Source organism: Muntiacus reevesi, chromosome 17, assembly GCF_963930625.1.
Source record: "Muntiacus reevesi chromosome 17, mMunRee1.1, whole genome shotgun sequence".
NCBI lineage: Eukaryota > Metazoa > Chordata > Mammalia > Artiodactyla > Cervidae > Muntiacus > Muntiacus reevesi.
The window spans coordinates 14,752,175-14,824,263 of NC_089265.1; positions in this window are offsets into that span (position 1 = coordinate 14,752,175).

A 72,089-nucleotide genomic window follows, 5' to 3' on the forward strand; every position below is an offset into this window, starting at 1 on the left:
TGTTGTACATCTGTGACTTTAGAAAAATGTATAATGGCATGTATCTACCATTATAATGTCATAAACAGTTTCATTGTCCTAAAAATCCTTTCTGCTTTACCTATTAATCTCTTTTTCTCCTTCCCTACCTCTTGGAAATCACTCATCTTTTTACCATCTCCTTAGTTTTGCCTTTTTCAGAATGTCATATAGCCCCGTTCAGATATTTGAGTTCACGTTAGACTTTACAAGCTCTGGAAAGACCTACAATAATAAAATCTACTTCATCTTACTTAATGTATCAGCTTTCATTTGTTTCTCAGCATTTTTAATCTTCCCTGAAATTGTAAATACTGACACGGAAAACCTAACCTGAGTTAAAGAAAGAAAATGTAGTATGTCAGACAGTGTGGCTCTGAATCCTACACCATTTCAGTGTCAAGAAAGAACTAGATTATTTAGTCAGTTATATTGTGGAAGACTCATTTTAAAGATGTACTTCATTAGACCTCATGGAAGACTGTTAAAATTGCAATATTCGTTTAATTGTGTTGATGCAATTTCAAAAAGCCATCTCATTTAATGGCTCCTTAAATGGTAAGAAATATTTTATCACTGGTAAAACCCACATTATTGACATACTCACTAAACGTTCAGATTATTATACACTCTGTGCTCAGCTGTGTTCAACTCTTTTGCAACTCCATGGACTTCAGTTCCATGGACTTTAGCCTACCAGATTCCTCTCTCCATGGGATTCTCTGGGCAAGAATACTAGAGTGGGCTGCTATTCCTCCTCCAGGGGATCTTCCCGGACCCAAGGGGATCTGCTTCTTTTCCATCTCCTGCATTGGCAGGCAAATTCTTTACCACTAGAGCAACCTGGGAAGCCCATTATATATCCTACCTTCTTCCAAGAAGAGCCTTTCTGAAAAAGAGGGCCATTGTGCTACTCAGATTCTGTTTCCTAATGATCCAGTCAACAATAATTGTGTAAGAGTTGCTTACTTTGTTCAAGGCTCTGTGCTTTTCTCATATTCCAGAGCTAAAAGTAAAATGCTACGGTAGAGTCATGAGCATGTTAACAGGCATTCTTCCAGAACCTTCCAGAAGTAACTGTCTGTAGTGGTCTGTAATGCTTCTCATCACTCTTAATCTTGTGTTTACAAGTCAGTCTTGGTTTGCTGTCTGTGACAAAGAAGAAGATACCCTCTAAGCTATCCCTGGGCCCATGATGCAATGATTTGGGGAGCAGTGGGGAAAAAAGGGAACAGAAGAAAAACAAAATCAGTTTAAGTCTTAAGCAGGGGATGCTAAGAGGAGAGAAACGTAAAACAGGATTGGAGGTAAGAACAGGCGCCTACCCGATCTGGGTGCTCCTTGAAAAATCTGTCTCATTTTTTTGAATGAGGTAGACTTCATTATGAGAATTCATATCTAAAGCTTACCTAAATTACTTTCTAGTACCAAATTTGTTCTCAATATTGCAATGATTAGTGAAATTTAAGTACTACTTGTCTTTCATGGTGATGATGGGAGAGGAGCATACTGCAAGGCATGGGCTAACAGAGGACGTTAGTGATGCTGTGAAGTCAGGCGCCAGTGTAGGTCTGTCTGCCCACCACATCCAGGATGGTGACAGAGGCAAGATAATCAGCAGTTCACAATGACAGATCACATTTTGGCTAAGTCATATGTATCAGAGCCATTCATTCTTTTAGTTTTTCATTATTTTAATGAAAATTGGCACCTACAATGTATCAAGCACAACCTTAGGACCTAGATATAGAGATTAAAAAAATTACCATCTGCAACTAATTACTATTAGCTCATCGATGGTGACAAATGTATCTAATATATGGTGTTTTAAATAGAAAAACTTGTAGGGGAGTGATGAGAGGGTATTTAGGAAGTCTATACTTTCTGCTGAATTTTTCTATAAATCTAAAATTTCTCTATCTTAGTCAGCCCTGGTTGCCTTAACAAAATACCACACTAGGTGGTTTAAACAAAAGAAATTTATCTTCCACAGTTCTGGAGGCTGGGAAATCTTAAGATCAAGGTGCTAAGTTTCATTCTGAGGTCTCTTCTCTTGGCTTGAAAGTGACTGTCATCCCACTGTGTGGTCACATGACCTCGTGTGTGTGTGTGTGTGTGTGTGTGTGTGTGTGTGTGTGTGGAGAGACAGAGAGAGGAGGAGAGCAAGTTCTCTCATATGTCATCTTAAAAGAGCACTAATCCCATAACCAGGACTTCACTCTCATGGCTTTGTCTAACCCTAATTACCTCCCAAAGATATCATCTCCAAAACCATTACATGGAAAGTTAAGGATTCAACATATATTTTTGGAGTAGACACAATTCAGTGCATGGAATACTAAAAGTAAAGTCTATTTAAAAATATATAAAAATGATAAAATATGATTATCTATTGGAAAAGCTAAATATATAAATAGATAATAATAACAGTAGAGATATACATAGGATGTTATATGATCACAGAGTCAGTATATCTAATTTTGGAAAATGCCATGAGTCTATGAAGTCTTGAAGGATAAGCTACATTTAGCCAAAGGATGTGTTGAGTGTTAGTGGGGGCAGTAGTAAGTGAGGGAGAAGAAAGGAGGGCGGGGAAAGGGGCTATTTCAAAAAGAAAGGATAGCAATAACAATGGTACAGAGCCTTTGTGTGTATGCCAGCACATCCAGGCTTGAACCCAAGAACTGCCTCTGACGTGTCTGTACATAGGTACTACATCAGAGAATGAGGGGTTAGGGTTGAAAAAGAGCCAAAATTTAGATGTCAGAAATAACGAATCAGCTGAAGAGACAGAATGATACATGCCCCTAACTCAGCCCCATTCCCTCAAGTCTGAGCCCAGTGAAGAGAAAGGGGTTCAGTAAGAAGCAAAAGGGACTGTCTTCAAGAGGGTTTTTATGACACATAGGGAAGTAAGAAATTGCTTTGGACCATCAGGCAGAATTCTCATAAGAGGAGAAGAGGGCTGTCCTTACTTTTGGAGAGAACCAAAATGACTTGCGCACAAATGAAACCATAAGGAAATTTGGAATTCTTTGGCAAGTGGGGACTTGCTTTAAATTTGGGAGCCCTTTTTGTAACTTAGCAAGTGCCTAGAGAAAATAAATATAGGAAAATATTCATGAGTGGGCATGAGTGAAACACCAGAGGAATATTTGTGGAATGATTTTGTAAGGTTAAGGCCTAGTAAATTGCTGGGAACTAGAGCCTGAGACGTTTCAGGCAAGACCAGTGTTGTTGTTCAGTTGCTAAGTCATGTCCAGCTCTTTGCGACCCCATGGACTATAGCACATCAGGCTCCCCAGTCCTTCGCTATCTCTGGAGTTTGCTCAGATTCATGTCCATTGAGTCCATGATGCTGTCTGACCATCTCATCCTCTGCCACTCTCTTCCCCTTTTGCCTTCAATCTTTCCCAACATCAGTTTCTTTTCCAATGAGATGGCCATTCACATCAGGTGGCCAAAGTATTTCAGCTTCAGCTTCAGCCTCAGTCCTTCCAATGAATATTCAGGGTTGATTTCCTTTAGGATTAACTGATTTGATCTCCTTGCAGTCCAGGGGACTCTCAAGAGTCTTCGCCAGCACCACAATTCAAAGACATCAATTCTTCCTAGGCATTCAGCCTTCTTTATGGTTGAACACTCACATCCATAAATGACTACTAGACCATTAATTTCATTCTGTTAGTATTCACTAACTGGTGAAATCAGGCTACCTAGGTCAACAAAGTAAAGGATGTGTATTAGATATTTTGTTTTGTCAAATGGCACCAGTGTTGATCCCAGGGGGACATTGTTCACCATTGTTTTGTAGTCTGACAACAAACCCTGAGCCATGACTTACCTATCACTTAGTAACCTGATCAATGTGTGATATTAAGATGATATTCTTAGCTTGCTAAAAAGGTAATAGAATGCTGCAATGTATTTGAGTTCTGAAAGATTACATATGGTGTTTTTTATGTGCAGTGCATTACTTCCTTAATGAAGAAAATTAAAGGGATCTGGCATAATATGATTTTCCTAATGTTGTCCTTAGTGCCTTAAGTTCTTAATGATTTGTTTTAATGCCATTCCCATGACTGAAGTTAAGGTTAGAATTCTAAATAACTGTTATCACTATGCCATTTTTTTTCATTTCCAAAGATAACTTTTTGTCCTTTTTTAATCTCTGGAAGTGTCTTCTTCCCTCCATGGGTCTCAAAATAATAGCTAGCTCCTTAGTGATAAAAGTCACGTATTTCATGAGAATTCTGAAGGCCTGTGTTTGGTTGCGAAAGTATCTCATCATGTCCTTTGTTATTCATTTAGTGTTGTCCTTGCTTCACAACTAACTCTTATCTAGTTATCAGAACACATTAGATTTTTCCATACTAATTGGCTTACATAGTATCACTGACAGCCTTTTCCTTTCTTGATGCTGTGTGGTTAATATTCATTCTCTACCTATCAAAAGGCAAGTAACTGCTTTCTTCAAACTTTCATTTCATGCTTGCCTGAGAACTATTGTCTTGCTCCTGTTGCTCATCTTATGAACTCTAGAGCCTTTTCTCAGTGATTTCTCCTGGATCCCCAACATAATTTTCCACTTTCTTCAAGATCTTCCATTGTGATAATTCCTAATTCACATTTTCTATTATTCTCCCAGTAAGAACTTTTTGATGCACATATGAATAGAATCAGAAAGTTTGAAAGGAATAGCTAGGACCCTAGAGAGTATATGTTGTATATTTATCTAACTCTCTTTACAAGTGATCTTGGCATTGTCATCATGTTTTAAAAGAACACATTCTGGTACATTTTATCAGATGTAATTAAAAGTAACTAATTTTTTTTATTATAAAACAAACCCTGTACCTGTCTAATATCAGTGAAGAATTAACATAAGGATGGAAGAAGCAGGAGTGCTTTTTTCTGCTATTTTTGAAAAGTAGACATAAAATTCTGAGAGAAAGCTTGCTAGTTTGACTATAAAGGGAATTACGGCCTGTTGTTATTAAACTCTAGGGAAAAAATCTTCCAGCCTCAGGACCTTTCTCTGAGTGAGAAGTGATATTAGACTATGCTAGACAGGAGACAAAAATGAGAGTGATTTTCCATCTTAACTCACAAAATGAGCTTGGAAAAGCACTTCCTCAGGCCTGAAAGTGGGCTTCCAAGGTGGGTCAGTGGTAAAGAATCTGCCTGAAATGCTGAATTTGATCGCTGGGCTGGGAAGACCCTCTGGAAAAGGAAATGACAACCTACTCTAGTATTCTTGTCTGGGAAATCCCATGGCCAGTGAGCCTGGAGGGCTGCAGTTTATGGGGTCACAAAAGAGTTGGACATGACTTAGTGACTAGACAACAACAGGCCTGAAAGCACAGCATTGTGTGCAGGTCCTGAGCTTTCTGCTCACTTAGTTACGGCTGTGAGTGGGAATGGAGGCAGTGGGCTAAGGAGTGTGGAGAGCTAAATGAGGTCCTTCCCTGGTGCCCGTCTCAGTATTGGCATCTGTGTGCCCAGGGATGAAATATGCAACCATCATGTCAAAATCATCATGTATGTTACATATTATGTCAATATGCTTGTGAATATGATCCCCAAAGGAACGTTAAACCTTCCTAATATTTCTAAGCCAAAGAGACTGTAACCTAGGATTTGAAAATATATTGTTGATATATTTTATTCAGTCAGTTTTTTAAAATGTCCAGTGTTTGTTTACTTATTTTTTTGCCACACCACACTGCATGCAGAAACTTACTTTCCTGACCAGGGATCAAACTTTTGCCCCCTGCAGTGGAAGCATGGAGTCATAACCACTGGACGGCTAGGGAAGTCCTCAGTCATTTTTTAAAACACATTTATTGAGTGTGCACTATGTGTTAGGATGTCATGATGAAGCTCTGAGGATTAAAAAAAAAAATGAACAATTCAAATATGGCTCCTGATCACATGGAATGTACAGTCTAATGCCAGAACCTGGCAATAAATAGATAAACAACAACAAATAAAGTGATTACTAATTGTAGTCAAAAGTTGTATAAGAAACAAACAACATAAAGTGATACAGAAAGGTAAATGTTTATAGATAAGAATATCAATGAAAGTCAGATTTTAATGAACACAGAAGGGAAATGAACTGGGGAAGTTAGAACAGCAAAGCTAAAGAGTCTGAGGAAGGAAAGACATTAGTATGCACTAGAACTAAATGCTTTATCTGCCACATCATACAAATCATTTTTATGTATGTATCAGACATGCATTTGAGCAAACTCAGAAGATAGTGAAGGACAGGGAAGCCTGGCATGCTGCAGTTCATAGGGTTGCAAGGAGCCAGACATGACTTGGCAATTGAACAACAACAGCAACAGCTGTCAAAGAAAAGTTGCACTGGATGGAGCCAAACTGGCAGGGATGATTTATTCCAAACTATTGCAATAGAGGAGGGAGACTGAACTCAACTCATTGAAACAAAAGGTGTAGGATTTTTTAAGCCCTAAGGTGAGCTACACATGGACATCACCAGATGGTCAACACCAAAGTCAGATTGATTATATTATTTACAGCCAAAGATGGAGAAGCTCTATACAGTTGGCAAAAACAAGACCGGGAGCTGACTGTGGCTCAGATCATGAACTCCTTATTGGCAAATTCAGACTGATATTGAAGAAAGTGGAGAAAACCACTAGACCATTCAGGGATGACCTAAATAAAATCCCTTATGAGTATACAGTGTAAGTGAGAAATAGATTTAAGGGACTAAATCTGATAGACAGAGTGCCTGATGAACTATGGATGGAGGTTCATGACATTGTACAGGAGACAGGAATCAAGACCATCCCCAAGAAAAAGAAATGCAAAAAAGCAAAATGGCTGTCTGAAGAGGCCTTACAAATAGCTGTGAAAAGAAGGGAAGCGAAAAGCAAAGGAGAAAAGGAGAGATATATTCATTTGAATGCAGAGTTCCAAAGAATAGCAAAGAGAGATAAGAAAGCCTTCCTCAGCAATGAATGCAAAGCAACAGAGGAAAACAATAGAATGGGAAAGGCTAGAGATCTCTTCAAGAAAATTAGAGATACCAAGGGAACATTTCATTCAAAGATGTGCACAATAAAGGACAGAAATGGTAGGGACCTAAAAGAAGCAGAAGATATTAAGAAGAGGTGGCAAGAATACACAGAAGAACTGTACAAAAAAGATCTTCACGACCCAGATGATCATGATGGTGTGATCACTCACCTAGAGTCAGACATCCTGGAATGTGAAGTCAAGTGGGCCTTAGGAAGAATCACAACGAACAAAGCTAGTGGAGGTGATGGAATTCCAGTTGAGCGATTTCAAATCCTGAAAGATGATGCTGTGAAAGTGCTACACTCAATATGCCAGCAACTTTGGAAAACTCAGCAGTGGCCACAGGACTGGAAAAGGTCAGTTTTCATTCCAATCCCAAAGAAAGGCAATGCCAAAGAATGCTCAAACTGCCGCACAATTGCACTCATCTCACACACTAGTAAAGTAATGCTCAAAATTTTCCAAGCCAGACTTCAGCAATACGTGGACCGTGAACTCTCAGATATTGAAGCTGCATTTTAAAAAGGCAGAGGAACGGGAGATGAAATTGCCAACATCCACTGGATCATTGAAAAAGCAAGAGAGTTCCAGAAAAAGATCTATTTCTGATCTATTGACTATGCCAAAGCCTTTGACTGTGTAGAGCACAATAAACTGTGGAAAATTCTTCAAGAGATGGGCATACCAGACCACCTGACCTGCCTCTTGAGAAATCTGTATGCAGGTCAGGAAGCAACAGTTAGAACTGGACATGGAGCAACAGACTGCTTCCAAATAGGAAAAGGAGTACGTCAAGGCTGTATATTGTCACCCTGCTTATTTAACTTCTATGCAGAGTACATCATGAGAAATGCTGGACTGGAGGAAGCACAATCTGGAATCAAGATTGCCAGGAGAAATATCAATAACCTCAGATATGCAGATGACACCACCCTTATGGCAGAAAGTGAAGAGGAACTAAAGAATCTCTTGAGGAAAGTGAAAGAGGAAAGTGAAAAAGTTGGCTTAAAGCTCAACGTTCAGAAAACTAAGATCATGGCATCTGGTCCCATCACTTCACGTCTAATAGATGGGGAAAGAGTGGAAACAGTGGTTGACTTTAATTTTCTGGGCTCCAAAATCACTGAAGATGGTGATTGCAGCCATGAAATTAAAAGATGCTTACTCCTTGGAAGGAAAGTTATGACCAACCTAGATAGCATATTAAAAAGCAGAGACATTACTTTGCCAACAAAGGTCCATCTAGTCAAGGCTATGGTTTTTCCAGTGGTCATGTATGGATGTGAGAGTTGGACTATAAAGAAGGCTGAGCACTGAAGAATTGATGCTTTTGAACTGTGGTGTTGGAGAAGACTCTTGAGAGTCTCTTGGACTGCAAGGAGATCCAACCAGTCCATTCTAAAGGAGTTTGGTCCTGAGTGTTCATTGGAAGGACTGATGCTGAAGCTGAAACTCCAATACTTTGGCCACCTGATGAGAAGAGCTGACTCAGCTGAAAAGACCCTGATGCTGGGAAAGATTGAGGGCAGGAGATGAAGTGGACGATAGAGGATGAGATGGTTGGATGGCATCACCGACTCAATGGACATGGGTTTGGGTGGACTCCGGGAGTTGGTGATGGACAGGGAGGCCTGGCATGCTGTGGTTCATGGGGTTGCAAAGAGTCGGACACGACTCAGCAACTGAACTGAAGGTAAGCTGGTGGAAAAGTTCTGGAGGACATGCTGGTTGCTGGTCTGAGTAATCAGGCTGTCTGTGTTTGCTCACTGGTGCTTATTAGCCTTCCACCCTCCCATGTAGACTGGGAGCTAGGGGCAGAATCTTCCTTGATGATTACATTTCAAATGGTAACTTCCAGGTCCTAGTGAAAGACTTTACTGAGTTATAAAACTGACAAGAGGCTGGGAGAAGATTTACATCTCATTGCAGCAGAGAAGGAATTTACAATTTTTCTAAAGTAAATGCTGTAGGAAAAGAGGGGTCAGGGATCTATAGTCAGGAAAACATTGACTGTATGAAGTTTAGTGAAGCAGAGGGGAAATGTAAGGCTGCCTTGGTAAGTATGAGAGAGACCAAGAGAGGGAAGGCATAGAGTGAGAAGCAAAGACAGGAGGAAGATTGAGAGAGAAAAAAATGTCAGAAGAGGCAAGAGCTTGAAAGAATGTGAGAGAAATGGAAAAAGAACTAAGAAAGAGAGTGGGAGGGAAAGAGAAAGAAAAATCATGAGAGAGAGATTTGAGGGGGACAGGAAATACAGTGTTTAGGGAGAAAATAGAATGGGGAGAAAGATATTGATCAGAAGTGTGAGAGACATATGAAATTCAACTACCCCTTCATACTCATACTGATACTAATAATTATGCCAGATTCTGTCATGATTAGAAACTCAGTACTGAAACCAGAGGCAGATTCAGATTTTATGGGGCCTGAAGTTTATAAGATGTGCAGAGGTAGCAGTGGTGGTGCTATTAACAAGAAAATTCATGAAAAATTACTAATACAAAATTAGGAATTCACCTTGACAGGGCCCCATGATAGTGAAAGGCTTAGAACCTTAAATTTCCTTAGTTTGGTAGTTAATATCCTTCTGCTCCTAATTATTTGTCTCCATCTAAAGTTTTCTTTTTAATGTTTCTGCAGTATATCACACCAGTGCTTTTGATTACATAAGTGCTCATGGCTTTTTATACAATATACAAAGAAAGGAAAATACTTGAAAACATATCTGTTTCATTCAGCTTTCTGGTTCACTTCATTAACCTGTCTGTCTGCTTTCACCACCAGTTAGTATTTTAGTAGTATGTACACATGCACATACACACACATGTTTTTCAAATAATGCCATGGATTATTTCTATCAGTTTCTTCACAAAGTATGTGTCCAATTATTCCTTCTCTTCCTTTTATTTTGATATATGGTGATATTACCCTTCTGTTTTTTCAAGCAGTAATGGTGATTCATTGTGACTGGTCACTGCCCTGCACCTGTGAACCTGAAGTTCTCTGCCATAGTTCTCTGAAAGCATATTTGCTTTGATGCTGCTCTTGAGGATTTACAGCTTATTTCAAGACCCAAGTTTTGGGTCTTTGGGGCTTGCTTCCTATATATTTTTTGTCAGAGTGAATATAGTTCTATCAAAAGACATAGTATTTGCTTACAGAATATGAGATTTACAGACAATGTTGAATACCATTTTAAATTATAAATTCCTTTAGGATGTTTCCAGAATTCCACTAATTTTTCTCTACATATATAGCATATAAAAATTACATTTTGGAGGTTATAACAATTAATAACCCACTCTTAGATTACTACTATGCATCAAATTTTAATAGATTGGGGCCCAACAATACATAAGCACATGCTTCCAGGTTAACCTCCTTCTGGACACAGTTAAAGCATTTCCTCTCATATCACTAATTGATGAATATCCGGAGATTTCAAGGAGGTCAGTTTTTGAAAGTTCACCATTTGCCGCTATATATGCATACACTGGGATTTTTCTCAACATATGCAACCAGAATAAGTCTTTAAAATGTGTTTCACAGGACAACCTTATGATTTCCACTGGTTGACTTCATAATAAGTTAATATTATATCTTTGAACATAGGAAAGGAGCAATTGATTAAGGTTGTACACATGATTTCATTTAGAGAAGAAAAATAAAAGATTATGGTGCTAGAGAATTGGGAAATTATTTTTCTGTCCAGTGACTCACCTCAAGTCACACAGCTAATGGTACAGAATCAATATACACCAGCATTTAAGAGCCTGGCCTTGGATCTAGATAGATGGATCTGACTTTCAATGATGCTGTACATAAATTTATGGCATGCAAATTTCTCATCTTTTATAAATTTCATGTCCTCTTCTATAGAGTAAACATACTAAGGCCTATTGCATATATTTATTGTGAGAACTATTCATATAGTAAATATATTCTGAGTGCCTAATAGATATAGAAACCATCCAGGATGCAAAGAGGTTTCTTGTTCTCATGGACTCTTATGATTTAGTTGGAAGCAAACAAAAATTCTATATTTTAAAGTAGTGAGTAAAAATAGTGTGGTATGATAGAAAGTTACTGATTAATTTTAAGTTGGATAGTCAGGGAAGACTTCTCTGAGGAGAAGGTATTTGAGCTGAGGTCCAAAACACAAGAAGGATTCACCCATGAAAAGTAAAGGGGGGAAAACATTCCAGGCAAATGGTACAGTTGATAGGCCCAAGAATAGAACGAGCCTGGTGTTTCTAAAGAAGAGAAAAAAGGCCAGTGTTTTTCAAGATTAGTGATGAAAAAGAGACTACTACAAGCCAAAATAGGAGAGGAGCTTGGTAAACCAATGGAAGTAAGTTGGATTACTCTAAGTAGAATGAAGTGGTCAAACAGATTATGGCAAGAGTCAATGCTGACATTTCAGGAATCACTGAACTAAAGTGGGCTGAAATGGGTGAATTGAACTCAGATGACCATCGTATCTACTACAGTGGGCAAGAATCCCTTAGAAGAAATGGAGTAGCCCTCATAGTCAACAAAAGAGTCCAAAATAGGGAACTTGGATGCAATCTTAAAAATGACAGAATGATCTCTGTTCATTTCCAAGGCAAACCATTCAATATTATGGTAATCCAAGTTTATGCCCCGATCAGTGATGCTGAAGAAGCTGAAGTTCAACGGTTCTGTGAAGACCTACAAGACCTTCTAGAACTAGCACCCAAAAAAGATGTCCTTTTCATTACAGGGGGCTGGAATGCAAAAGTAGGGAATCAAGAAACACCTGGAGTAACAGGCAAATATGACCTTGGAGTACAGAATGAAGCAGGGCAAAGGCTCATAGTTTTGCCAAGAGAATGCACTGGTTATAGCAAACACCCTCTTCCAACAACACAAGAGAAGACTCTACACATGGACATCACCAGATGGTCAATACCAAAATCAGATTGATTCTATTCTTTGCAGCCAAAGATGGAGAAGCTCTACACAATCAACAAATCAACACTGAGAGCTGACTGTGGCTCAGATCATGAACCCCTTATTGCCAAATTCAGACTTAAATGTAAGGAAGTAAGGAAAACCACTGGACCATTCAGGTATGACCTAAATAAAATCCCTTATGATTATCCAGTGGAAGTGGGAAATAGATTTAAGGGACTGGATCTAATAGACAGAGTGCCTGATGAACTATGGATGGAGGTTCATGACACTTTATAGGAAACAGATATCAAGAACATCCCCAAGGAAAAGAAATGCAAAAATACAAAATGGCTCACTGAGGAGGCCTTACAAATAGCTGTACAAAGAAGAAAAGCAAAAAACAAAGGAGAATAGAAAAGATATACCCATTTGAATGCACAGTTCCAGAGAATAGCAGAAGAGATAAGAAAGCCTTCCTCAGTGATCAGTGCAAAGATATAGAGGAAAACAATAGAATTGAAAAGATGAGAGATCTCTTCAAGAAAATTAGAGATACCAAGGGAATATTTCATGCAAAGATGAGCTCAATAAAGGACGGAAATGGTATGGACCTAACAGAAGCAGAAAATATTAAGAAGAGGTGGCAAGAATACACAGAAGAACTGTACAAAAAAGATCTACATGACCTAGATGATCATGATGGTGTGATTACTCACCTAGAGCCAGACATCCTGGAATGTGAAGTCAATTGGGCCTTAGGAAGCATCACAACAAAGCTAGTGGAGGTGATGGAATTCCAGTTGAGCTATTTCAAATCCTAAAAGATGATGCTGTGAAAGTGCTACACTCAATATGCCAGCAAATTTTGAAAACTCAGCAGTGGCCACAGGACTGGAAAAGGTCAGTTTTCATTCCAATCCCAAAGAAAGGCAATGCCAAAGAATGCTCAGACTACCTCACAATTGCATTCATCTCACACACTAGTAAAGTAATGCTCAAAATTCTCCAAGCCAGGCTTCAACAATTGCATGAACTTCCAGATGTTTCAGCTGGTTTTAGGAAAGGCAGAGGAACCAGAAATCAAATTGCCAACATCCACTGGATCATTGAAAAAGCAAGAGAGTTCCAGAAAAAGATCTATTTCTGATCTATTGACTATGCCAAAGCCTTTGACTATGTGGACCCCAATAAACTGTGGAAAATTCTTCAAGAGATGGGAATACCAAATCACCTGACATGCCTCTTGCGAAATTTGTATGCGGGTCAGGAAGCAACAGTTAGAACTGGACATGGAACAACAGTCTGATTCCAAATAGGAAAAGGAGTACGTCAAGGCTGTCTATTGTCACCCTGCTTATTTAACTTATATGCAGAGTACATCATGAGAAATGCTGGGCTGGATGAAGCACCAGCTGGAATCAAGATTGCTGGCAGAAATATCAATAACCTCAGATATGCAGATGACACCACCCTTATGGCAGAAAGTGAAGAAGAACTAAAGAGCCTCTTGTTGAAAATGAAAGAGGAGAGTGAAAGAGCTGGCTTAAAGCTCAACATTCAGAAAACTAACATCATGGTATCTGGTCCCATCACTTCACGGCAAATAGATGGGGAAACAGTGACAGACTTTATTTTGGGGGCCTCCAAAATCACTGCAGATTGTGATTGCCGCCATGAGGTTAAAAGACACTTATCTGTGGGAAGGACAGTTATGACCAACCTAGACAGCATATTAAAAAGCAGAGACATTACTTTGTCAACAAATGTCTGTCTAGTCAAGGCTATGGTTTTTCCAGTGGTCACATATGGATGTGAGAGTTGGACTATAAAGAAGGCTGAGCGCCAAAGAATTGATGCTTTTGAACTGTGGTGTTGGAGAAGACTCTTGAGAGTCCCTTGGACTGCAAGGAGTTCCAATCAGTTCATCCTAAAGAAAATCAGTCCTGAGTGTTCATTGGAAAGACTAATTTTGAAGCTGAAACTCCAATACTTTGGCCACCTGATGTGAAGAACTGACTCATTGGAAAAGACCCTGATGCTGCGAAAGATTGAGGGCAGGAGGAAAAGGGGACGACAGAAGATGAGATGGTTGGATGGCATCACCGACTCAATGGACATGAGTTTGGGTAAACTCCGGGAGTTGGTGATGGACAGGGAGGCCTGACATGCTACAGTCCATGGGGTCACAAAGAATCAGACAGAACTGAGTGATTGAACTGAACTGAAGTAGAAAAAGTCATCAGAGAGATGTTCTTTAACTTTATTTACTAAATAAATCTTATAGAGTGGATATTTGAAGGATCATACATTGAATTAAAGAACTGTTTTCAGTTTTGTTTTTGTTTCCCTCATCTAGCATTTCATTTCTCATCCTAACATCAACTGAAATTCCTTTGGGAAAGTTCTCTCTTCTTGGTGGATGTGTTTGAGTGAGGCTAATCTTCCCTACTTAACTGGTAGATGTCCTGACAGAAACTGAGCATATGTATCCAATATGCGGATTGAATATGAAGCAGACTAATAATGGAATTGATGATGTTTGGTATCTGATCATATTGAGTAGACACTTGCTACTGTTTCTATCCTGGCCCTACCCATAGTGTTCCTATTTTTGAGATCTGCATCTCCATCATTTCCATTTGGTTTGTAATCTCCTAATATATTTCTAATACATTTTCTTTACCCATTGGACAGTTGACTTTTCAGGTTGCTTTCAACCAGAGTGTTAATTAATACAGCACACAAATTTGTTACATATGGTATGGAATGTTGTGACCGATGGTAGACTAAACTTGAATTCAGGCTTCCTAACTTTCGATCTCTATCATACTAGCTCCTTTGTCTTTTAGGTTGTTTCTGCTTGGCTATCAGCAGTTAGTTTTCTCTACCTAGAACACATTAGGCTTTTTGTGTTGTACGCGCTTAATTGCTTGTTTGTGTCCGACTCTTTGAGACCCCATGGACTATAGCCCAGGCTCCTCCATCCATGGAGATTCTCCACACAAGAATACTGGAGTGGGTTGCCATGCCCTTCTCCAGGGGATCTTCTCAACCCAGGGATTGAGCCCAGGTCTCCTGCATTACAAGTGGATTCTTTACCATCTGAACCACAAAGGAAGCCCGCTATTGCTTACTATGACAACATTTGCCAAATGTTTCACTTCCCAAGCAAATCTCAGATTTTTTATTCTAAAATTTCAGTAGGCAATTTGTTTGGGTATTTTGTCAGGACAGATATAAACAAACACATGGAATAATTCATGTTCAACTCTTGGTTAAGCATTTCTGTAATCAAAGTGAATGTTTTAGTTTGAGTGGGAGAAGGGTGTGAATGAGTGCAAATGCATGGATTTTTTAAATTATTAAAATTGGCTTTAAAGTAGCAAAAATTAAAGCAACCTAAACTCATTCATCCTAAGAAATGTGATTAAATGAGCTTTTATGCCACGGATTGGCAGCTGCAAGACAAAGTACATTCCATTATTGATGCTGTCAATCAGATCATTCTGTAATTCCGTACTGTAAAAATCTGTTTATTACTTGAAGCTAGCTGAACGTACTCCCTGAGTTTCAATGTCCTGCCATGATGAAACAGGGTTTTTAACCACAAGAAACAGAAGGGGAACAGATGTTTGAAGGATTCGGCAGGTAAACAAACCGTATTCTCAGTCTGGATTGAGAGTCCACTGTTGAATTGCATCTTTGAGAAGAGATATGTTAAAGACAATGAACTGCCATTCATGCAATGATCTGACTCTCATCATTAAACTATGCAATATAGCACTATCTCTGCCTTTCCATTCCTGTGCCAAAGCTACTGTCCCCAACATATTCCTAAAACACTTTGGTAAAGCCAACACCAAAAGTTTGACCAAGTCCTAAGTCTAATGCTAACGTTATTCCACCAAGGTCCAAGAGGAGTGAAAGTGTTAGCCACTCAGTCATGCCCGACTCTTTGTGATCCCATGGACTACAGCCCACCAGGCTCCTCTGTCCATGGCATTTTCCAGGCAACGGTACTGGAGTGGTTTGCCACTTCCTTCTGCAGGGGACCTTTCCAACCAAGGGATCCAACACAGGTCTCTTGCACTGCAGGCAGATTCTTCACCAACTGAGCCACCAGGGAAGCCCCAAGAGCAGTACACAGATCTTAAGAAGTAAAGGTAACTGCTAAAATTGTTCCAATTGCGTGTGCTACCTCCAATGCCGTTCACCACGTGTATAGTTGCACGGGTGTCTCATTAATGCTTAAATATAGGAATTGACAGAAACAATTAAGTTTCTCTTAAGCCTGTATGCCTGCTTCAGTTCACTGAAAGAGTATTAGACTGGAGCCAGGAGACCTGAATTCTACTTCTGGATCTCAAACTAATGAGATATGTGACCTCAAGCATATTACTCAATCTCACTGGCTTTTTCTTCTTTAAAAATTATGGGAATAGGCTATGTGACCTTTGAGAATGATGACAGTTATATATCGAATCCCAGATTGAAACAACTGATAATATGATGGGATTTTTTTTTCTGGGTATAAGAAGTATATTTTGCCCACTAAAATATTGACATATTTGAAGTCCATGGGACCAGTGTTTGAAATTAGAAAATATTCAGGAGAATGTTTGGGATCAGGAAAATCTCTGAAAATTAGGGACCTGGTCTTATTGTATTAATAAGATTACCCTATAATTCTAAAATTCTAGTATCTTGATATTTAAAATGTCTTGGTGAAGCAATAGTGTACTTTTCTTTTCTTAAGTTTTTTGAATCATGTTTAGTGCAGTATGATTTACACACAGTGAAATTTTAGAGTTCAGTTCTGTGAATTTTGACAAATGTGTTTAGAGTATAAGTATCACCACAAGAACGATCTAAAATGTTTCCATCGCTCCAGAAAGGTCACTCAAGTTCCTTTATAGTGAATCTTCTCCTCTCATCCTCAGTCCCTGGAAACCACTGATTTGTTTTCTGCATCTATACTTTTGCGTTTTCCACATATCATGTAAATGGAATCATGCGATATGTTGCATTTTCATTTATGGTAATAATTTGAGATTCATCTGTGCTGTATCAGCATAGGCATGTGATAGGCAGAAAAATACACACCCTTCTATGCCCCAGAGATTTCCACACCCTAATCCCTGAAACCCGTGAATATTTTACCTTATATGGCATAGCAATTTTGCTAATATGTTTAAGATTACAAGCCTTGAGATGAGATATTATCCTTCCCCCAGCTATAGCAGGGAGATGAGGTGAGGAAGGAGGAGAGATTAGAAACACAAGATAGACTCAATCCACCACTGCTGGATCTGAGGTCAGAGGCGAAGAGGACCCAAGGAAGGTGGTTGGCCATCCCTGTTCTTTCAAAATCTACATAGAAGTCACAGTTTACCAGTTATACATCATATTATGTTAAATTTGAATTCATCTGTGTCTCTGGCTTCAAAATGTTTATTAGTCTCCATGTCATTGTTGTGTTTATGCCTGACTTAGTTACTTAGTCATATGTTGGAGAAGGCAATGGCAACCCACTCCGGTACTCTTGCCTGGAAAATCCCATGGTTGGAGGAGCCTGGGGACGGAGGAGCCCATGAGGTCCCTAAGAGTCGGACACGACTGGGTGATTTCACTTTCACTTTTCACTTTCATGCATTGGAGAAGGAAATGGCAACCCACTCCAGTGTTCTTGCCTTGAGAATCCCAAGGGCAGGGGAGGCTGGTGGGCTTCTGTCTATGGGGTCTCACAGAGTCAGACACGACTGAAGCGACTTATCAGCAGCAGCATACTGACATGCAGCCCACCAGGCTCCTCTGTCCATGGAATTCTCAAGTCAAGAATACTAGAGTGGGTTGCCATTCTCTTCTCCAGGGGATCTTCCTGACCAAGGGATCAGACCCACATCTCCTATATTTGCAGATGGTTTCTTTACCACTGAGACAACAGAGAAAAGCCCTAGCCTCTGTCTCTTCATCAGTTAATACTTTCTAATCAACCTTAATAAATACAAAAGGTAAGTTGTCACTCACTGTAAGGAATTTTAATTTTTTTCACTAAAGGATTGTGCTTCTAAGTCTTTACTATTAAGGCTGTTTCTGTCATTCACTGGCCATACGAATGTGGCAAGTTGTTCAACTTCTGTGTTTAATTTGTTCAGTTCAGTTCAGTTCAGTCGCTCAGTCGTGTCCAACTCTTTGCAACCCCATGAACCACAGCACGCCAGGCCTCCCTGTCCATCACCAGCTCCTAGAATCCACCCAAACCCATGTCCATTGAGTCGGTGATGCCATCCAACCATCTCATCCTCCGTCGTCCCCTTCTTCTCCTACCCTCAATCTTTCCCAGGATCAGGGTCGTTTCCAAATGAGTCAGCTCTTTGCATGAGGTGGCCAAAGTATTGGAGTTTCAGCTTCAACATCAGTCCTTCCAATGAACACCCAGGACTGATCTCCTTTAGGATGGACTGGATGGATCTCCTTGCAGTCCAAGGGACTCTCAAGAGTCTTCTCCAACACCACAGTTCAAAAGCATCAATTCTTTGGTGCTCAGCTTTCTTTGTAGTCCAACTCTCACATCCATACATGACCACTGGAAAAACCATAGCCTTGACTAGATGGATCTTTGTTGAGAAAGTAGTGTCTCCGGTTTTAATGTGCTGTCTAGCTTGGACATAACTTTCCTTCAAAGGAGTAAGCGTCTTTTAATTTCAGGGCTGCAGTCACCATCTGCAGTGATTTTGGAGCCCAGAAAAATAAAGTCTGACACTGTTTCTACTGTTTCCCTATCTATTTGCCACGAAGTGATGGGACCAGATGCCATGCTTTTAGTTTTCTGAATGTTGAGCTTTAAGCCAACTTTTTCACTCTCCCTTTTCACTTTCATCAGGAGGCTCTTTAGCTCTTCTTTACTTTCTTTCATGAGAGTGGTGTCATCTGCATATCAGAGGTTATTGATATTTCTCCTGGCAACCTTGATTCCAGCTTCTTGGGCTCCTCCAGCCCAGCATTTCTCATGATATACTCTGCATATAAGTTAAATAAGCAGGGTGACAATATACAGCCTTGAGGTACTCCTTTTCCTATTTGGAACCAGTCTGTTGTTCCATGTCCAGTTCTAACTGTTGCTTCCTGACCTCCATACAGGTTTCTCAAGAGGCAGGTCAGGTGGTCTGGTATGCCCATCTCTTGAAGAATTTTCCACAGTTTATTGTGCTCTACACAGTCAAAGGCTTTGGCATAGTCAATAGATCAGAAATAGATCTTTTTCTGGAACTCTCTTGCTTTTTTGATGATCCATCAGATGTTGGCAATTTGATCTCTGGTTCCTCTGCCTTTTCTAAACCCAGCTTAAACATCTGGAAATTCACAGTTCACGTATTGCTGAAGCCTGGCTTGGAGAAGGTTGAGCATTACTTTACTAGCATGTGAGATGAGTGCAATTGTGAGGTAGTTTGAGCATTCTTTGGCATTGCCTTTCTTAGGGATTGGAATGAAAACTGACCTTTTCCAGTCCTGTGGCCACTGCTGAGTTTTCCAAATTTGCTGGCATATTGAGTGCAGCACTTTCACAGCATCATCTTTCAGGATTTGAAATAGCTCACTGGAATTCCATCACCTCCACTAGCTTTGTTCATAGTGATGCTTCCTAAGGCCCAGTTGACTTCACATTCCAGGATGTCTGGCTCTAGGTGAGTAATCACACCATCATTATTATCTGGGTCGTGAAGATCTTTTTTGTACAGTTCTGTGTATTCTTGCCACCTCTTCTTAATATCTTCTGCTTCTGTTAGGTCCCTACCATTTCTGTCCTTTATTGAGCCCATCTTTGCATGAAATGTTCCCTTGGTATCTCTAATTTTCTTGAAGAGATCTCTAGCCTTTCCCATTCTATTGTTTTCCTCTCTTGCTTTGCATTCATAGCTGAGGAAGGGTTTCTTGTCTCTCCTTGCTATTCTTTGGTACTCTTTTAATTTGTAGAATGTGAAAAATAATAAGCTTCTTATGAAGGTTAAGTGAATTCATATATTCTTAACTGTTTATTTGAAACAGTGCCTGGTTTAGAAAAAGCATTCAAGAATTGATGGTTTTATTTTTATTACACTTTTTAGTAACATGAACATTTCCAAAGGTAGATTTTTATGACCTCATGTTCTCTAATATTAGGCTCTCTTGTGGGATACACCTACTAATTAAACACCACAATAATGATAATGCCAGACAGAGTCTCATCACTAAAACAGTTAAGCTTTTGCCCTTTGAATCTTCTAACTAAACAGGTAATTTTGACTGTACTTGTAGAAAAGCCTGAGCTTTAGCTCCAGCCAAACAATTGTCATCATCTACTGCTGATTGTTGCAAGTCACATGACTTTGGGCATGTCATTTAACCTCTCTGAACTTGGTGAAAATAATCTTTGGCTCCCAAAGTTATTGTGAGGCTTCTACCAAGACGAACATGGTACATATTTTGCAAATATTTATTTTCTCCTCCAAAGAAGAAATTTTGAGATTTAGACAACAATGTGTTACATGGTCATGAATAAATCAATAGCATAAATAGAAATATGTGTATGATTTGATGTTCATACTCTGTGACTAACTTTTTTCAAGTGCTAATTTGCATTGCAGAATTCTGACTCAATTTATGATGTCCTGAGGGTAGGGATATTAAATAATTTTTTTTCCTTTGCATCTGTTAGGAGTTTTATGAGGGTCAAAATGCTTTGAGACTTTGTTGTTCTGATTGTAAATCAAATTAGTCTAGTTGTAGCTGGGTATTAATTCACTGAACCTTGAAAGGACATGAGAATCTTGGTGGGATGAAGGGCCATGTATCTGTTTCAACTCTTGTTGCTTCTTATATGACTGCAGCATATGTGCATTACTTGCTGATGGGCTTTTAATGTGACTCAGTGCACAGATGTCTGAGAGCCTGACCATTCAAGCTGCCTCTTTATCTCTTCTTGTTTTGATATGCTTAGGCCTACAAAGGCTGGAGTTCGATTTGATGGGGCTGCATTATTGAGACTCTGAAAGTTTGCCCATACTCTATGTGGCAGAGAAAAATGTGACTTCAGTAGGTAGACTGGGAGCTTTTTGAAAGTTAGTAACTGCTAATACAGCTAGTTGTTCTTATACTGTGTGTGCATTAAGATAGTATTTCATCTCTACCATCAACCCGTTTTTATGTGAATTAGGACAGCAGAGAGGGAAAAGGCAAATATTATTAGTGCCTGTTGAAAATATTTCTTTTTCAAATGTTCTGTTTTTTAGAGTAATGAAATGGTAGTTCAATCCATTAACATTTCAACCTCACAATATTAAGATTAGAAATTATGTTTCATAGAACTCTCATGGGCTACCTCAACCTTATCTCACCTAGAATAGTCCTACTTTTAACTATTTGATGGATTTTACCTTGGTGGATCTTTTGCCTTCCCTCCTGGCTCAGACAGTAAAGAATCTGCCTGTGTTGCAGGAAACCCAGGTTTGATCCCTGAATTGAGAGGATCTCCTGGAGAAGGGAATGACTACCCATTCCAGTATTCTTGCCTGGAAAATTCCATGGACAAAGGAGTGGAACCTGGCGGGCTACAGTCCATGGGGTGACAAAGAGTCAGACACAGCTTAGCAACTGAACACACCCGCACAATGGTCTGCAAAAATTTTACTAATAAAATAAAGTTGCAAAACAACATGTGTAATCTAATGTGGAAACATTTCTCAGCCACTTTTAAGTCTTCCTAGGACTCTATTGTCAACTTCCGTAAGACCTTAAACCCCTAAAAGACAAAATTTGTGTCCTACTAATTGTTAATTCCCTTCAGTTCTAGCATAGAATTTAATTCAATAGATGTTCAGTTTTAACATAAATGCATATTGTCTTACCTGTGTGGGCTTGCAGACTGGTTACTCAAACTGCAATGCAAAGAATCTGTCTGCAATGCAGGAGACACGAGTTTGATCCCTGAATCGAGATAATCCCCTGGAGAAGGAAATGACTGTCCACTCTAGTATTGCCTGGAGAATTCCATGGATAGAGGAGCCTGAAGGAATAGAGTCCATGGGGTCACAAAGTGTCAGACATGGCTGAGCCACTAACACTTTCACTTTCACTTATCTGTTTACATCTCCATATATATTGTTTACATTTATAAAAGTTTTTATACTATTTACAAAGTATGTATGCATAGTAGTTATTGCTCTTGGTAACTAACATTTATCAGATATCTATTACTTGCCAAGTGCTGTACTACATAATTCATACATATTTGCTCACTTAAAGTTTATGGTGTTTCTATCAAGTGAGAGATGCCATTATTTATTATCACCAGTATTTTCAGATGAGGACTTTGAGGCAAAGAAAGGTTTATAAATTTGGCCAAGTATCACACAGGCAAGTGGTAAGTGATAGAGCTATTTTAAACTTTAGATTCATCCTGGCCCTGGCAACTTTACACTTAACCCATAAACTACTCTACATTTTATGACTCATTTACCTTTATTACACCCTATAAAGAGAATTAGGGACTTTGAAGCTAACACATATACATAAAATAGAAATTAGAAAAGGATCAAATTTATAAATGAAGTTCTAAAATCTTCTTGCTGATCTCCAGTAAGCATTCTCATACACTCTGGGGAGTGACACAGTCCAGTTTGATAGTACTGATAAGATGATATAAACCTGTAAACAATCACACAACACTAGCTTAGTTCTCTTAATGCTTAAATTAAGCATTCTATTTTCTTTTTGTTAAAACCTAGACATTATAAATATATCTTATCAAGTGATAAAGATAGTTTACACCCTTTCAGGGGGAAAAAAAAAACAACAACAACGAAAACAGCTGGCCAGTCAGGAATGTTCGAGAAATAAAAGAGGCACAGGAAATAAATTTAGAATATAAATGTTTGTTCTATGAAAAGTTATACACCAAAACTATATGACATACATCAGATCAAAAGTGTACCTCTATTGATCTGCCTCAGGTTGCACTGTCACCGGCTGTTTGGGAATTATTTGAATGTCATAACCTATTCTTTTCTTTCCTGACATTTTTCTATATTTTAATCTTTGTCACTGTTTTGTATTGAGGTTCATAAATTCTAATTTTTAATGTAATGTAACAGAGGATGAGATGATTATATAGTATCACTGACTCAATGGACATAAATTTGAGTCAACTTTAGGAGATGTGGAGGACAGAGGAGTCATGGGGTTGCCAAGGGTTGGACATAGCGGCGATTAAACAGCAATGTGACATATCCAAAGAACAATAGACTGTCAAACTAAATTTTGTGATGGTCATAAAGAAATGCCCGGCTCAGATAAATTACTTTGGGGGAACAATTTTATCTTTTTCAATATCAGTTTCTTTAGCTGTAAAATGAAGTCAGTGCCTTGAATATAGAATGTACTAAATTACTTCTTAAAAAAGGAACAGGAGAAAGGTGGAAGGGAGGAGTTAAAGTATATGGTTAGGGTTCTTAGCTGTTCTAAAATCCAGTGACTCTGATGTCTAAAATTTTGTTTTGAGGTTCAAGTTGGAAGGTTGAAATCAACTTTTTGCTCACTGTAAACCATAGCTCTTGCTGCATTCAAATGTAGAGTTCCCTCCTGGAATCTTATAGGATTTAAGATTAAAAGTGATTGCTCACTGGTCACACTGTTTAAAATTCTCATGTTATCTAGCATCTAAGTCTCTCTATCTGTTTTATAAGGTCTTCTTCAAAGACCCATTCACATGCACATACAAAATCCCATCAAGCTGACTGATATTACAGATAGAACTTCTAGTTAAATATGCATTGGCATGCCTTACATTCTCCTAATTCTCAATTTGCATTTGAGAAGATATATATTACTTGACAATGATTTTATTTAAAAGCATGAATTTGAGAAGCAACTTTCCTCAAAATAGGATTTGAGATCAAAAATGTTTGAAAGTGTTTCCAAGAGTGTGCAGCTTCTGAACTCGACAGTCTAAGAATGAACTGCCTTAAAGTTGATGATAGCAATGATTGACAGATTTCAGTGTCTTCTAGTCTTTACATGTGCAACATTAGGAATTTGAATCATCCTTAGAAAATTAATATTGTCTACTTTTTCCAAAATTTAATAAGCCTTTTAGAGTCAAAGCTTAGCAAATGCTTTCTTCACAAAGCATTGCATAGATTGTCTTTTTTGACTGACTTTACTTTTCCATTGTCAGTGTATAGAAATACAACAGGTTTCTGTGTATGAATTTTGTATCTGCAACTTTACTGAATTCATTGATGAGCTCTAGTAGTTTTCTGGTGTCATCTTTAGGATTGTCTATGTATAGTATCACGTCGTCTGCAAATAGTGACAGTTTTGTATCTTCTTTTCCAATTTGGATTCTTTTTATTTACTTTTCTTCTCTGACTGCCATGGCTAGGACTTCCAAAACTGTATTGAATAAAAGTGGCAAGAGTGGGTATCCTTGTCTTGTTCCTGATCTTAGGGAAAATGCCTTTAGTTTTTCACAGTTGGTATGATGTTAGCTATCAGTTTGTCATGTGTGGCCTTTATTTTGTTGAGCTATGTTTCCTCTATGTCCACTTTCTAGAGAATTTTATCACAAATGGATGTTGGATTTTGTCAGAAGCCTTTTCTGCATCTGTTGATATGATAATATGGTTTCTATTCTTTAATTTTTTGATGTGGTATATCACACTGATTGATTTGCAGGTATTGAAAAATCCTTGTATCCCTGGGGTAAATTCAACTTGACCATGGGGTATGACCCTTTTGATGTGTTATTGAGTTTGGTTTCCTAGTATTTTGTTGAGTACTTTTGTGTTTACATTTGTTCTGCTGAAAGATTCATGATCTGCTGAAAGATTTTCATTTTCAAGTTCAGGGGATTCACTAGCAAAATAACTTTACAATTTAGTAAGTGAGAAATAAAGAAGTTTATTCTGTTAAAAGTAAGTTACATTTTGAGGACAAGTAGTATATTAAGAGTATATATAATACTCATATATACAGTATAGTACAGTATGAGGACAAATAATATAGTAAGTCCTACAGCAGAGGAACCAGTGATCAAATTGTGTATATATATATATGCAGAGGAATGGGTGATCAAATTGTCAACATCCTTTGGAACATACAAAGAGCAGGAGAATTCCAGAAAAACATCTACTTATGCTTCATTAACTATGCTAAAGCCTTTGACTGTGTGGATCACAACAAACTGTGGAAAATCTTAAAGAGATGGGAATACCAGACCACCTTACCTGCCTCTTGAGAAATCTGTATGCAGGTCAAGAAGCAACAGTTAGAATTGAACATGGAACAACAGATTGGTTCCAAATTGGGAAAGAAGTACATCAAGGCTGTATATTGCCACCCTGTTTATTTAACTTACATGCAGAGTACATTATGTGAAATGCCAGGCTGGATGAAGCACAATCTAGAATCAAGAATGCTGGGAGAAATATCAGTAATCTAATATATGCAGATGACACCACCCTTATGGCAGAAAGTGAAGAGGAACTAAAGAGCCTCTTGATGAAGGTGAAAGAGGATAGTAAAAAAGCTGGCTTAAAACTCAGCATTCAAAACTAAGATCATGGCAACTGGTCACATCATTTCATGGCAAACAGAGGGGAAAACGGTGGAAACAGTGAAAGACTTTATTTTGGGGGGCTCTGAAATCACTGTGGATGGTGAGTACAGTCATGACATTAAAAGACACTTGCCCCTGGGAAGAAAAGCTATGACAAACTTAGTCAGTGTATTAAAAAACTGCCAACAATGGTTCATATAGTCAAACTATGGTTTTTCCAGAGAGTTGGACCACAAAGAAGCCTGAGCACCAAAGAATTGATGCTTTTGCACTGTGGTGTTGGAGAAGACTCTTGAGAGTCCCTTGGACTGCAAGGAAATCCAACCAGTCCATCCTAAAGGAAATCAGCCCTCAGTATTCATTGGAAGGACTGATGCTGAAGCTGAAGCTCCAATATTTTAGCCACCCGATGTGATGAACTGATTCATTAGGAAAGACCCTGATGCTGGGAAAGACTGAAGACAGGAAGAGAAGGGGATGACAGAGAATGAGATGGTTGTATGGCATCACTGACTTCATGGACATCAGTTTGAGCAAGCTCTGGGAGATGGTGAAAGACAGGGAAGCCTGGCATGCTGCATTCCATGGGGTCACAAAGAGTCAGACATGATTGAGTGACTGAACAACAACAAATTTATGTGTATGTATATATATATACACATATATATATACATACACATACACACACACACACATATATAGACACTATAGATATATTTACACACATTACCAAATTTGAAAAAATAGTTCCCAATATGCAACTAGAATATCAATAAACGAGTTTATATATCACCAAACTGGGGAAACACATACAGATTCAAACTGGAGTTTCCAATTAAAAGATATATAAACAATACACCAAGAAATCAAAGGCACGTCACCAAATTGGAGGAACACTTACATCCATTCAGATTTAAGAAATGCTAGGAGATCCCTCGAATAGCAACATGGAGTTCCCAATTAGAAAATCCCAGACAGTGCCTCCATCCCACAGGTGAGACCCAGAGTACCATCCAGAGGAATCAATTTTTAATTGCCAAACTGCAAGCTGATAATCATCGGCTTACATGCAAAGATGCAGCTCTGGCTATTATGCTAAATGCTTGTATCTCTAGTTCAAAGTCTCAGAATGTTTGCTAATCCTCAGAAACTAGCCAAATTCCCAAGGTCCAGAAAGCTCCATGACTTAATCCCTTCCCTGTGACTTCCTTCCTTGTGTGTTGGTTCCCAAGACCTACTTTTCCCATCTTTGCTGGCCAGCAGCTTAGCATGTAACTTCTTTCAGGGTCTCTGTTCAGTCACAGGCCTATTGTTGCCTCTAAAGCCTGAACAGGACTGTTTCTATTACTTTCATCAACAGTGTTCATCAGTGATATTGGCCTATAATTTATTTTTTTGTTGTATCTGTTAGGTTTTCGTATCAGGGTGATGATGGCCTTATAGAATGAGTTTGGGAGTAATCCTTCCTCTGAAATTTTTTGGAATAATTTCAAAAAGATAGGTAGTTTCAGAAAGATAGGAATTCACTCTTTTCTAAATGTATGATAGAATTTTTCTATGAAGCCATGTGGTCCTGGACTTTTGTTTGTTGGGGGTTTTAAAATCATATTCAATTTCAGTACTCATGGTTGATCTGTTCATATTTTCTCTTTCTTCCTGGTTCATACTTAGGAGATTTACCTTTCTAAGAATCTATCGATTTCTCCTAGGTTGTTCATTTTATTAGCATATAATTTCTTATAGTAGTCTCTTATAATCCTTTATATTTCTGTGGAGTCCATTGTAACTTCTCCTTTTATATTGATAAGTATATTAATTTGAGCCCTTGCCTCCTCTTTTTCTTTCTTTTTTTTTTTGATGAGTCTGGCTAAAGGTTCATCAAAATTAATACACAGAAAATTTGTTGCATTTCTATACACTAATAACTAAAGATCAGACAGAAAAAAAATTTTTTAATTCCATTTGCCATTGCATCAAAAAGAATAACAGCTTTCCAGGTGGCTCAGTGGCAAAAGAATCCACCTGCCAATGCAGGAGATGCGGGTTTGATCTGTAGGTCAGGAAGAGAACCCTGGAGAAGGAAATGGCAACCCACTCCAGTATTTTTGCTTGGGGAATCCCATGAACAGAGGAGTCTGGTGGGCTAGAGTCCCAAGTTTCACAAAGATTTCAACAAACCTGAGCATGCACACACACACCACATGCAAAAAGGATAAAATACCTAGGAATAAACCTCCCTACGGAGGCACACTTCATATCAGTCAGTTCAGTCACTCACTCTTGTCTGACTCTTTGTGACCCCATGGGTTGCAGCACACCAGGCTTCCCTGTCCATCACCAACTCCCAGAGCTTGCTCAAACTCATGTCCATAGAGTAAGTGATGCCATCCAACTGTCTCATCCTCTGTCATCCTCTTCTCCTCCTGCCTTCAGTCTTTTCCAGCATCAGGATCTTTTCCAATGAGTCAGCTCTTTGTTTGCATCAGGTGTCCAAAGTATTGGAGCTTCAGCTCTAGTAGCTGTTCTTCCAATGAATATTAAGGACTGATTTCCTTTAGGATGGACTGGTTTGATCTTCTTGCAGCCCAAGGGACTCTCAAGAGTCTTCTCCAACATCACAGTTCAAAAGCATCAATTCTTCAGTGCTCAGCTTTCTTCATACTCCAACTCTCAGATCTATACATGACTACTGGAAAAACCATGACTTTGACTAGATGGACCTTTGTAGGCAAAGTAATGTATCTGCTTTTTAATAAGCTGTCTAGGTTGGTCATAGCTTTTCTTCCAAGGAGCAAATGTCTTTTAATTTCATGGCTGCAGTCACCATCTGCAGTGATTTTGAAGCCCAAAAAGTAAAGTCTGTGACTATTTTCATTGTTTCCCCATCTATTTGCCATGGGACTGGAAGTGTTGAGCCTGGATGCCATGATCTTCATTTCTTGAATGTTGAGATATGGCTCAGTATAAAAAAAAAATCCAATCAAAAATTGAACAGAAGACCTAAAGAGACATTTCTCCAAAATAGACAGATGGCCAAGGGACACATGAAAAGATGCCCAACATTGCTAATTATCCAAAAATGCAAATCAAAACTACAATGAGATCAGAATGGCCATCATCAAAAAGTCTACAAACAATAAATGTTGGAGAAAGTATAGAGAAAAAGGATCCCTCCTATGCTGTAGATGGGAATGTAAATTGATAGAGCTACTATGGAGAGCAGTATGGAGGTTCCTTATAAAACTAAAAATAGAGCTACCGTATGATCCAGCAATCTCAATCCTGGGTATATAGCCAGAGGAAAACATAGTTTGAAAGGATGTATGCACCCCAGTGTTCATGGCAGTACTGTTTATAATAGGCAAGAGATGGGAGCAGAGCAACCTAAATGTCCATCAGCAGACAAATGGATAAAGAAGGTGTGGTACATATATACACTACAGTGGAATATTACTCTGTCATTAAAAATGAATGAAATAATGCCATTTGTAGCACCATGCATGGACCTGAAGATTATCATAAGTGAAGTAAGTCAGACAAAGACAGATATCATATGATACTGCTTATATGTCGACTCTTAAAAAAAAATACAATGATCTTTTACTTACAAATCAGAAACAGACTCTCAGAGAATGAAACTTACGGTTAGCACAAGGGAGTAAGTGTGGGAGGGATAGCTTGGGTGTTTGAGATTGACATATACACATTGCTAATTTTTAAAATAGATGACCAACAAGGATCTACTATATAGCACAGGGAACTCTGCTCAATATTCTGCAGTAATCTAAATGGGAAAAGAATTTATATAAGAATAGACACATGTACATGTATAACTGAGTCACGCCTTAAACCAACAAACATTGTCAATCAACTATGTGCATGCTTGCTAAGCCATTAAAGTTGTGTCTGACTCTGTGTGACCCTATGGACTGTAGCCCACCAAGCTCCTCTCTCCATGGGATTCTCCAGGCGTGAATACTAGAGTGAGTTGCTATGCCCTCCTCCAGCAGATATTCCCAACCCAGGGATCAAACTCGTGTATCTTATGTCTCCTGCATTGGCAGGCAGTTCTTTACCAGAAGCATCACCTGGGAAGCCCAAATCAACTATACTCCAGTATAAAATAAATTTTAAAAAATTATTCTTACGTAAAGTAAAATATTTTATTGGGACTTTTGGATATTTCCTAAACTGTATCTATGATTTTTAATCTGTAAATAGGAACCCAGAGTCCCCCTTGCTAAATATATATTTTGTGTGTGAAAAGCATCCTCTTGAAATGATTGTTTCCTAGTTTAGTAGTTATGCTTCCAGATGTAATTATGTATTAGCCAAGGATATGAATCCTCTCACTTGTAATCATGTGTTCTCATTAGGAAACTGGCCGTGCCATAGGAAATCAGTGATTAAACTTCCATTCAGTGTAGTTTCTTCATTAGTCCTTGGAACAGGTGTCAGGATTATTCTCTATTGGCATTTTGCTTGGTACCTGGACTATTAATCTATTTGTATGAAAAGTTGGGATGATATATTGTCTCTGCCTTAAATCCTTTACATTTTGTGAGTTTCTTTGGCATTTAATGTAATGGATAACTCCCTTTGGGTCATTAAAAACAAGAAGGTCAGGTTTTCCGTTTTCCTGACACAGCAGAGCTCTGATTAACTGTAAAGGCACAAGGTGATATCTTCCACTTTGAAACTTCCTATGGGATGAGAGTAATGTAAGTGATTATTTCAGGTGGAAACAGCAACAGCAATAAGCCACATGTGAGCTTATTTCACATTAGCACATGTTAAGAAAACAATCAACGTTTTCTTGGAACTACAGTAATTGTATTCAGTCTTGTATGAAGGCAGAAATATGTTTTTGGTGGAAAGGAGAGAAGGATTTATAGGAATCTAACCTAATAATTTTAAAAATAATACAAAGTCCCCTAATCAGAATAGAATATTATAATACTACACAGTACCCTATGTGTGTTAATAAATTTATCCCTGTAAGCCACTTATGCAGATACTCTTCAAGTTTACTATCAACTTCAAAATCTAATTCATGATCATACACTTTAATTTCATAGCTGAAAATTTCTCCTTCAAATTTTATTGTTTCCACTCATCATTTTCCCATTCTCTTGGACAAGCTTCTCCTCCACACTCCCGTCCACCTCCTTCCCTCCTTATCATTTTTATTTTCATGATTCAAAACTTAAAAATAAAAACAAATTAACCAAATTTGTTAAGGCCTTATATCACAGTTTTATTTCAAAAGCTGCAAAGGGATGGGACAATACTGACCAAGTAAAGAATAGTCATTCTAGGAAAATATACTTTTATAGTAAAATAATTGATTAGGTAATCATCACTATATGGATATAAAGAAAAAGAATATCCAGATAAAGAGCATTATACACCTGATTGATAGCCAGTGAGCTGGCTACTTAATTTCAAAAGAGGCCTTATTGTATGTAGAAAACCCTAAAGATAGTATCAGAAAATTACTAGAGCTAATCAATGAATTTAGCAAAGTTTCAGGATGCAAAATCAATACACAGAAATCACTTGCATTTCTATATACTAACAATGAAAAATCAGAAAGAGAAATTAAGGAATCAATCCCATTAACCTTTGCAACAAAAAGAATTAAATATCTAGGAATAAACTTACCTAAGGAGACAAAAGAACTGTACACAGAAAATTATGAGACACTGATGAAAGAAATCAAAGACAACATAAACAGATGGAGAGATATTCCATGTTCCTGGGTAGAAAGCATCAATATTGTGAAAATGACTATACTACCAAATGCAATCTACAAATTCAATGCGACCCCTATAAAATTACCAACATCACAGACATTTTTCACAGAACTAGAACAAAAAATTTCACAATTCGTATGGAAACACAAAAGACCCTGAATAGCCAAAGCAGTCCTGAGAAAGAAGAATGGAGCTGGAGAAATCAACCTTCCTGACTTCAGATTATACTACAAAGCCACAGTCATCAAGACAGTATGTTACTGGCACAAAAACAGAAACATAGACCAGTGGCAAAAGATAGGAAGCCCAGAAATAAACCCATGCACCTATGGGTACCTTATATTTGACAAAGGAGGCAAAAATATACAATGGGGCAAAGACAGCCTCTTCAATAAATGATGCTGGGAAAACTGCACAGCTACATGTAAAAGAATGAAATTAGAACACTTCCTACACCATGCACAAAGATAAACTCAAAATGAAAAAAAAAAAAAAAAGATAAACTCAAAATGGATTAAAGACCTTCATGTGAGCCCAGAAACTGTAAAACTCTTAGAGGAAAACCTGGGCAGAACACTCAATGACATAAATCAAAGCAAGATCCTCTATGACCCACCCCCCAGAGTAACAGAAATAAAAACAAAAGTAAACAAGTGGGACCTGATTAAACTTAAAAGCTTTTGTACAGCACAGAAAATTATAAGCAAGGTGAAAACACAACCCACAGAATGGGAGAAAATAATAACAAATGAAACCACTGACAAAGAATTAATTTCCACAATATACAAGCAGTTCATACAACTCAATGCCAGAAAAACAAACAACCCAATCAAAACGTGGGGAAAAGATCTAAACAGACATTTCTCCAAAGAAGACATACAGATGACTAACAAACACATGAAGAGATGCTCAACATCACTCATTATTAGAGAAATGCAAATCAAAACTGCAATGAGATATCACCTCACACCGGTCAGAATGATCATTTTCAAAAAGTCTACAAACAATAAATGCTGGAGAGGGTGTGGAGGAAAGGGAACCCTCTTGCACTGTTGGTGGGAATGTAAATTGATACAGCCACTGTGGAAGACAGTATGAAGATTCCTTAAGAAACTAGGAATACAACTACCATATGACCCAGCAATCCCACTGCTAGGCATATACCCTGAGGAAACTGAAATTGAAAAAGACACCTGTATCTCATCATTCATTGCAGCACTATTATGAAACAACCTATTGTATTTGATGTGATTGTGATTATTTCCTTTATTTCTTTTCCAGATGTTTTCTTCTTAGTGTGTAGAACTTGGGGAGATAAACCTGACTTAATATTGATGTTTTTACATATATTATATGTAATCAGTCAATCAGTTCAGGTGCTCAGTTGTGTCTGACTCTTTGCTACCCCATGGACTGCAGCATGCCAGGCTTCCTTGTCTATCACCAACTCCCAGAGCTTACTCAGACTCATGTTCTTCGAGTTGGTGATGCCATCCAACCATCTCATCCTCTGTGTATATGTTTAGTATTTTATTTTTAGAGTAGTTTCAAGTTTACAGCAGAAATGAGTAGAAAGTACTGATATTTTGCATATATGTCCTGCCTCTACATTTTCATAGCCTCTCTCACCATCAACACCCCCTATTATATGGTACATTTGTTACAAATGATGACATCCATTGACATCATAATCACCCAAAGTCCATAGTTTACATTAAAGTTCACTCTTGATGTTGTACAATCTCTGGGTTCGGACAAATGTATAATGACCTGTACCCACCATTATGTAATCATGCAGAGCTGTTTCACTGCCCTGAAAATCAACTGTGCTCCATGTATTCCTTCCTTCTTTCCTTCCTGGTGACCACTGATCTTCTTACTGCTTCTATGGTTTCACCTTTTCAGAATGTCATATAGTTGGGATCATACAGGATATAACCTTTTAAAATTGCCTTCTCTCACTTAGAAATATGCATTTAAGTTTCGTTCATGTCTTTTTAATGCTTGATAATTTTGTTTTTGTTTTGTAGTGCTGAGCCATAGGACTTCATTTCAATGATGTATCATCTTCCATTGAATAAATATGTCACAGTGTATTTATGCATTCACCTAATGAAGAACCTCTTTGTTGCTTCCATATTTTGGCAAATATAAACCAAGATATGCTATAAATATTCACATGCAGGAATTTGTGGGAATATAAGTCTTCACTGAATTTGGTAAATAACAAAGAAATCAACTGCTAGATCATATGGGAAGACTATGTTTAGTTGGCAAGAAACTGCCAAACTACCTTCCAAAGTGACTGTACCATCCAGCATTCCCACCATCAATTAACAAATTTCTGTTCTGTCATAGCCTAACCTAACCTAAGCATATGTATTTATATGTTCTTATATGTTTTTTATTTGATTTGCTAAAATTTTGGATGTGAATTATGCTGTTTCCCAGATTTCTGTCCCAATCAGGTCTGAAACAGATTGTCTTCTGTTTCAAATTCTATCATATTAAATAGGATAGTTATTTCCTCTTTTTTTTATTTAATTATGGGACTACCTCTCTCACTCTCATTTTCTCTGTCTTCTCCTCCCCCTAATTCTTATAGCTATTTATTTCTTCCACACCACAATAATTGTGTACTTATTATTGACAATCTCAGTGCTCTTTTTAAAGATGAACATTGCCTAGAATCCTTGATATTAAGGAGGCTTAGTCTACTGGAAAGAAATGGACATATTACAAGTGATTCAGGTTCAACCTGGTAACTGAATATGATAGGTTACTACAGGAATTCTTGTGTGTGTGTGTGTGTGTGTGTGTGTGTGTGTGTGTGTGTGTCTTCTCAGTCGTGTCTGACTTCGGGATCCCTTGGACTGTCGCCTGCCAGGTTCCTCCGTCCATTGAATTTTCCAGGCAAGAATATGGGAGTGGGTTGCCATTTCCTACTCCAGAGGATCTTCCCAGAGATCCTCTGATCAAACCTGTGTCTCTGCATCTCCTGCACTGGCAGGCAAATTCTTTAACACTAGCACTGCCTGGGAAGCCCCAGGAATTCCTTTAGTGAAAGATGTAATGCTGGAGTTAAGACTAGTTTGCCAGATAAACCAAGCAAGGAAACTTTTCAAAGAGGAAGTAGCCTATCAAAATCAAGTAAACAAAGGACAGCATGTCATGTTTTGGAAATTACCAGGGTATGTTAGATGATGAGCGGATTTCATCAAATAAAGGATGGTATGTCATAGTCAAGAAATTTTGATTTTATCCTATTAGTGATGAAGGTGAGATTTATATTTCAAAGAGCAATTGCTTAGAGAAAGCTGGATTTGGGCTGGGATACCACTTTGGAAGTAGTTTTAACAGTCTAAAGAGACAAGGGGATGAGTTCAAAGATAATTTAAGAGAGTAAATACGACCTATTGCTGACTAGATATGGGGATAAGGAAAGAGGAGGAACAAAAGGTAATTTCCATTATTTCATGTGTTTCTCAGTGTTGTTTTTTGTTCTTACCTGTTTTGTTGGTTTCTGCATCTGTGTGGGTAGCAACACCATTCATTGACCTAAAAATATAAAACAGAAGAGACATCTCATTAAGGGAGTTATTTGGTTTAATTGTGAATCGCCTGAAGCCGAAGTGCTTGTCTCATAGCCAGGGAACATGAAGGATAGGCGGGCAGAAGTAAAGGTCTTAAGTCCAAAGGGGATTGGATGTCCAGAGTTACAGATCTGTGAATTACCAATGCTGTATCTGAGTTGGGAGAATATTTAAAGTGTATCAGATCCAATCACAAATATCGCTGCTTCACACAGCTCTGCAGATCTGAATGTACATTCAAGTAAAGGCCATAACTGAAGCAGAGTAGTGTCAATGTGGATAAGATCAGAAGTGCAGTGATTGATCGCTCCCTGTGAGATAAACATTAAACATCCCTGTGTGGCAGCCGTCATCGACTGTTGGTAATATGTAGGTATAGATCCTTTGTGCAGAATGACAAATGCCAAGAAAACTTGGAACTTCACAGAGAAGCTATCTCATTTTGATAATCAGTTATTATATAGAAATCATACTTCTCCTCTTATGTAGGAAAGATATCAAATAGAAAGATACAAAAAAAATTTTTTTAAGTCAATATAGATCGTTTGTGTGAGCTCACATTGTGGAAATCGTGAGTCATAAGGAAAGAGTATTTTTTGAAAGAAAGATTTCAAACAAACATAAAAAATCTAAATAGTGAAACATAGCCTGTAAATCCACCTCTACCCAGTTTAACAATTTTTGTCATTTTGTCATACTTAGTTCAGTTTTGTTGTTTTCATTTTTGTTGTGTCAGAAGCATATCTTTATAGATGATGCTGAACTTCCTTTGCAGCCATTTCTGCTTCCTGCTTCTCATATAAACAGTGACCTACATTTGCTGTGTATCTCTTATGTCTGCATTTTTACGCTATATGCTTTGTTGAAATTATTGATGGTATCATTGCGGATGCATTTCTAGATTTTCTATTCATATCAGTTGATCCATTTGTGTATCATTGTATCAGTAACCCACCTTCTTAATTACTGTGACTTTATAGGAATCTTTGAAGCCAAATGCAGAAAATTACCTAATTTTAATTCCTTTTTATTTATTTTGACTTTGCCTAGCTCTTTTATATTTTTGTATAAATTAAATAATTAGCTTCACAATTGCTATTTTTTTTTACAAGCCTACCGGGATTGTGATTATATTGTATTGACTTTATAAATCAGCTCAAAGGGTCTTAGTGTCTTAAAAACGTTGAGTCTTCTAATGCATAAACATGGTGTATCTCTCTGTTTATTTAAATTATCTTTAATTGTCTTACAATATTTTGTTGTTTTCAGTGTAGGGACATTATAGGTTGTATTAGTTTTCTACTGATGTTTTAAAAATCACCACAAATTGAATGGCTTAAAGCAGCATCCATTTAATATCTCACAATTTCTATAGGTCAGGAGTCTAGACTTAGTGTAGTTGAGTCCTTTGCTTAAGTTCTCACAGCTTAGAAATCATGTATCAGACATGTCTGAGATCTCTTCTGAAACTCAGGTTTTTTATTTTTTTCCCCCTCCAGCTCAAGTGGCTACTGGCAGAATTAATTTCCATGGACTGTAGAACTCATGGATGCTATGCCTTCAAGGCCGACTAAAGGCATCTCTCTGAAACTGCACCTTCTTTTAAAGGCTTACCTGACTAGGTCAGGCCCAACCAGGATGATCTTCCTTTTGCTTAACTCAATGGCAACTGACTAGTAATCTAATCATAAGCAACAACTCATTTTCACAGGTCTCTCCCACATTCAAAGGGAGGGGACCGTATGGACATTTACCCGCAAGAGGCATAAACCATGGAGGTTGGGTTAGAATTTTGCCTGATTACACACATTTTTTTGACGAATTTAAGTACTATATTTTGTGATACAATAATATGTTCTTTTTAAATTTTATTTTTAATTGGAGGATGATTAGTTTACAGTATTGTGATGTTTCAGCAATACATCAACATGAATCAGTCATATGTGTACATATCTCACCTCCTTCTTAAACCTCCTTCCCTCTTGCCTCCCCATCCCATCCCTCTAGGTTGTCACAGAGCCCCGGGCTAGCTATGTGCTTTACATATGGCAATGTGTGTGTTTTCATCGTGACTCTCACAAAGAATCCCACCTTCTCTCTCCCTCACTGTGTCCAAAAGTCTGTTCTGTATGTCTGCGTCTCCATTGCTGCCCTGCAGACAGGATCATCAGTACCATCATTATTTAAATTTCATTTCCCATTTGTTTGTGAAGCAAATCACTTTAAATTTAATGTATCTTTATTGAACAGTTGTGGTAGTTATCTAATTGTGTCTGGAAGTCATTCTCAACATTCTCCTTAAAACATTGTTTTGAAATTTACCAGACACAGTCTTTCTGGCTTTTGTTTTTGTACTTGTTTTTGGTAATTTTTCTGAATACATCATAACTTCAGTCACAGTCTCTCTATTCAATTTTTTTTTTCCTGATTTTCTTTCCTCTTTGTTATTCTTTTTGATATACTTCATATTACTTTGGGTCAGTCTCCTAGCTGAGTCTTAGTAGATTTTCTATCAATTTTGAAAAGCTAAATTCTGTGTCAGTCAGGATTTTTAGTTACAAGTATTGGGAAATAACGCTGGCTCTCTTAAACATTGAAATGAACTTAGAAGAAGGAGATTCAGACCTTACAAAATAGGGATGTGGACAAGAAAGTGGAAGGGAAGCTAGGAGCTGAAAAAATAAACAGCATCACATTGCAGGAAAACCTACTCTTTTAGTCACTGTTTTTATATATACTTATATATATTATATAAATATATATATCATTTATACACACTATATATATATAATATATATATTATTTGGGGCTTCCCTGGTGGCTCAAATGGTAAAGCGTCTGCCTATGATGTGGGAGACCCGGGTTCAATCCCTGGGTTGGGAAGATCTCCTGGAGAAGGAAATGGCAGCCCTCTCTGGTATTCTTGCCTGGAAAATCCCAAGGACGGAGAAACCTGGTAGGCTACAGTCCATGGTGTCGCAAAGAGTTGGACACGACTGAGCGACTTCACCATATATGTTATTTATACAAACTATTCTATATGTATATATATATAAATATGTGTGTGTACAATTGCTTAGTCATGTCTAACTCTTTGTCACCCCATGGACTGTAGCCTGCCAGGATCCTCTGCTCATGAGACTTCCCAGGCAAGAATGCTAGAGTGAGTTGCCATTTCCTTCTCCAAGGGATCTTCCTGACCCAGGGATCCAGCCCTCATCTCCTGTGTCTCCTGCATTGGCAGGCAGATTCTTTACCACTGAGACACATGTATACACACACACACACACACACACACACACACACATATATATAATATATTTGTAGCTATATATATAATATGTGTATATATGTCATATATTTATTTATGTATCATTTCCTTAAGCATCCAAGTTTATGTCACATCTGTGCTCCCCTCATTCCCCAGCAGCAATAGAAAGAAGGCTTTCCCTTCCATTCAAGATTATCCTTATGTTAATAATGCAGAATGCAATAATAATGCAACATTCAAGCTCTGTCCTACTTTCCTAACAAAAATCAGGGACCTAATTGGAAGAGGAATGTATTGGTTCCGGAACAGCCAAAAACAAACAAACAAACATGGCATTATCTCTCTCATATTTTATCTGTGTTTACCTGATGTTGGGGAAAATTGGTTGGGGAAAGTGTTCAGAAAGGGGAAAGTCTAGAAATACTAATAAAAGAGAGAAATGGTCTACCTGGGTTTTTTCTTGAAGTGATTGTAAAAGCAAGTTGATAGGACAATCTGTAATATATTCTATTAGAAAAAAACATGGCCTATGCCACTAAGAAGTCAGAAGTTTAAATTCTGCTTCTCCCTCTTGGCTTTTTGACCCGAGGCAAGCTGTTTATCCTCAGTGATACTAGGTTTTCTCGGTCACCAAGTAGGAATAATCACATCTGTCTCCTAGGTTTGCTGTAGTGACCAAATGAACACGTGTGTAAAACATCCACCACAACACATTAATTCACAGTGGTTACCTGCCAATTACGTGTTCTTTTCTTAACCCTTCTTTCTCAAATGCTCTCTAACTCCTGAAATACCCTACAACCACCACTATCACTCCTCTGAAAGGAGCTGTGGCATCTCAAAAATGCTGAGTACATCCCATCAGGAAGTGAATGTGATCCCATCAGTAATTGCTGTCAGACTCCTGCCATCTGTGGACTGTTATTGAGGGTGGTCATGTAGAGAGACATAAACTTCTCCTCCATGAAAGGGAAGTTGTCATGAGATAACTATGCTCCCTTCATTTCTTATTTCCCACTGTAGGTACAGTGCTGCCTTATACCAAAGAGAACTTGATTCCTTCTTTCTTATTATGACTAATCTCTACTATCCACAATGATTTCAGATGCCGATAATGGTTTCTTTTTATCCTTAGGAAGTCTTTTTAGTTATCAAAAATTAAAGTTATATTAAATAAGAAGAGTGATGAAGATTGCATACATATTGAACATTAAAATACATTTTTTAAATATTTGAAGAAAAAGGGTGGACCTTTAAAGGAAATTTCTCAATTTATTCAATTCAAGGAAGAATATTTTTTCCAAAATAGATATATTTATTTGAAAATAAAAAAGAAATAGATGTTATAAATTAAAACTTGTGGGACCATACTTAGAAATGTCAAAAACAGGCTTTGTTCTAGAATAGTGATTCTTAAACACTAATGTATCTTTGTACAATCTAGGGAACTGTCATTTGCAGAATTTCCAATTTCACTCCAAAAATGGAGTTTCATTCTGGAGTGGTGCCCAAGAATCTACAATATGAAATACAGTTTTTGATGGTTTTGACAAGCTAATACAAAGGACTTTTTTCCTCCACTAGAAAGATTTCTTGAGAAATCTTACCTACCATGTATTTTGCCAGCAGTTGGAGAAATGGGACCAACATGTACATAGCAATGGGCAGTGACTCTTCAACAGTTGTAAAGCAGTATCTTAAACTGGTGACAAGTGACCAAAACCTGTTAAAAGAGTATTCTCTCTGGAAAAGTGGTGTTTAATATGTTTATAATGCTCTTAGGTTAAGCTTGCTTTCTTCACTTCACCACTGACTGTCCATTTGGCTTCTGGTTGTAGTCAGCCAAGCTGTGTTCATCTTTGAGTAAGGTGACTGACCCTGAGACATTTGACTGTGAGTCCTGAATATTCATAGGATCCCTCCCTAAGTCACAGAAAGCTCAGTGCATTAGTTGCTCAGTCTTGTCTGACTCTTTGTGATACCAGGGACTATAGCCTGCCAGGTTCCTCTGTCCATGGGATTTTCCAGGCAAGAATACTGGAGTGTGTTGCCATTTCCTTCTCCAGGGGATCTTCCTGACCCATGAATCAAACTAGGATCTCTCACACTGCAGGAAGACTCTTTACCATCTGAGCCACCAGGAAAGTACAGAAAACAGAATGTGAGGTATTTGGGAACTTTCGGGTGATGATTCAGTTTTGTTTGTAAGTTCTCACTTGACCAGACCATGCCAACTCGAGTCAAGATATGCACTGTTTTTCTACTCTAGGCTGACATATTCTGGAAGAGTTAATACAGGCTCGACCCCTGCCCCTCTTCCATAATGCATCAGCTTACTTCTCTGTCCATCCTAGTGGACTATGGGCAATACCTGGGCAGTACCTGAATCTTTTATTTTTTTTATGCTTTCTTTTTTTTAAATTTAAATTAATTAATTTATTTTTCCAATCTTATTTACTTTTGATTGAAGGAAAATTGCTTCACAATATTGTATTGACCAGTGCCATACATCACCATGAATCAGCCGTAGGTATACACGTGTCCCCTCTCTCTTGAACTGAATCTGTCCTTGTCTTATCCTCAGAGCCTGGCACATTACATAGAACTTAATGGATTCTTAAAATTCTGTTGAGCTGAAAAGACAAAGAGGGAGGAAACAAAGGGAAGGTTGAAGGAAGTAAGGAAGAAAAAAAGGAAGAGAAGATAGTGAAGGAACGGAAGAGGAGAAGAGGGGAAGGAAGGAATGGAGAAAAGTGAGAACAGGAAAGGAATGAAAAAGACTGGAGACATGTTTCATTTGTGGAGAATTTGGGAGTGTAATAGAATCCCTCCTTTAAAAAAAATCAAGGAAAAATGTGGACTGTCTTAATTGGCATTTTCTAGGTCATAATTAATTCAGAATTAGGTGTCTTTGAGCAGACACGAAGAACTGTTTGTATTTGAGTATCAGGCACTGGTTTCTCAGATGTAGATTGAATTACCCTAGATTTTGTTTTATGTCACTTAAGAGGCTGCCTGCTGGGTTTCTGAAATAAAAACATTAACTGGATGTCTTAGAATATTTTTTTAAGCATGCAATTACTAATAACAGAACTAAACATACCAAATGGGCATCAGCAAAACACCACTGTGCTACTTAAAGTTCAATCTAATCATACACTTTGTCACAATCCATCAACACACTCTTCTCCTGGTGTCTATATTTTTTTTTTCCATTGGGAAATAAATTGGCTCAAGAGAGAGAGAACAATATCATTTGTTGCTTTCAGAAAATTAAACTCCTTTAAAACTGAGTACTCAGAAATCCTGTTATTTTGTTTGTTGGCTTTGGCATCTTCTTTCTAAAATAAAACCTACCCCAAACATGGTTCTTTAAAAACAAATGAATTGGAGATCTATAAAGTTGTTTAGACACCATGTGTAGAAAGCTGGCTAAGAGAGTGGTGTATTAGAAAGACAGGGACATCATGAGTTTGGGTGTTCATCCAGACCTGCTATGATCTTATGATCTCTGAGATGTCACTTCATTTCCCAGAAACTCAGATTTTCATCAGTAGATTGAGCAAATCTCTCAAATTCAGTTTATAAGAATTTAAAACTGGCAGTACCACACTATCAATTAACTGCACACCCACCTCTCTTTTTCAAAAGCTAAATGCCCTGGGGCAATCATTTAAAATCTCTGATCTTTATTTTCACCACCATAAATTGGACATTATTGTAATACTTACTTCACATGACTTTTGAGACAATTAAATGAGAAACTATATATAAGGCAGATAGCAGTTAACAGTGATCTTTGTTAATTACCCACCCCTGCCTACTGGAAAATAATCTATAATGTTTACATTTGACTAAATGAAGAAAACGAAAATAAGCTAGAAGCAATAAATCTGTTACTTAAAACATAGTGGCATCTTTCCTTTTACATTATCACTGATCAAAGGGTACAGATTTGAAATATGTAAGGCCAAAAGCTTCATAACTTTAATCACCGATAACCTACCTATTCCTCTATTCTTGATGTTTGTATTCTTGAGGTTTATGTAGAAAAATGAGTAACTTAAATACAAGGCTTGCAAAATGTACCAGTCATTTAACAAATGCACAGAGCTCATAGAATGCTGAGCATTCCTATGGTTTTGTTGGCTACCAGAGGACTTTGTAACGTGCCCATGGGTATCATGAAGTGCATCCCTGAGATAAAGTTTAAAAAGCATCATATCAACAAGTACAAATCAATGTCTTATGAAATATGTGCCTCAGTGCTAGAGGGATCCTTGGGAAAGCTTTCTTCCAAGCAGTAAGATAAACTAAAAGGACAGTAGTAGTATGCATAAAGAAAGACAAAGGAGACAAAATTCAATTACAGATCACTTAAGGCCAGACCAAGAAACAAGAAAGTAGGGTCTGTGGATGTTGAATTTCTTCTACTTTATAAAAAGTTTATTGCAGACTTGTTTTATTTTAGATTCACATACAACAGTATTTTATCAATAGGTTCTGTATCTCATGCCCCTATCTAGAACCTCTTTGAACATGATCAAAAATGCACTTAAAAATTGTAAATCAACGTTATTGAGGTATAAATTACATATGATATAATGTTCTCATTCAAAATCATTTTTAAAGAATACAAATCTCTCAAAAATAAGAATAACATTTATTTTTAAAAGGCTTGTTTTCAGATTAGTTTCAGTATATGCAGAGATCCAAAAAATAAAAGAGAAAATAGAAGAAAATGGAACCATTTGGAAGCCATATTGATTTTATTAAAATGTCTTTATTGCGTTCCTTAAGTTCTAAAGAGTATTTTTAGAAGTATAATCTATGTCTTTTGTTTCCATATTCCTATTCAGTATCATATCTGAAGGGAGGGAAGTGAAAAGTTGTGTATTGTTTTTTTTTTTCACTCTAAAAATTGGTCTTGAAAATTCAAACCAATGTTGTGGAATTAGTGTTTCTTTTGAACATCTCATGAACTTCTCTTTAAGGAACATACATGCATTTAATGTTATATATCCTCTTTGAGAAAAATAAATGGAATAATAATACAAAAATTATGTGAAGCAATTTGTTGTATAACTACCTGCACCAAAATCTGTTGACTTGTGACATAGGACACGTAAGATTGTACTGCAATGCCTAATACATACATGTGGGAGGCACTGACTCTGTGTTGGATGCCAGAAATGTCAACGTACTGTCAGAACCTAGTTGGTTGGATTTTTTGAATCATCATGACTCACTCAGTTAGTGGGCTTGAGAGAGAGACAGAACCATCACATCCGGTACAAACTGAAGACAAGTTGACTGGGTAAGTCAGTCGTTTTGTGCTGTAGCCCTTGGTCTATAATGGTTTGCTCACTGGCAAACTTAATAACCCCTTTTTCTGATGATATGGTGACTGGGTTATAAAATAAAGCCAATTATTTTAATGTAGTCTAATGTTGCTGCCTTTCTTGGGTACCAGTATATGTCAGCAAATCAGAATAGAATAAATAGTACATTTTTTATGGGAAGAATAAGTGTGTTTTCATTGTGTATTTGGGTACCTAACCCCTTAGGTGGCACAACTGAGGTGCTCAGTTAAAATCTGTGGAATGAATAAGGGGGTTAATGAATGAATTAGAGTTCAATGGTCAGTAGAAAATCTTTTCATTCATTACTTAAAATATACACAGAAAACCTATCCATTCAAAGAAGAGATCAATAACATCATTTATGTGTGGTGAAATAAAGCCATTTTAGAAAGCAAATAGGTATGCTGATTTACTTAGTTTCACTCTTATATAGCAAGTGGTAGAACTGAAGTTTTAGGAATCACATTAGGTCACAGGTGGGTCCTTCCAAACCAACTAGCTTTCAAAGATCCCTCACTTCAAAGTCAGTTTGGTAGCTTGAAGATTATGTTTAATTTCCACTTGCCTGACATTTAGCCTACCTGTATATGACTTCTCCTAATACCCTGCTTGTCCCCCAAGAGACAGGAAAGGATTACTACTCATGGAAACCGATTGGTTTTATAAAAGACTTGATTTGATAACTCTTAGAGTACGCTCTAAGAAGAAAAGTAAAATAATTTAGAGAATGAATAGGAGCATTTGTGTCCAGAAGTTAACTAAAATTTTAGCTTCATGGATACCAGAACTTGGATCAATAGCTTTGGCAATTTCAACTGTTATGCGTATGTGTGTGTATCTGGGTGTATGGATATTTATGTTTGACATGAATAGCATCAACACAACACTTGAATTTTGAATTGCACAGTGTTCACTTAGTGTCCAGGTACACATGTCTTGATTTTTAAGGACTTGCTTTGAAGTGTTGCATTTTATTCTGTTGTATGCGTTTGACTTCAGCCCCTTGCTATCTTACCATTCTTGCTGAAATGGCACAAATATAGGATATCTCACTCTGTGTCTTCTAGTGAAGTTTCCACATGGACTTCTGGGAATAGTAGTTGAAGTTCTATTCACAAATCCATGAGGATATATCATTCTGTGGCTTGTTAAAGCCAGCCTTTGCACCTGTGTTCATGAATCTGCCACACATAACCATTCACATGAGGCCCCTTACCGGCTTAGAACAACCTCTCAACCATTTCTGCTGCACCACTTAGAAAATATAATAATAATAAATGCTTTTCTGTATATACATAGCTAAATATGGTTGTGGCAGCTAAAAAAAAAATCTAGTCAATCTTAAAGCCTACCCTGAGAAGACCACTAAAGGAATCTATCCATTAGAATCCTTCTGAATTTCTATTGAGCACAGTTCTTTGTGTGGCAGGTATCCGTGCAATCGTACAATCAGGATGTGTTAATTATACATGGAGTTTTATCTCCTTGAATGGAAGCTAAACTTGCTTATAAAGATTAAATACCACATTTACTCATATGAGTATAAATAGTTTAAGCATTAAATGTGTGATAGATTGCCCCAATATTAGTTATCTAATTACTTTCCTGGTTTCTGGTCTTTCCTTTGTGTACAGACTCTGGATACCACACGTTTGTGTTGATGACTGTCTGGTGTGGTCTGTATCTTGATTTGGATCATGGAGGCTGCTGAATTTGAAGCCCCTTATATATGTTCATCAGAGGTGTTCCTCATATGCTATCATACGGACATGTTTTAATTTCTAAGTTGGGATATTGAAGTGGAATGTCAGAACTCACAGATGTAACTGTCCTTGATCTAGGTCATTATGTGGATTTTCTTCTAGCTGCTGATGGGTTTTTTTCTGTTGAATCTCATTACCAGTTACCCTGAGAATATTATGAATAGAGTCATAAAAATGCTTTTGAGTACTCCAAGTGGTCACCTACATGAAGAAGAAGGGTTATGCACTATAAAATGTATGAGTTTTAATGTCAATAATATTTATTTACACTGAAAGCTTAAATCTATTAAAAACATGAAGAGGAACATGCGCTCTGCCAAAACACCTTCTGTAGCACATAAATGTCAGCCTATTGGCTTTAATGTTTATCAGCATCTTGAGAGGCATTTATTGCTCCTCATACACTCCTTTATGCTTCCCTTATTGATCAAGTAGTGATGCCTCCTGGACCAAGGACATGGTTCCCTATTTTTCAGTTAGAATGAAAAAAAAAAATGCCTTGTTTGTTGCAGGTTTGTTTCAAGGAGATGACATGTGGGATTCTGAGAGATGCTGCCGCCCATGACGTGTTGGAATTATCATGATCTTCTACCCAGTGTGGATTTCACCCAGTGGTCAAGAGCTTTGCATGGTAGACAGCAAGGGTTGGATTTTTAAAAAGAGTAAACCAGGTAAGATTTGAGGGAGTCATCTGATCATTTATCATTTGTTTAGGCACTTCTAAGGGCTTTGGAGTGCTGCCAAGGTGTATTAAATAATGTATAACTTCTCTGTTTGCTTTCTAAGTCCACTCAACAGGTTGTTGAAGAATGGTGCTCCATTGAATTCAGGAGAATGGATATAGTAATGATTGAGTTCCTTTTTCTCAAGAGGAGGGGAGGAGTTATTTTAAGATACACAAAGCAGACACAAGATACTATGGATGATAGTTTAATGCAATACCCCCAAATTGCAAGCTAAGGCAGTTTCCTCTTTAAGGAACTACTCTGAATTATAATAGAATAAGCAGTTGTACTTTTTGAAGGTTAAGTAGGGAAAGTGTTGCAGTTCATCGCATATGATCTTACATATATGCTTCAAAGTTATTCCAGTTTAGAAAGTATACCATTATTTTGCCTTTTATTTCTTGAAAGTATTTATCATTCTAAATTCTGTTCATCTAAGTATTATTTGATATGGTAGCATAATGACCTAGTCCATTGTGGCTTCTGGAATTTAAAATGTAACACATATTCAAGCAGTCTCGGGGACTTTTGTCTGTTTCATTCTGGAACTTCTTTTCAATTAGCAGATCTTATCTTTCTCTTTAACTCTCTTCCTCCTCTATAACGTAATTAAAATTTGTTAGTAACAATTACTTGGGGCAACTACGTTATTCCTATCTTCTGATTTTAAGACTATCAGAGCTCTTACATCAAAATTTTATGAATCCCAAATCAAGATTTCCTTTAAGTTCAATTATCAAAACAGAAAATATATATAAAATTTAATCATTTAGAAAACTTGGGCTCCTTAAGTTGGTGGTTTTTGTTTATTTGTTTTTTAAAAATACAGCTTTTTTTTGTTTTCTGAAAATAAAGCAAATGGAACTCAGTTAATAAATTATAGGCTAAGATAATTATCTGGATACAAGAACTTTGATACTGCTTGAAAATAATTGATTTTCTAAAGTTTAATACATATGTCTTCTCAATCTCCTAGTAACTTATTTGTCTATAAGATGATATCCTGAGAGCCTAAGATTCAAATTAGTCATGGCTTTTGATTTTGTTAGAAATAGTATAGATCACCAAACTCATGGCACAAATCCTTATTTGATGAACTGGGTTCGTGGGTCACTATTTGTCCTGTTTTGTGGCAAATTGGGTTAGCCATATCTGGAAGAGTTCTGCACGCCTATAAATAAAAGAGGCATCAACAGCAGGATGCCTTTGTGGGATAAACCTCAGCTAGTTCCATGCTTCATTGCATTGTTATCTAGCAAAAAATGACAGCAAGAACACTTCATGATAGGCTTCCATATTCTTAAGCTTATTAGTCCAAAGTAAATTTGATCCTAATTATGTTTATTTCAATATCTTCATTAAAACTGGGTTGAATGTTAAAACATCAGACTTAGAAGAAAGACACAAAGGGGAGGGATACAATTAAATCTATATTTAAGGGCAATAATCATGTGTTAATGTAATTATTAAAGAAAGAGCTCTTCCTGTTTGTGAGACAAGTGTTTTTATTATTTAGAATATTTTTTGAAACAAGTCATCAATATATAGCAAAAATTGTATAGCAATACTTTTGATCTAAGAATCATAAAGAAACATAACTTCTCTTACAGGGTCATTTAAAGTAAGTCCTGTTGATTAGGATATACAGAGATAATAAATTCAACTGTTTTATATAAAAATGAAAACTTTGGAAGGGCCCTCTGGACATAAAAGATTTGACAGTGAATTCAAATATTTTCCCAGTTAAAGGTTGACTCTTTTAAAATGAACAGAAATTGTTTATGTTATGGATTTATACTTATTTAGTTTGAAATTTGTTTTCGTTCTCTGTTGTAAGAATGCCAGTTGAATTTTTTTTTTTTTTAATGGTGATGCATGTCAGCTTCTCCATAAAGTTAGAATGTCAAGGCTTGTGAATTCTGTTCTCGGAAGTTTGTAAAAAAAATCATAAAAATTTGCACTGTTCCTTAGCCTAAAAGGAATTTTTCTTTCTTAAAGCATTTTTAAAGTAAAAGTTTATCTAATCTCAATGTTACATTACTGAATGATTGTACAGAGAAGAAATATGAAGCTATAAAGACAGGCTGTAAAAGGTCAGATTTTGCAAAGCACTTCTGATAATAGCGTGCCCCCTGTAATGGAATTTGTAGTCTCCAAGGTGGTTCATGGAAAACATTTAAGTCCGACCTGTGTAGGACTAGGACTAGTGTGTCCTTTACCCTCTGCAGAGAGCATGGCCATTCTTACCTGTGCCACCATTGTTATTCTGAGGTCTGAAAATAAAATTTTAAGAATTCAGGGCAGCAGCTGTTTCCATCATGAAAAGCCTCATATGAATGTTAAATATTTTTTGCTATAAGTTTACTTCCTCTCCAAGCATGTTTTGAATGTCGAGTGAAAATGTTAGGCACTCAGTCATGTCTGAATCTTTTCGACCCCATGGACTGTAGCCCACCAGGCTCCTCTGTCCATGGAATTCTCCAGGCAAGAATACTGGAGTGGGTAGCCATTCCCTTCTCCAGGGGATCATCCCAGCCCAGGGATTGAACCCAGGTCTCCTGCATTGCAGGAAGATTCTTTACAGTCTAAGCCACCTGGAAGCCCTTTGAACCTCAACCACATGTAAAACAGTATATGGCCAGAAACAAATCAGTGATCCTCCCAGCCCTGTCCTCAAATAGTTCACACAAAGTAAAGCAGACACTAAACGGCTCACTCCAGGCAAAATGAACTAAAAAGTTTAATGATGCATTTCAAGCAAAATTCTCTAGACACTGAAATGAAGGATTGTTAAAACTGGTAGGAGTATTAAAAGGTCTTCGAGGCTTAAGAGATACTTCAGCCACATAGTCGAAAAGTGAGGAGAATTTTAATTGATAGGAAATGTGTATGAAGGCATTCTAGGGGCAAATATGGCAAAGTCACGGTGTAAAAATAAATGTTATGCTTGGAGAATGGAAGTTGGATACTGGAGGACAGGGGTGAATGCAAAAAGAGGTAGGACAAACTCCAAAAAGAGTTTGGAGCTGGACTGTAGTGTTTTGCATGCATGGCTATCTTGGATAAAAATATTAAAGTAATGTATAATGTAATCTATAAGAAAAGAATTCTGATAGAGGGTAGGGGAACAAGCTGGGAAAGTATGTGCAGAGAAAAGAGATAAACTGAAACCATTGAGCTCCCTGAGTGTAAAAAGTTATGGTTTCAAGTCTGCTGTATCACCAGTGCCTAAGTTCCTGCCCTTCATTGATTCTGTTAGTCTCAAATGCTGACTAAATGAACACCTCTCGATGATAATCCATAAACCTCTAACTTTACAATTTTTCCTGCTTTAAAAATGGTATGAGAACTCTTCATAAAAGAATGAAAATAACTTAACTTACATGGCTTTCATCACATACAAGAGTACACACACACACTCTCTCACACACACACTCTCTCTCTCCCCCAATATGTGCTTGAAATTAAACCTCAGATCCTGTTCCTGAAATTTATGCTTCAGTTAAGATGGGGGCAGCTGCTTCCCTCTTTTATTTCCCTTTTGAGACTTTTATCTCTCAGGCTTTATCCCTCCCTTCATCGTTTTATCATCACATCAATCACTGTTTCACTCCTTGGGAACACAGCATGCATGGCAGGCACATTTTTATGGCTAGAAAGCAAACCTACCCTACTTGGCCCAGACTGCTTATTTAAACCTAATTAAGTAATTCTGCTGAAAGTATCACGTCCCTTCCATCAGAGGGCACATTTGGTCAAAATAATAGGGAACACTTTAAAGCTATGGAAAATAACTGGGGAAGGGAGCCTGAATAAGACACAAAGCGAGTGAAAAGAAGCTGCAACCCAAGTCTTTGACACAGCCCTTTAATGAGCCTGGGTGCATTAACACCTCCGCTGTAGGAAACCCTAACTCACAGCGTCACTTTCACGCCAATTATTTTACATAACATTACCATTGTTGTACAGCTCCCCAGTCATACACCGAATTCAGTATATTTTGTATGATGATTTATCTATCTTTCAAAGAAGTTCTCTTACGGTCTGGTGGTAAAAAAAAAAAAAGAAAAAAGAAAAATATGCCTACTTAAGGAAATGGAGATATGATTCACTAAGACGTTATATTCTTGTTACTAGGGTCTTTGTCTTTCTCCTCTGGGATCTTATTTCCAGAGCCACATACTCACTCAATAAACTTATCTGCTGAGTGAATGAGCAAATATCAAAACATGGGCTTCAAATCAAATTCGTAACTTCAGTGTCTTTAAGAGTTGAAAATCTCTCTCTCTCGTTAGTGGGACCATTGGTATTTGATTTTTTTTTTTTTTTTTTTGTCCACTGTTACATCAAGGGCATCTCAGTGTTTCATGTTTTTAGTACTGCCATTATTTAGTAACAGATCTTTTTCAATCACACAATGACATATAATAGTACCCAAGGTCTAGGGGTCTGGAGGCTTTAGTCTGACAGTAAGAAGCAAGAAAAAAAGAGAAAAACATTTACTAAATATCTCATTGCCTTTATAAATGAAGTATGGTTCTCTTTTACAAGTTATCACAGACTTTGCATTTTTATTTTTATGGATTTCAAATGCTAGAGAGAAAGAAGTAAGCTCTTTCTGTGCTCTTGGGTGTGGACGTCTCTGGGTAGAAATCCCTGAAAAACTACCACGCTAGCAAGCTACCCTCTTCTTCTTTGAGGAGGCAGATTATAACAAATTGTGGCTGTAAATATACTATCATAGTTATTGACATTGGCTTTAATTAAGAGCTGGGTTTGAATCTGAACTCTGACACCAGTTACCTGATCCTGGACAGGTTATTTATTATCTCAGAGCTTTGATTTCCAATAGGAAGTATAAAGTTATCAGTAGGGGTTCCATGGGCTATCATGAGGATTAAATGAGATCATGCTCTAAGACACTCAGCAGAATATTTGATACATTATAAATGTGCTAATAATGCTATTGCTCTAATTGAGGATATTCCCACATGGCGCTAGTGATAAAGAACCTGCCTGCCAACTCTGGAGATGCAAGAGACGAGGCTTCGATCCCTAAGTTGGGAAGATCCCCTGGAGAAGGGCATGGCAACCCACTGCAGTATTCTTGCCTGGAGAATCCCATGGACAGAGGAGCCTATTGGGCTGTAGTCCATAGGGTTGCACAGAGTTGGACACGACTGAAGTGACTTAGCACACGATGTTCTAATTATTTTATCACTATTGTTCTAATTATTATTACTATTATTTCTGATCTATATGTGTAGCAGTTCTGTCTAGAAATCCACTTGTTTTCAGCAAAATGTCAGAATATTTTACCCAGTTTTCCCAGACGTAAATGAGTTGTAGAGGTACTTAGCAGAACACCTGATACCTATAAGCACTCAATAAGTATTGTGGTGGTGGTGGTCTTTATTATTTATTTATATATGCATTTCTCTTCCTTAGGCTTTTTGAAGAGATCTTGGTCTAATTATAGCAACAAGGTCCTTCTTAGAATGATGACAGGTCTATGAGTGTGGTTAGTGTTTGAGATAAAATCCTGTTTATCATTCTGTTATTGGTCATGTCGTAAACATGTTGCTGATATTGAAGTAAATATCATTTTCTTTTTAACCAAAGATCACCAAAGTGATTTTCCATACCAAATTATAGTCTTTAAAAAAAAAAAAAACACATTGAAAACAAGGACACTGTCTACTCCCAACAGATAAAAACATTCACAGATGCTAAATGTCCTTTGGGCTTTGCTGATGACTCAGACGGTAAAGAGTCTTCCTGCAATTCAGAAGACCTGGGTTCAACCCCTGGGTTAGGAAGGTACTGTAGAGAAAGAAACAGCAACCCACTCCAGTATTCTTGCCTGGAGAATTCCATGGACAGAGGAACATGGCGGGCTACAGTCCAGGGGGTTACAAAGAGTCAAACACGCCTGAGCAACTAACACACAAAGTCCTTTGTATAAAGTGGCATAGTACAGTGAACTGTCATCTACTACTGCTTGGATCCACAAATGTGGAAGGTCTATTGTATCCTACAATATCAAACTGATCCTCCGTATCTGTTGACATGACTCTCTATTTGGGAATACTTCTTTAATACACACTCATAGAGACTGTCTTTAGAGGACCCTGCCATTAATCAAGTGGTATATATAATTATGCCTTTAACCTCTTCTTTATTACATGAGTTTTATAAAAGAGACAGCCATGAATTTTGAAATGAAAATTTAGAATTAAAACTACATTTTACAGAGTACAATAATACTTCAAAGCTTAATTATCACAATTAATCTTACAACCAGACTTGGCGATTAGTGGGGATAAATGCTAGGCAATTTCTTGAATTTCCTGTTGGTTTTGAGTGGCCCTGGCCTTGTCAGTAAAAGGCAGAATCCAGATCATCAGCTGAGGCATGAAGGAAGACAGTGTAGATGAGAAAGTAGCAGTGGGACGTGGAAAATGGATCAACCAAGGGCAAATAAAACCAGGCTTTGGCAGAAGAGCTTTTTAAGATTGGATCGTGGGTGTTGGCAGTGAGCCAGGACTGAAGAGCGGCTCATTTTCCATCAGCAGCTCGCTGTTGCCCTCAGTGAGGGGCAGAGGATGTCCATGGTGAAGGAGAAGGAATTTGGGGAGGCACTGTGGTGACGGAAGTGGCAATGAAGTGATGGACCGTGAGGAGAGTCCTGCCAGGAGTTAACAGCTTGACAAGGTGTGTGCAAGAGGGTTTGGACTGAGTGGTAGGAAACCCCTGAGTTGGGTGGCGGGGGAGTCATTTCCTTAGAAAGGATTTATTCATCCTGAGGATAAGATTTAGCATGAAATGAAGATACTGCTGGAGACAATCTTTGCAAAGTCCCTTCTGCAGAAATGGGAATGGAGGGATAACCAAGACTCAGATATGTCATGTCTCTTCCTGTTGAATCCAGCAGTGACAACAGCAATGAAATAATAATGACAACCACTCTAAGTTGAATGTTTGGATCAATACAAGTTGTTTATATCAGTAACTCTGCAGTATAGACAAAATGACATATATATTCAAGATGAAAAAACTAAGACTTAGGAAGGTTAGTAATTTACCCAAGCTCACACAGCTAATGTGTGTCAGGGTGTGTTTTTCTCCCAAGATCTCGATATAAACATGAGTTTTTCATTATATTATTATCCTAATTTTCAGTTCTTAAACTAACACTCCAGTCCCTGTGCCTTTATACATAGGTGCGAATTTGCTCTAGTGTATAAGAAATTTTTATAATATTATGTAATTTCCTTCTTGTTACATGTGTGTGTATTTTGCTTTTCCATGAATTTGAAAGTGATTTGAGAGGTAGAACCCATAGTGTTTCATTTTACAGAGGGCCTATTACTACTGGTGCTATGATAGGCCCTGATTCTGAACAAATATTTGCTGATGATAATGTCAGTATCAAACTGGTTTCCCTTATCTACAAAGATGAATATATGTACACACTTCATATATATTTCTTGGCATAGATGTTGTATATATAAAGTCATATACCTATAACTTATTGAATGACCAAATTAAAATCATTTGAATAATATTTTGTTCTTCATCTGTATAAGATTTTCTTTCCCCTAACAGAGCATTTACATGGGTTAATTTAAATGGATTGTTTTCTAACATGTATTCTATGGAAAACAGGCCTGGAGGTATGTGTTCCTTGCGTGAAGAGTTTTGTAGCCAAATGCATCTGCAGGTGTCTTATTTGTGATAAGACCTGGCTCGAAAAGAAGGAGTTTAGGTTTGCCTACCACATGGGCCACATTTTTTCTTGAATGGAGGATTATTGATAAGCAGAAGAAAATGAATGGTTTTGAGCCACCTTTTCCCCCAGATGACAATTCTGGTGTTAGGAACACAGACCTTGGACAGATAAATGCTCATTCTCTATCTCTTTCTCTTCCTCTTTTTTCTTTTCTTTTCCTCTTCCTTTCCCCCCCTTTCCTCTCTCCTTCCACTTTCTCTTTCTTTTCCTTTCTCCTCTTCTCCTCCTCCCCTCCTCATATTCTCATATTCACTTATCTCCTCTCTATCCTCCTTGCCTGAAGAACGTGCTAACATTTCTTTCTTTGGGTTTCTCCACATTTCAATTAAAACATATCATTATGTCCAGTGACATATCCCTTCTCTGTGTGTGTGTGTGAGTCACTCAGTCGTGTCTGACTCTATGTGACCCCGTGGACTGTAGCCCACTGTAGACTTCTCTGTCCATGGGATTCTCCAGGCAAGAATACTGGAATGGTTTGCCATGCCCTCTTCCAGGAGATCTTCCCAACCCAGGGATCAAACCCAGGTCTCCTGCATTGCAGGTGGATTCTTTACCATCTGAGTCACAAGGGAAGCCTAGACCTGTTACTCCCATCATTGAAGTTATCATTTTTTTTCATCCGTTCAAGCAAAACCTGGACAAGTTCTCCCTCTCCTTGCTAATGATAAGAGAGACATAATTTTAAGGCATCTCCTATAGACAGAGTGCTTTTTACCAGGAAATTACTTTTTCTAGGGTAACCTCACTTTCACATTCTTGGTAGTAGATAGAATTCCAGGCACAGGCTACATTTTACACATTCAAAATGCAGCCTAATTATGAAGCCAAAGGCAGTTATTGTCAGACTCCATTATTGGCACCATCAGTAGGAGATTTTTGCTAGTCTTTTTTGCAGGGGCACTGGGCCTGGTGAAGCAGTCTCAATTTCAGTTGCTTTCCTTTCCACATATGTTACAGACTGTCTCTACCCAGTTTCTAAATGTGATAGCTTAGTGACTTACAGCCTCAACTTCCTTTAGTACCTTGTAATACTCTATAATGGAAAATAATCTGAAAACTTATATATATATACACACACATATATATACACACACATGATATATATGGGTTTCCCTGGTAGCTCAGATGGTAAAGAATCTGCCTGCAATGCAGGGGACCTAGGTTTGATCCCTGGTTTGGGAAGATCCCCTGGAGAAAGAAATGGCAACCCAGTCCAGCATTCTTGCTTGGAGAATCCCCTGAAGAGAGGAGCCTGGCAGGCTAAAGTTCATGGGGTTGCAAAGAGGTGGACTTGATTGAACGACTGAAAAACAACAACAACAACAACATATGCGTTTTTAGATTATTTTCCATTATAGGTTATACAGAGATACATATATATATACATATATATATGTATATATATATATAACTGAATCACTTCGCTATACATCTGAAACTAAATGCCATGTTGTAAATCTCTACTCTTAAATGTTAGCTTTGTCTTCAAGGAGTTTATGATGCCAGTGACAAGCAGAGCAGATATGCAATATTATCAAAAAAGGAAGAAGGCAGTACTTTTAAGTGTCAGGCAGGAACTTGGGTAGATGAGAAGAACCACAGAGATTCAGAGGAAGAAAGTCATGGTGGACCTGAAACCTCAGGGAAGCTTCATGAAGGAGATGAACCAGAGCTGAGCCTCAAAGAAAGAGTAGGAATTCTCTTACTAAAAGCAAAGCTGGAAGCTCCAGTACTTTGGAAGACCCTGACCTGGGAAAGATTGAGGGCAAGACAGAAAATGAGATGATTGGATGACATCACTGACTCGATGAACATGAGTTTGAGCAAATTCAGGGAGATAGTGAAGGACAGAGAAACCTGGTGTGCTGCAGTTCATGGAGTCTGAACAACAGCAAAAGCAAAAGCAGGGACTTCCCTGGCAGCCCAGGGTTAAGACTCTGTGCTTCTAATGCAAGGGGTGTGGGTTCAATCCCTGGTCAAGAAACTAAGATCCCACATGTGATGAGGTCAAAAATAGATAAATAAATAAATAAAGATGCACATGATTTGTGTCAGCCAGATGAGGAAGGGGCATCTAAGCAATAAAGCGTAGGTGGTTCACCAATTAAAAATCTCTCTGGTATTTGGCCTCCTGAAAAAAAGAAAAGCAAAAGAAAGCATCAACGTGTTTTTCCCATACCCTTTATCGTATACTGAGAAGTTCTCCATGATCAGACTTACCTAGCGAGACTCACACTTCGTATCTATCACACTTCCTTCCTTATTTGGCCTCACAGCTGAGTGCACTAGTTTTCATCCCCTGTTGGGTATATCTTGACTCCTAGAACATACTGCTATGACACCTGTTTCTCTCACTAGAATGTAAGTTCTCTAAGGCAGAGACCAGTTCTTATGCATCATCTTTGTTTTCTCAGAATGTCTTTATCTCACAGTGGTGACATGTAGACATGAACATTTGCCTTTTCTTATCAATTATATCAGGACTAACTCAATTCTTTGTCAATTTTGAAGACTGGAAATCACACTCTAGACTCCCCTTTGCCTTTATTTTGCTGAAATGCCATTATGGCATGGTTAATAAGAACAGCGAGTTCTAGAATATCTAGTAAAAACGATGTGGGCTGACAAATATGATGTAAATCATCGGGATTGAAAACAACAATTCTACCTCCAGCACTGGAAATATTACAGGTGGTATTGAGATGTTACTTGAAAATGAGATTTCATAGAAGTGATCGTATTTACATGAGCAGCTCAAAGTAGGTTGAAAACTAACTTTGATAGAAAAATTTTAAGAGTTTAAATGCTTTTTATGATTCTACTTTATTGGAATTCACCTAGGCTCTAAATCTCAGTAAACTTCCCTCTGTACATCCTACACACTTCAAAATGTTAGATATACCTATGAACACTTTTGTTCTCTACATTTCATGCATTAAGTAAAGTGTACCTGAAATCTTGGATTTCAACATTTTTCTTCCCTATTACATAATTTATCTACTCCTGCAATGCAAATAAGAAACTATAATAAATGGAATCACAAGAAGAACAAAAGCAATCTATATGCAATAACTGAGGTACAAATGAGTACATATATTCTTTGAGTTACTAGGAGTTAGATTTTATAAATTGAAAATGATGCATGTCACTATGGGTATGCAAAAGGGAATGCATTGCACTTAGATTTTTATAACTGGTGGCTGGTAAATGAGAAACACTGCAAGAGGCATCAGAGAATTTCCTAGCCCCAAATCCCAACTTTTTAAATTCTTAAATCTGTACATAATAGAAAGTCTCCTACTCTATTTCCAAGCATCTCCTGGACATAGCTAATGCAAATCTGATTATCAAATCAGATTCGATATAAACCAAAGAAGTACAGTTATTATAGTACAGTATCTAAGCTAACTTATAATAATTTTTATTTGAAAAATAACATTTGTTTCCTGGCATGAGTTTGTAGTAGAATGAAAACATGCTTTACCAGCAGAAAGGGTAGTGTTTTCTCCATCTGATCTTTCATCAAATAGAATTCTTAATCAAGCTGGAACCTTCTGAAATACATGATTTGGAGACCTTCCAAAAAAACCTGTCCTGAAAGGATGGTAAATTACAGTTTGATCTCATTTGTCCTAAATTCTGTATGTCATTCATCTATGAGTTATACTTCTCTCACCCTGGTGAGATGTGTCCCATAACTTATTTTCATCAATATGATGTATTTACTACTAAAAGATTCATATCTTAGAAATAGCTTGACTGTTTCAAACTATGGTCTCTAATTAATTGGAAGGTAATTGCATTAAGTACCGTTCTAGTTGCCAAGTCTAATCATATTCCACCCAGGTGGGTTTGTGACTGGCCTCTCGATCTGAGATGCTTTCTGAAATTAAATCAGGGGCATGCTTAAAGTGGAACCCTGTGAGACATTGATGTTCTCCCAAATGTTTGGATTTTAAAGATCAAGAAGAAATTCAGCTTGCCTTTTCCACAAGGCATTTGTTTCCTGTTTAGAAGCAGTTATAGGTTCAAATGTACATTTTTTTTTTTAAATCTCAGAAATCCAGTAACTGTGGTTTGAATAGGCTAGCAAGGCACTTACAGTTTAGGTCTAGAAGCAAGTGTGTCTGTCACAAATCAAAATCAAGTCATGCAGATCTGGCTTCAGATGGTGTGGTTCACTTAGTAACAGAGCATCTTTTTGATGTTACTTTCTTGGTATTAAAGGCTGTCCACATCTTTTTGCCCATCTTCACCAGACTATATACAACCTAGGTTGGGCACTGGTCTTTTCTATTGTAGTAAATTCACTCATGAAAACAAAAACAAAAAAAACAATCTAGTATCTAATAGTCCCTTAATGTGTATAGTGTATTTATAAATGAATGATTTGATAAACTGAGAAAATAACACGCATATGGCATTTTATTACACTGAAAATTTTTAGTGGTCACTATAGGCTTTCAATGGTTAAAACAAAAAGATATGCAGTCTCTCGTTTACTATTGTGGTTGTTCAGTCACTAAGTCTTGTCCAATTCTTTGTGACCCCGTGGACTGCAGCGTGCCAGGCTTCTCTTTCCTACACTATATCCAGATTTTGTTCAGATTTGGGTACATGGAGTCAGTGATTGATGCTTTCTAACCATATCATTCTCCACCACCTCCTCCTCCTTATGCCTTCAATCTTTCTCTGCATTAGGGTCTTTCCGAGTGAGTCAGCTCTTCGCATTATGTGGCCAAGGAATTGAAACTTCAGCCTTAGCATTAGTCCTTCCAATGAATATTCAGCGTTGATTTCCTTTAGGGTTTACTGGTTTGATCTCCTTGTAATCCAAGGACTCTCAAGAGTCTTCTCCAACACCACAGTTCAAAAGCATCAGTTCTTTGTCACTCAACCTTCTTTATGATCCAACTCTCACATCTGTAAATGACTACTGGAAAAACCATAGGTTTGACTACATGGACCTTTGTTGACAAAATAAAGTCTCTGCTTTTTAATATGCTGTCTAGGTTTGTTATACCTTTCCTTCCAAGGAGCAAGCATCTTTTAATTTCATGGCTGCAGTCACCATTCACAGTGATTCTGGAGCCTAAGAAAAGAAAATGTCATAGCTTCCACTTTTTCCCCTTCTATTTGCCATGAAGTGAGGAGGCCAGATGCCGTGAACTTAGTTTTTTGAATATTGAGTTTCAAACTAGCATTTTTACTCTCCTCTTTCACCCTCATGAAGAGACTCTTTAGTTCCTCTTCACTTTCTGCCTTTAGAGTGGTATTATCTGTGTATATAAGATTGTTGATGTTTCTCCCTGCATCCTGATTCCAGCTTGTGATTCATCCAGCCTGGCATTTCACATAATGTACTCTGCACAGAAGGTAAATAAGCAAGGTGACAATATACAGCATTGACATACTCCTTTCCCAGTTTTGAACCAGTCAGCTGTTTCATGTCCAATCCTAACTGTGGTTTCTTGACCAGCATATAGGTTTCTCAGCAGAGAAGCAAGGTGGCCTAGTACCCCCATCTCTTTAAGATGGGAATACCATCTCTATTATAGAAATCAAACTGAAAATTCAAATTTGAAATTATATTTCAAACATCAGGGTAAAATTCCTATATTTTTAACTTAAACACTCTATTATTTTTTAAATAATATTATCTTCTTTCTGGTAATAAGTGACATTTGTCATGTCCTTTGGCTGTTTGTACATTTTCCCCAGTCGTGCTCTTGTGTCTACATTAACTTTATGTTCTTTTTCTAGTAAGTCTCCCCATGTCTGATAATAAATTTAGGCAGCTACTCCTCAGAGGTGGCAGGTCAGATCAGATGTTTTTGTTTTGAAATGAAATTCTTAAAAAGGACTATGGCAGATATGTATTCCTTCCCTTTGCCCACATGCTCAATCATGTCCAACTCTTTGGGATCCCATGGACTGTAGCCCACCAGGCTCCTCTGTCCATGAGATTTTCCAGGCAATAATACTGGAGTGGGTTGCCATTTCCTTCTCCAGAGGATCTTCCTGACCCAGGGATTGAATCTGCATCTCTCACATCTCCTGCCTTGGCAGGGTTCTTTACCACCCAGGTGGTGACCTGGGAAGCCCACAAACAATTATAACAATCTGAGTCAATTATAACTGAGTCAATTATAATCTGAATCAATTATAACTAATCTGAGTCAACTCAGATTCTATCCTGAGAAGAATCAGTGACTTTTAGAGAAGCATATGTCATGGTTGTTTGATAGAAGAGTCACTTTGTAAAACTGGGAACTGACCTGGGACATTGCATCTAACTACTCACCACTGCTTGACCTGTGCAGGGACAAGGACCCAGTTCTGTCATTCTCTGTGATGTGGGCGAGATCGCAATGCATAGTTACTGCTGGGTACATTAGGACCTGCCCCCGAAGCATTGCCAACCCCTGAGTTCATTCTGTTATCTAAATAGCTTCCTGAAGTTTTATTTCCACTCTGAACCCTCTGCCTGGAAGCAGAGAAAAGGAAGTTTGTCTTTATTGGAACTAAACTTGAAACAGAAATCACACATAGATGATCATATATCAGGTGATCTGAGTTAATCAGTAGTTCCCAGTGTTTATTTGTAAGAATCAAATTTCACTAACTTCTAACATTCTTGGGCTTCTTTGCATGTTTATATTCTCATATTACCCTAAATTAGTATCTGTTATAATCACCAAAGCAGTGTTATACTTTGGAACATATTTAACTCCTTCATTGGAGAAGGAAATGGCAACTAACTCCAGTATTCTTGCCTGGGAAATCCCATAGACAGAGAAGTCTGGTGGGCTACAGTCCATGGGGTCGCAGAAGACTTGGACATGACTTAGTGATTAAACAGCAACAACTCCTACCTTTAGATGGAGGGTTCCTTAGAGTGCCGGCGTATCTTATGTACATTGCAGTCCAGTGCTGCTGAAGTGCTGAATATTTAGTAGCTCCTCAATAAATGCTGAATTAGGTAATGAGAGTTTTCTGCATCATCTTCAAATATTTTTTCTTTGACTTTCATCTACATCTTGAAGTAACTTTGAGATTCTATTACTCCATGAAGCATTTCTTCAAAATTCACAAAGGCATGTATTAATATCTACTATGTCATGACATAGTTCTTTGCTTCCAAGGGCTTTTAATACTCCCTTCACTGTCCTGACAGGACTTATAGTCTAGATGCAGAGAGGAGATAAAAACCACATCCAAAGGTTAAATTACAAAATGAAGGAGTAAATTATTAATTTCATAAATGATATGAACATAGTGTGTTTTAAGATCATGCCTAACTCAGAGCCATTCAGCAGATTCATACCTGAAAATATGAGATTCTTTGAGGGCAGCAGCCAGAGTTGGTGGTTTTGAAGGATTGAGGGGCCTCCTGGAAGGATACAATTTAAACAAAGAGAATCAGTAGAGAAATCTGACCCAGTCAGTCAGTCTTAGTCATCAGAGGTGAGGCATGATGTGATGAGTAACTTGAATGAATCCCTAACATAGCATTTCCTTTCACCACTGACTCATATGAGAATTTTAGGGAGAAACAAAGAACAGTGACATGGAACTGAAATTACTGTGTGAGATATTAATATTCATGAGATGTCAATCCTGTAAGTTATTGGGCAAAAGCTTTCATCCTTTAATGTGTGTGGTAAGTTGCTTCAGTCATGTCTGACTCTTTGCGACCCTGTGGACATTAACCCATGAGGCTCCTCTGTCCATGGGATTGTCCAGGCAAGAATCCTGGAGTGGGTTGCTATGCCCTCCTCCAGGGAATCTTCCCAACCCAGGGATGGAACCTGTGTCCCTTACATCTACCTGCATTGGCAGGTTCTTTACCACTAGTGCCACCAGAGAAGCCCTTTATCCTTTAATAGAAGATAAGAAAAAGGATGGAAGCCTTGTCTTTGACTCTGCCTTGGGAATAATATTGAGTGTGGGAGCTGAAGGGTGCAGTTAACCACTGGGTAATATGATACCCAGATGCTTGCATAGCCACTGGATAATATGATACCTAGATGCTTACCTGGAAGCATCACAGGTGTCTTACAGTGGCATCAGTAACCAGTGGAGGTAGGCATTGCTAATTGAACTCTCCGTGTTATTAACAAAGAGGAAGGAGGAACAGAAGATGATAGTAGTGGCCAGACATAATTTTGACTCCATGTTGATTCCCTTTGGTGATACTTGATATACTCAATGCATGTGTGTCTGACTCTTTGCGACCCCGTGGACTGTGTAGCCCACCAGGCTCCTCTTTCCATGGGATTCTCCAGGCAGGAATACTGGCGTGGGCTGCCATTTCCTGCTCCACAAAGTACCTGGAGAAAGACTCAGCACAGGTATAGCAAGTGACAGGTTTGTTTCTGTTGTTTAGTCGCTAACTTATGTCCAGCTCTTTTTTGACCCTGTGGACTGTAACCTGCCAGGTTCCTATGTCCATGGGATTTCCCAGGCAAGAACACTGGAGTGAGTTGCCATTTCCTTCTCCAGGGTACCTTTCCAGATATTCACAGGAAGGTGAGTTAACTGAACTGCAGTATAATCTGGGAATTCTTCATGAAGCAGGAAGCACTAGATATAGACATAGAAGGAAGGAAGGTACTGGGGAATGGCAGGACTGAAAGATGAAGATGAGCAAAGACAAAGAAGAAATATCTCTGGTCTGTGGTTCTTGGGAGACCACGAACATAGCACTGTGACTGACTATAGCTCTGTTTACATTAGGGGATAGTGAACAGATGGGCTATAAATGGATACTGGGGTCAAAATTGAAGAAACCCGTATCTCCATCATCTCAAAAATCTGAAAATAGCAGGCTCCTGATGTGAAGATTTCAGAATTTTTCAGATAGTAATAACCCCGTGACCCATAACCATGCTGTAAGCACTTTGGGTATTTTTAATTTCAAAAAGCTCTGTGAAGAAGTATTATTATGTTTATTTTCCTTAAATCAAGATTGAGACTCAGAGTTTAAGTGACTTGCCTGACGTGACTCAGTAACAGTTGAGCTGGGACTTCAGACTAGATGTGTGGGGTTCACAAACTAGTACAACACTCCACATTTTCTAAGTTTGCTTTAGTCAGTGGCCTGATCACAGCGGGGTCAGGTTGCCATTGTATTTTCCCCTGTCTTGTCTATTTCCTTGGATAAAATAATGGTGGTTTCATATTAAATAAAGATAGAACATTATGAATAATGTTATAGAATAATGGTGATCTCTCACTTCTCAAAATGAGTTCTTTTAATGATATTCACTTTACCTTTATATTTTTGAAGACCCTGGCCTGGAATTTTCTGTTTTTTCTTTCTTATTTTGTTAGCTTTTGGTGAATCTGCCAATATCATATACACTTGCATGGTTCACCGTTCTGTGTTAATGCTATGGGAGACGACGGGCAGTGTACTTTAACAAATGACACATCCTTGTGCGTTCTGTGACCTGGGAGTTTAAGTGTTAAGGAGATAAGAAGGGAGAAAGGAAATAGGCTTTATAAAGAGGATGAGGCTGGCAAAGGAAGTTCTGATGGCAGGTGAGATTGGGGTGATTAGGCTTGACTTCGTTTACTTAGAAAATGGACTTCAGGGTAGACAAGACCAGCCTCCTGGACTGGGAATCGACATGACTTGGGGCTTAAGAGGTGAAGGTACCCCCGTGACAGGAAATCCATAAAGGTTTTCTCTACGACTGAAAGAGGAGGAATCTTCTTTCTAGTCTAAATACTTGTGAGCACCTAACTTAATTAGTTTCAGAGAGTCTGTTAAAGTTACCGTGAAGACAGTGGAAAAGTGCCAAGGGCATAAGCTGCTGTTGTAATGACCCAAACAGAGGAAGGATCACAGTAGTAATGGGGAAAGTCTTATTCCTGAGGTTGGTTGGAAGACAGAAGCACCTGTCTGTGTTGGGGGTTGTTAAAGGGAGGCACTTATGAAAAAGCAAGCTTGTTGCTGCCCCTTCTCACTGCTTCATGTAAAACATAAATTTAACTTCACTTCATCTTCCTGAATCAGTTTGACTTAGCAAGACTAGCCCCCAAAGAAATCACATTCTAATAAAAATGTGTATGAATTTGTGTGAGGGAATTGAAATAATTATTAAATACAATTTTAAGAGGTAAATGAAAGAAAATCTTCAAGTTCTACAGTTTGGATAGCAAATTAAACATGATGTGGTCTTCTCCTAATAGAAAATGGGGGAAATTTTCCAAGTTATTTATGGGATCAGTGAAAAAATTAGACTACGGTATCAAATATACTTTGATGTCAGTTTTAACCCAAACATTAGTCATGCATTTTCAGATCTCCAGAAGAAAAATAAATCCTCATAAATGAGAAGTTAGTTCTTCTTTTAAATGCCCTTTCAGAAATGGCCTTTGGAATAACTCAATAGAGATTTGATAAGGTACAGTGGTAGAACAGAGGAATGATTGAAAATAAATGAGTCTCCCAGAAACAATATTTTATATTTACAATTTTATACTTAGGTAACTGAAGTTATATTGCAACATGAATTCTATAGGTATGTTCATGTATTCCATCATTTGCAATAAGTATTAACTGTGACTCCATTATAGCTCTCAAATTTATCCAGTTCTCCCCATCTTTTCTGCCCCTGATTTGACGTCATGGATTCTTAACTGTTCTCTGTAGCTCAGGTCTGGGCCCTGCTCGGTCTGTTTGCCATCAGATGGGGTTTAGTATCTGAAGGAAAGTGGACTTCACCTTTTTTCCATTGCTCTCTACGTGGGTGGTTAATAGCTATGCCTGGTACGTTTGCTAAGGAAATTAGCTCTAACCCTGGTGTCTTGGTTTATTAGTCTAAATATTACCAGGTCAGAAGGGCACAGTTTTCTGTCAGGCTTACTCCCTTAATAGGGATGCCAGGAACTACTCCCTGAGGTGCAGCTGCTGCTAAGGAATTAAGTCCTAGTGTTGGCATTTCTGTTTCCTCCCTTCCCTGGACCTAGGTTGCCCAAAGTCATAACAACCCCAACCTCTTCTTGTAGAGAAATAATTAATTAGATGAAATAGTAGAGAGCAAAGCAAAATAGACATGATATGGCAGAATTCAGGCTGAGGTGCTCTGTCTGATGGGTAGCTTAGAAATTTTTGTGTTGGGGTTCTCTGAATTCCCTGCATTCTGGTGTATTTGGGGGCTTGTGAAATACTGCTCACTGTTAGTAGTTTAGTTTTAAATACACAAAGCAATCTTTTTCTCCTTGGATGAAAGACTCCAGAGAATTGTGTGGCTTCTCTTTTTCAGGTATGGTAAATTTTAGCCCACTTTCATTTGTCTATACAAAAGAGCCACTCTGCTTTTTCCACTGACAGTATTAGGTGATAATTAAGACCATTAAACCAGTGCAAATAGTATCATGAAGAACGTCACTTACTAGGGCTGCATTCAAGAGCAAGATAACTAGTGGGTATGAAATAAATCCAAGGAAGGACGTCAAAGAGCAAGAGGACATGTGGTCAGCTCACATGACAGACAAAAACCAGTGATACTGGAAGTTCGGGACGAGTTGGTATCCCTTTTGAAATAAAAGTGAGCCCACAAATATGTATTGAGCCACTACCATGTAAGAGGCATTATCCTAAGTTCTGATGAGGGTGGAGAACTGGAAAGATCAAGAGTAATGAAAAGGGCCATAATTCTAATAGGAGAACGCATCTAACGAAACGTCAAAAGAAGCTAATTTAAGCAACTCAAAGAGAGGTTAAAGGCTATATTCAAGTGATGTGTTCAGGTAGCACCTGAAGACTAGGTGACTCCCCTGGCTGAAGCAGGGTTGGGATGCTACAGGATGAGAAAAGGAGAGGGTACCAATCCGAATGGTCTGACTCAAGTACACTTCCCATCTTCAGTTGCTGTAACTCTTGTTGGAATAACAGGAGGGTTTTTTGGTCCTTGGGCCAAAAATTTTTGGTTCTGGCCAAAAAATGGCCAGAACATTTCTTCTGAAACCTGTTTTTGTAAACTTTGTGATTTGTTGTCAGTCAAGGTTCAGGGGCAGGGGCCATAGGAACACAAAGGAGAAAGAGAATAAAAAGCGAGAGAGGCAATTGTCAAAGGCTGTCCTCATACTTTTTACACAAAGTATTTGTTGTTCAAGTTTCTAACTTATGTCTGACCCTTTGTGACCCCATGGACTGTAGCATGCCAGTCTTCCCTGCCCTTCACTATCTTTCAGAGTTTGCTCAAACTCATGCCCACTGAGTCAGTGAGGCCATCCAACAATCTCACCCTCTGTTGTCCCCTTCTCCTCCTGCCTTGAATCTTTCCCAGCATCAGGGTCTTTTCCAATGAGTCATTTCTTCACATCAGGTGGCCTAAGTATTGGAGCTTCAGCTTCAGCATCAGTCCTTCCAATGGCAGAAAGTATACTAATAAATAAAATGTCTTCAGTGTTTGTAAGTTGAATCAAGAAAGTAAATGCAGAAAAGTATGAAAGAGAGTTGTTAGAAGGAGACATTCAAGTTGAAACTTGACCTGTGAGAAGGAGAAAGCCATGAAAGATGGGAGGTTTGGCAACTATAGAGGCTGGAAAGCAGGCTGAGAATGTTCGCAGAGAAGAAAGAACAGAGAGCTACGGGAGACAAGGCCCAGCTAGCGGGTTTGGAGGGCAGGCTTTGGTATTTGATGACATGGCGGGTGGGGAGGAGAAGTAGGGTTGCAGGGAAGTTCATACCTGGTTGCAGTTGTTCTGAGCTGGCACCAGCCCTCGCTGCCTCTGGCAGGTGCTTAGAGTGGACTCTTGGCGTGTTTGGAGTGGTGCTTCTCAAACATCACTGTGCTTAGAAATCATTTGGGTGCCCATTTGTGTCTGACTCTTTGTGACCCAATGGACTGTAGCCCATCAGACTGCTCTGTCCATGGATTCTCCAGGCAAGAATACTGGAGGAGGTTGCCATTTCCTTCTCCAGGAGATCTTCCCAATCCAGGGATTGAACCTGCATCTCTTGCGTTTCCTGAGTTTGCAGGTGGCAGGGAAGCCCCCATTAGGTTAAAATGCAGATTCTAACCCCAAAGCCCTGAAATAGGGCCTGTGATTCTCTTGTCTAATGAACTCCTGGGTCATGCTGATGATGCTTGAGCACCCTGAGTAGAAAGGTTTCAGGGGCTTCGTGGAGACCCTCTCTCCTCTCCAACTCCCTCCGGTACTTAAAGCATCAGAAAGAGTGCATCCTGGTTTGAGTTTCTTTTTTCTTTACCATTCACAGTACCAAGGGAAGCCTTTTCCTCGGTCTATTAGCCCACTTGCCACTCCTGCTGTCTCCTTAGAGAGCTGGTTTTTGTTAGATTTCCAATTCAAATAGAAAAACAATGGTAAAAGCTAGTTAAATCACCTTCCCTTCAGGTATGTTAATTTTTTGAAGTTATTCTATCATACAATACTTACACATTCTATGTTGTCTCTGAGGAACATTGTTCCTCAGAGTAATAATCGTTAAATGAAAAATACCCAATTTCTTATTTACTTATAGAGCTGTGCTTTTCTCCACTTGGGAGCCCGTTCGACTGCAGACTACAGACATTGAGAGTATTTGTCCCCCATTAGGCATGGGGAATTCTAAATTTTGCTAAATAATTTCAAAATGATTTCTTAGTGGGAAAAAAGTGTATTTGCAAGTGCATGTATGTAAAAGTGGTAATTTGACTAAAACACTGCCTAAGCAAGCTAGCAGCAACTGGGAAAATGTTATTCCTCTGTGCTTAATTATCTTAGAAGTCCTAAGTATTTTTTGTTCTCTCCTGCAAATACAAAGTAAGGGGGAATGACTCTAGGTCAAGAACATTATGCTGTTGAATTGCAAAAACATCACACAGATGTATAGGTTGCTTAGTACTTTATGATAGGGAATAATATCTATGCTTCTGACAATCTTACCTTAATATTTTCCTTCATTTTAAGGAAAGCATATTGTTTAAGGGCTTCCCCGGTGAATCTAGTGGTAAAGAACCCTCCTGCCAATGCAGGAGACATAAGAGATACAGGTTTGACCCCTGGGTCAAGAAGATCCCTGGAGGAGGGCATGGCAACCCACTCCAGGATTCTTGCCTGAAGAACCCCATGGACAGAGGACCCTGGCGGGCTGCAGTCCATAGCTTGTAAAGAGTCAGACACGATTGAAGTGACTTAGCACACACTCACATATTGTTTAAAAGCAACAGATTTAAGATATTACTGGTCACAGGCTCTGCTCAGCTACCTACAACACCTGTGAAATTTGGCAAATTGGTTTGACCCTTCCGAGCCCCAGACCCCTCAGATAAAAGTCTAGATTATCATAGTACTTTCTGTTTGTATCATTAAATAGGTATGCATGTAAATTGTAAGCCTAGTGTCTGGTACGTGGTAAGTTTTCAATAGACATTAGGCATCAATATTAGTAGTATGATCACTAATTATTATCTTCTCCACCAGAACAAACCCAATTCAGGAAGAAACGGTTGGCAGAGCCTTCAAAACATATTCGTGATCTGACGCTCACGTACCAGCCTCTAATTTGCTTGTTTATTTCACTAGGTTTTCCTGAGCTGCACAGAAGGGAGGTGGGTGGCAGAAGCTTAATTTATTTGTTCCATTTTTTTTTTTTTTTTTTTTTTCTGAAAATGTGGGTTTTGGCTCTCACGCTATTTTGAGGCATGGCCTCCCCATGGCATTGGAGAGAGGCACTCTTGAGAGAGGTAGGAGGATTCTGTAGCTCTTCTGGTGGTGTTAGCATCTTTCTTTCCCCAAGTGATCAGCATAGGTGCTAGATTGCCAGTGCTGCCAGCCAAAGGCCTCTCCTCCCACAGACCTGGAAGCACATGAAAAGAGCCATGACTCACGGGCTACAACTTTTTCAGCAGCTTGATAGGAGCCCTGATAGGCTCAGCTCTCATGTTGCCATCACCCTGCAGGCTGGCTGGAGGGGAAAGGGCTCTCAGGTTTGCAAATAAAGTGCTCCCCAGCGATCACTGAGAACAACTGAGAGAGACGGTGGAAAAGTTAGGATGCGGTTCGTGGTCCTTGGCTGAAATCAGGGGAAAGGATGATTTGGCATGACACCAGGGTTTCTTCAGACCCGGAGAGGTATGGCTTATGAAATGGTTTCAAATTTTTCTTTAAAGTCTCCCAGCCTCTGCTTTTCCTGCATTTCACCCACTGTACCTGGCACACTTCTCCAGTAGCACTTACCTCATTGTGAAATCTTTTGCTGTGGCGCTTTTTATGGGCCTGCCTCTCTGCTGCGTGCTGTGTGCTATGTAAAGACAGGTCCTCTGCCTTTTTAATCGTTGGATCTCCAGTCCTGAGTGAAGTGCCTGGTAGACTGTGTTTACCTAGTAGTTGTTGGCTACGTGGATAGATGGATTGGTGAATGGGTTCATGAAAGGATGAATGGGAAAAGGAAAAAATAAAAATTCAAGTACCATAGATGGCGGTGCATATGGAAATACACTTTGGCTATCAGCTATTTGGCGGGAGGAATTGTTGATTAGAGACAGTTCTCAAGTTCAGAAAACCTGCTTTGCAGTCAAACTTCAGGTCATAATATTAAGTTTGAGAACTGTTACTTTATCCCTAAATTATTTTTAGGGTAATTTTGGGGAGAATTTAGAATGAAAAAAACAAAGCATCTTCAAAAATATATATGAACATTTGTGACTTTCTAAATGGGCATAAGACAGATCTGGTTTATGTAAAGGTAAAATAGTTTGAATATGTAGGGAATTTACATACACACAGAACTTAAAATTCCATTGATAAAAAGTGATAGGAATTTATCCACGAATTCACTGAAACAATATTTATTAAAGACCTACTTTGTCCTACACACAAGGGATTAAGGGATGAATTGGTCCATGACTCAGTCTTCTGGGGCTTCATAGATCAAGAAAAGACCATGTAACTCAGTAATTATAGTAGGAGGAAAACAGTTGTATGATCGTGGCACTGTCAAGAGATGGACATGGTCAACTTTGCTCCAAAAAATCTAGAGAGGAGATAACGGTATACCTGAATTGAAATTTGAAGGATGTGTGAGAGTTGACTATGGCAGAAGGGAAAAAGAAATTTTACCTGTGCGGAGATAGAAGGGCCAGGAAGAGCAGGAACATTCTGAGGACTGCAGGTCTTCTGTGTGACCACTACATTGCCCTGTGGGTGAGGGAAGTGAGTAGTTGAGATCAGAAAGACAAGTGAGAAAACCGAAAGGACTTGTACACCAAACTCTGGATTCAGAATTTATTGTTCCCTGGAGATTATGCGTAACTGAAGAATATAGTAATCAGTGTTACTTTTCCAAATACTGAGGTAGAATACCCAAAGAGTCCTTTGTCATTCTATTTTGACAGCTGGGAAAAATGTGTGTTATGTGTTTATGTAGTCCTGACCTCATATTTTTCATTCTTTTGGTAAAGGCAATTGATGAAAAACATAATAATCTGATTTAACTTTATACCCTTGTGTCAATTTGATATGTATTATTTTACAAACTGTAAAAAAGCATCCTGGAATAAAATATCACCATGGTTTTATTTTAGGCAACAAAGGAAATTTTTTTGTACTCAAAATGGATTCACTGATAAGATCAGAGATAAAATCGAGGACCTCTGTTTTCTTGCACACTGGCTTTCATATGAGACCACCCAGCTCAATAAATGCAATAGCCTTCTAAGCTGGAAGGTGGTGGTTTATCTTCTTTGCTATGTCATGCAAACTCTTTTTGAGGGTTGTATGTCATCAACTTCTCCTGCATGACTTTGAATATCTTATGAATATGAGATTTTGCATTCCTTAACTCAGATAGCTTCACAGATTGATCTTTTTGCAGTTTAAACTTTTATTTATCTTTACCCACCCCCAAAACTCATTAACTGGAAATCATCCACTTAAAAATCCGTTTACCCCAATCTGTTGCTTCTTTAGAAGAATTTCTGTATAAAGTCAAGAACACATCTCCAAAATCTACCTTGATGCATTTCATATTTATTTGACCTATATTTTTAGAGTACCAATATTCAAAACACTATGTATTTGCTGGTGTGGAGGAGTACATCCCAGTAATACTCATATTGGCAGATACATGGCAGATACTGTGCCGCAAAGCATGAGTCCAGGTGCTTTTTATAATATCAACACATTTACTTTTTGTTTATATAAGGTGGGTACTTTTTTAAATACCTGTTTTATAGATGAGAAAGCTGAGGTTCACAGAGATTAATAAGTAACTTGCTCAGATCGTGAGCCAGGAAATGGAGGAGTCAAGAATTGGACTTGTACTATCTGGCTCTAGATTCCAGGTCCTGGAAGGAAACTAGGATCCCCTTGCCCATGATGGGAAGAAAGGGCACATAGTCATGTGAAAACTACTTCTGAGATACAGAATAGGAGAAAAGTGTATGCCTGGGGTAATCATGAAGTGTTCATGAAAGGAGAGACATTGAAACTGAGCCTGAGGGTTCGTGGGCTTTCCTCAGGTGGATGTTTAAATGACACTGCAGGCCGCAATTGCCATCAGCAAAGATAGCAAGATGGAAGAGTACACGGTGTGTTTGGAAGAGAACATGTGAGGCAGTGTGTCAGGAGTGGAGTGGAGAGTCATGGAAAAGGACAGGAGGAAAGTTATTAGAAGGAAAGTTACAGCAATTTCTAGAGAAGTTTTTTTTCATTTATTTTTATTAGTTGGAGGCTAATTACTTTACAATATTGTAGTGGTTTTTGTCATACATTGACATGAATCAGCCATGGATTTACATGTATTCCCCATCCCGATCCCCCCTCCCACCTCCCTCTCCACCCGATTCCTCTGGGTCTTCCCAGTGCACCAGGCCCGAGCACTTGTCTCATGCATCCAACCTGGGCTGGTGATCTGTTTCACCCTAGATAATATACATGTTTAAATTATTTCTTTATTTTACTTTACAACATTGTCTTGGTTTTGCCATACATTGACTTGAATCCGCCATGGGTGTACATGTGTTCCCCATCCTGAACCCCTCTCCCAACTCCCTCCCCACCCCATCCCTCTGGGTCATCCCAGTGCACCAGCCCTGAGCACCCCGTATCATGCATTGAACCTGGACTGGCGATTCATTTCACATATGATAATTTACATGTTTCAATGCCATTCTCCTGTATCACCCCACCCTCGCCCTCTCCCACAGAGTCCAGAAGACTGTTCTATACATCTGTGTCTCTGTTGCTGTCTCACATACAGGGTTATCGTTACCATGTTTCT